This window comes from Phyllobates terribilis, unplaced genomic scaffold (assembly GCF_046119375.1).
Source record: "Phyllobates terribilis strain yellow unplaced genomic scaffold, ASM4611937v1 Scaffold_1057__1_contigs__length_444171, whole genome shotgun sequence".
Lineage (NCBI taxonomy): Eukaryota > Metazoa > Chordata > Amphibia > Anura > Dendrobatidae > Phyllobates > Phyllobates terribilis.
The window spans coordinates 72,354-144,442 of record NW_027363817.1 but is presented as its reverse complement, the minus strand read 5'-3'; the positions used below and the strand labels follow the sequence as shown (position 1 = coordinate 144,442).

The 72,089-nt window shown below is 45.3% G+C and overlaps 1 long non-coding RNA gene across 2 annotated transcripts; it reads right to left on the bottom strand.

Moving 5' to 3' along the window:
* Positions 1-11,852: 11,852 nt before the first annotated feature.
* On the bottom strand, positions 11,853-61,897 carry LOC141242777 (uncharacterized). Of its 2 annotated transcripts, none has more exons than XR_012307147.1 (4): positions 61,236-61,897; positions 59,798-59,878; positions 51,929-52,018; positions 11,853-13,627 (listed from the first exon to the last, which is right to left on the bottom strand). It is a non-coding gene; the product is annotated as an uncharacterized lncRNA (long non-coding RNA). The 2 variants fall into 2 exon arrangements; XR_012307146.1 differs by lacking the exon at positions 11,853-13,627 and adding an exon at positions 40,676-43,225 and having other exon boundaries at positions 61,236-61,883.
* Positions 61,898-72,089: the final 10,192 nt, after the last annotated feature.

Sequence of the window (72,089 nt, the reverse complement as noted above, 5' to 3'; positions counted from 1 at the left end):
CGTAACCTGCTGTAAAATAAGCGGTGCGACCTGTGCTCCTATGAATGCTCACCAATGTACCAAAGTGTATTTTGTTTTTGAACATTTTTCTAGTTTTCTTTTTTCCCAGTGATGTTCATAGGCTTCCATTATTTATGTTAGAGTATCATCCATATTTATTCCCCGCAGCACAGGCAATATGTCCGCTCTTTCCCCATAGAGTAGGACCCACTGACTCATTTTTATTTTATTTTCAGTGAATTTTTATTTCGTTTTCTCAGATTAAAACATTTGTAGCTTTTTATGACAAAGACGCAATCAATTATACAATCAATAGTTGCTTTACAATCAGGATCATTAGGTATGACTCATTTTTGTAAGTAATTTTTATTTGATTTTACAATGCAATGAATACAACACAAAATATAAAGCTCGCTCGCACATAGGGGGTTCATCTACAGAGTGTTGGGCGCGCAGGCCTCAGAATATCACAATACATATTACATTATCAAATGCAGAGAAAAGCGATCCCTATGTAACAAAACCTAAAATCAAAATCTATAATCATTACCATAAATACACAAATACACATAACAATATTCATCTACATTCAACTGGGACATTGAAATCTCAATAAATTGCCAATTTTGCTTTCAGACTCTAGAAGGTCACTTCTACGTTATTTCTTTCTTTGAGCAATATCTAGAAATAGATACAGTAGCTTCCATTTTGTTAGGAATTTACTTGCTTGTTCCTCCTTTTTTCGGCATCTACCCTATCGGTGTGTAATATTTTTGTTTTATTTTTGTGATTAGTTCGGACAAGGTGGTAACTGATCTTACAACCAATGTTTCAAGTTGGAGCACATGTAATAAACAAGATGGATACATATAATGTTTGGAGCCATCATTGCCTTCAAGTAAAGTCAATGAATAGTCGACACTATGTATACAAGCTGGTGAACATGGGGAATCAACTTGAACAAATAGAAAGAACCAGCCCGGCACTCACGTGTTGATTAAATGCTTCTTTAATGGCAATCCATATAAAGCAAGACATTTCAGCCTCTCCTAGGTTTTTGTCAATAGTGGAACAACACATTCGACATGATTGTATATCACATATAGCCACGGAAATGACTTCATATAAATTAACATAAAAAGGAGGAACCAATATACCTAGAATGTTTTGCATATATTTTCTTTTTGTTTCCTCCTTTTTATGTTAATTTATATGAAGTCATTTCCGTGGCTATATGTGACATATAATCATGTTGAATGTGTTGTGCCACAATTGACAAAAGCCTGGGAGAGGCTGAAATGTCTTGCTTTATGTGGATTGCCATTAAAGAAGCATTTAATCAACACGTGAGTGCCGGGGCTGGTCCTTTCTATATCATTGCCTTCAGACCATGAATTAAACAGTATGAGTTGAGACCTCAAATTTCTTTCACCCCCTCCCCGACAATCCTCCACTGATTACCTGAATGAGTACATAACCAAAACCCATGAGATACAGTCTTAGGTGTCTGGCATTTAGGGCAGGTAGTTATTCTGTTCGGTTTCAATTCTGCTCTTAGTGGGTCAAAATAATAAGTTACATTGTACATAGGTTTAACCCTCTGAATTTACCGTCTTGCCAGTAATTTTCCATATATATTCTGTTACCTGGAAGTAACTTGCAGATCATTGGACGGTGACTTGTGCGGAAGACGCTGAGTCTTTGTGCTGAGATCTCTGCTGGAACGTGGACTTCTATGACTTTGATATATCAGCTTGTACATGACACTGTCCCTACAGAAGACATGATATACTGTCATTTACATCCCAGAAGAGGCGGCACGTGACGTCCCATATCTGCACAGTACCAGGGCTGGGGTCAGATATAACCAGAAGCTCCTCACCGGAACCAACCGACACATTCCAACTGTCATCTCACAAGGGGCAGAAAAAGAAAGCATCTGATTGGTTGGTTCTACTGTCACTCTGAAATGATGGAAAACAGAGCAAGCAGCTGATTGGTTCATTCCACCTGTCACTTATATAAATGACAGAATCAAGGAAGAAGCATCTGATCATTCAGAGCTTCACATGTAAAACTGTGTATGGAGAAATATGTCACATGATATGATATTTAAATCATTCATAATCCGTATCTGTTACAACAAGTAGAAGTGCTGTCAGATATAAAGAGATTCCAGCTTGATAATTAAAATATAATTTTATTATTATTAATACATAAAAACAAGAAACCAATTAAAAAGAAAGGGCAATAGGCCTCCAAAAAGGATGGAGACAGACAGTATATTACAGATCCAAATAGTAAGATTGGATATATCTGCATATAGAAATCCTAAGCATAAGTGCAAAGGAACGGACCCCATATTGGAATCCCTCACTAATAAGTCATAAAATATAACTTTAATTTTTAATTGTAGAAAACTTGCTGTAGGGTATTACTAAAATATTGTCCCTAATCTGTTCAATCTCATATTATAAGGTATACACCTATATTTGATATGGACGAAACACGGGAAGTCACCAACTTAATAACAGAATAGGACAAACAGACATTAAATCACAAGTCTCCCCAACATGTTTCACCTCAGGTGCGGCTTCATCAGGGAATGGGACACTGACATGAATCACATTCATACCATTCATACCCAATTTGTACCCAAGAAACCATCAATGAAATATATACTTATTATTACATAGGAATATACGTGTGTTAGTGTATTTTATGTCTGGCATTCTGTACATGAATCAGGAGTCTCAGGATGCGCAATGCTACTCTACACATCCCACTCAATGAAATATTAATAAAATATATGGAATGAAATATAAATTTGCACTGATACATAGTAAAACATGCTTGTCAATCTTTATTATACTTCTGTCATACAGTTCATGAACCAGCATGTCCAGCCTGAGCAATGCTATAGATGTCGAACAGATAAGCTGATGATACTCTATACCAGGGGTCTCAAACACGCGGCCCCTCTGGCTGCTTCTTGCGGCCCACAGGCACAGACCCCGTAACGATCACGGCTCTCTCCAGCAGCCGTCGACATCAGCGCTGTAATGCAGGGTATTGCCGCGCAGAGACCGGCTCTCTGCACAGCAATACCAGTGTCAGCCGCCGGCCTATCAGAGGCCAGCAGCTGACATCTGCGTCCCAGCGCAGCAGCGTATGACGTCACTGCCATGCGCAGATGTCAGTTGCTGGCCTCTGATAGGCCGGCGGCTGACACTGGTATTGCTGTGCAGAGAGCCGGTCTCTGCGCGGCAATACACTGCATTACAGCGCTGATGTCGGCGGCTGCTGGAGAGAGCCGCTATCGTTACGGGGTCTGTGTCTGGGGGCCACAGGTGCAGGAAGGACTCTGAGGGAACGGAGGACAGGTGAGCACTTTTTTTTTCCTCTGTCCTCAGTATAGGGGGAGCACTGTGGGCAGTATGGGGGACGAGAACCCTGAGCGCTGTATGGGGGGACGGGGACCCTGAGCGCAGTATGGGGCGGAGGGTGGCCCTGTGCGCAGTATGGGGGGGGACCTGGATGGGGGACATGTCTGCAACATAAGGACCAGGATGGGGGACCATGTCTGCAATATGGGGGACCTGGATGGGGGACCATGTCTGCAATATGGGGGACCATGTCTGCAATATGGGGGACCTGGAGGGGGGACCATGTCTGCAATATGGGGGACCTGGATGGGGGACCATGTCTGCAATATGGGGGACCATGTCTGCAATATGGGGGACCTGGAGGGGGGACCATGTCTGCAATATGGGAGACCTGGATGGGAGGCCATGTCTGCAATATGAAGATCATGTCTGCAATATGGGGGACCTGGATGCGGGACCATGTCTGCAATATGGGGGACCATGTCTGCTGGATGGGGGACCTGGATGGGGGCCATGTCTGCAATATGGGGGACCTGGATGGGGGACCAAGTCTGCAATATGGGGGACCATAATGGGAGACCATGTCTGCTTAATGGGGGACCATGTCTGCAATATGGGGGACCTGGATGGGAGACCATGTCTGCAATATGGGGGACCTGGATGGGGGACCATGTCTGCAATATGGGGGACCATGATGGGAGACCATGTCTGCTGGATGGGGGACCATGTCTGCAATATGGGGGACCTGGATGGGAGACCATGTCTGCAATATGGGGGACCTGGAGGGGAGACCATGTCTGCAATATGGGGGACCTGGAGGGGAGACTATGTCTGCAATATGGGGGACCTGGAGGGGAGACCATGTCTGCAAGATGAGGACCAGTTCAAAAGGTGTATAGAAGATAAAATGGTATCACTAAAAATGTCACTTTGTCATGCAAATAATGCGGCCCCCCAAATTAAATGTTTTTCCGTGTGCGGCCCATATGCCCAGCTGAGTTTGAGACCCCTGCTGTATACAATGAAATTCATTGTTATTCTCATAGACCCTAAGTGGAGTTTAAATTTTCTCTAATACATAACAATATACGTGTGTCAGTTTTATTACTTCTGAATCAAAAAACTCAGGATAAACAATGCTATACATATAACCTAATGACATATTAATGAAATATACTGACAGAAAAATACATTTCACTTATGCATGTATACAGAAGCATTGTGCATCCTGAGCTTCCTGGTTCTTGTACAGAATGCCAGACATAAAATAGGCTAAAACATGTGTATTGCTCTGTATCAGGGTAAATCTATATTCCATTCACGGTCTATGGGTACAATTATGAATTTCATTGTGTAGTGTTTCATTAGCTTATCTGGTTGGGATCTATGACATTGTTCATCCTGAGTTTTCTAGATGAGCTCTCATCTTTAGACAGACAGTACAGCAGAAATATCAGATACACATAAGATACACTGTACACACATCAGATACATGGTACACACATCAGATACACGGTACACACATCAGATACATGGTACACACATCAGATACACGGTACACACATCAGATACATGGTACACACATCAGATACACGGTACACACATCAGATACATGGTACACACATCAGATACACGGTACACACATCAGATACACGGTACACACATCAGATACACGGTACACACATCAGATACATGGTACACACATCAGATACATGGTACACACATCAGATACACGGTACACACATCAGATACATGGTACACACATCAGATACACGGTACACACATCAGATACACGGTACCCACATCAGATACATGGTACACACATCAGATACACGGTACACACATCAGATACATGGTACACACATCAGATACATGGTACACACATCAGATACATGGTACACACATCAGATACACGGTACACACATCAGATACATGGTACACACATCAGATACACGGTACACACATCAGATACATGGTACACACATCAGATACACGGTACACACATCAGATACATGGTACACACATCAGATACACGGTACACACATCAGATACATGGTACACACATCAGATACATGGTACACACATCAGATACACGGTACACACATCAGATACATGGTACACACATCAGATACACGGTACACACATCAGATACATGGTACACACATCAGATACACGGTACACACATCAGATACACGGTACACACATCAGATACATGGTACACACATCAGATACATGGTACACACATCAGATACATGGTACACACATCAGATATACTGTACACACACATCGGATACATGGTGCGCACACATCATTTACACGGTGCGCACACATCAGATACACAGAGCACACACATTGGATACACGGTGCGCACACATAATTTACACGGTGCGCACACATCATTTACACGGTGCGCACACATCAGATACACGGTGCGCACACATCATTTACACGGTGCGCACACATCAGATACACAGAGCACATACATTGGATACAGGGTGTGCACACATCATTTACACTGTGCACACACATCAGATACACAGAGCACACACATTGGATACAGAGTGTGCACACATCATTTACACTGTGCGCACACATCATTTACATTGTGTGAACACATCACATACACGGTGCGCACACATCATTTACACAGTGCACACACATCACATACACGGTGTGCACACATCAGATACACAGAGCACACACATTGGATACACGGTGCGCACACATCATTTACACTGTGTGAACACATCACATACACGGTGCGCACACATCATTTACACGGTGCACACACATCAGATACACAGAGCACACACATTGGATACAGGGTGTGCACACATCATTTACACTGTGTGAACACATCATTTACACAGTGCACACACATCACATACACGGTGTGCACACATCAGATACACAGAGCACACACATTGGATACAGGGTGTGCACACACCATTTACACTGTGCGCACACATCATTTACATGGTGCACACACATCAGATACACAGTGCACACACAACATTTACACGGTGCACACACATCGGATACACAGTGAGCACACATTGGATACTCGGTGCACACACATCGTATACACAGTTCAAACACATCATTTACACAGTGTAAACATATGATATACACGGTGCACATACATCGGATACACGATGCACACACATCATTTACACGGTGTACACACATCGTATATCGTATACACGCATCGTATACATGGTGTGCACACATCACTTTGGGAAGACATATCTCGACTTCCTGAAGAAGAAGCCAATAAATGGATAGAGGCAACAGAAATAGAAATAAAATCCATGCATGACTCAAAAACATGGACACTAACAGAATTACCAGAAGGAAGAAAAGCTATAGGATGTAAATGGGTTTTTAAAGTAAAGTAACGAACAGATGACACAGCTGAACGATGCCGAGCAAGACTCGTAGCTAAAGGTTATTCTCAAAAATATGGAGAAGACTATGATGAAACATTTGCTCCAGTTGTCAAACATACTACAATAAGAACTTTGTTTGCAGTTGCAGAAATGAAACAAATGGAACTGAAACATCTGGATGTAAAGACAGCATTTTTGAATGGAAGCTTAACAGAAGATATTTACATGGAACAACCTCCAGGATTCAAAGATGAAAGTAACCCAAACATGGTGTGCAAATTACAGAAAAGTATATACGGTTTAAAACAAGCTGTTAAAGTGTGGAATGATAAAATCACAGAGGTGCTCACAAATGAAAAATTTAAAAGAAGCAAAGCTGATCCTTGCCTGTACACAAAAAGACTAATGGTCAGATGGATCTATGTACTCATATATGTTGATGACATTTTAGTTCGTTTTGAAAAAGAGATAAAGAGGACATACTAAAAATCCTGAATCAACATTTCGAGATCAAAGACTTGGGAAATGTGAAACCGTACTTAGGAATGAAAATAGAAAGAGAAGAAGATGGAAGTTTCCTACTTAATCAAAATCACATGATTCAAGACATATCCGAAACATTTGGATTGAAGGATGCAAAACCAGCAAAGTCTCTAATGGAAACTAATTATCTTAAAGAGATGAGTAGTGAGAAAAATGTGTTACCAAATAATGAAGAGTACAGAATGGCGATAGGAAAATTACTGTATCTAGCGACTGTTACAAGGCTAGACATTGCAGCAGAAGTAGGAATTCTGAGTAGAAAAGTGTCCAAGAGAAATAAAGCGGATTGGAATGCTGTGAAGAGAGTAATAAGTTATTTGAAATGAACCAGCAATGTTAAACTGAAACTGCCTACAAGTGATGAATGCATTTTATCTGTATACGTTGATGCGGATTGGGCTGGAGATCCAACTGACATAAAATCTACCAGTGGCTATCTTTTCTTTCTCTCAGGTGGACCAATTAGTTGGACTAGTAAAAAACAATCAATAGTAATGCTGTCATCAACAGAAGCAGAATATGTTGCAGCAGCACATGCGCGTCAAGAAGTTCTATGGTTTTAGACAATTGCTAACAGACCTAGGACAAGCACAGTTGGAACCAACAAAAATAAATGAGGACAATCAGGGATGTCTTGTTCTTGCTCAGATGGAAAGAGTTAACCCAAGAACCAAGCACATTGATGTGAAGTATCATTTCTTGAGGGACCATCAGGAACAAGGAATCCTGAAATTAGAATATTGTCCAACTGAAGATATGACAGCAGACATTTTCACAAAGGCATTGAATGCTGAAAAACATCAGAGAATAATGAAGAAATTAGGTTTGACTGAATAAGTCCTTACTGTTGAGAAAGGGTGTTGGTATATGCAACAGTTGTGGACTTCTTTGTTTGTGTGAAGGGGGACTTTATGCTGATCTGACAGTAGATGGCGATGTTGTGTAAAGTTTCCTTGTTTACTGTATTGTAAAAGAAAAAAAAGTCTCTCTTGTACTTTCAGTTTTGTTCTTACTTCCTGGTGCAGTACTGAGTGACTGCGCATTTTTTCCTTTACCTCATGTTCTGAGAAGTAAAAGCTTGTTATCCCATGTAATCTGCTCTGTGAAGTTTCTACCGCAACTGTGGGTATCCAGAAGCTGTGCAACACCAACGATGTTTCATTTGAGAATTCCAGTGAATTTTGGGATACTCACACGGGACAACATCAGGAGTCAGAGGCTGCGGACCTTTTAACAAAGCGTCATCTGTGACCTGTGTTTCAGGGGATGGGCTAGTCATTGCTTGCTTCGTGGTCTCCTTACAATTTCTACTGAGAGTGCTCTCTCCTTCTGGCTTGTCATTTCTCTCTAGAATAAGGCGCTAAGCTGAAATGCGTTGGTCTATCTGCACTGTCTCCTGGAATTTTCTTGGTGACCTGCTACTACAGTTTTTAAATTGTTCTAAATAAACTTTTTGCATTTTTATATATAACCTTTTTGGGCTTCTCTTTGCTATATTGTTCTCTCCTTCTGGCTTGTCATTTCTCTCTAAAGCTGGCAAGGGAGCGCACTGTGAATTCAAAAGAATATAGCACAGGAAGCTCATAGTGAGAATACGTCAGAATTTACAACCGACACATTATCATTAGAGTAAGGACTAGCCCAGCCCTGAAACAGACGTCGCTGATGCCGCTTTGTTTTTGGGAGGCAGCAGAGGCTACGGAGGTGACTGCAAATACCAAATATGGTAAACATGTACATAGGCGGGGAATTGGTAGAAGAACAAGCAGATGGGCGAAGATAGCTTGGCATCCGGGGGACACCAAGCCTGTGAAAAACCATGGGCCATACAGGTATGTATAGATTTACTTTTCTATACTCTGTATGCCCATAGTAGAGGTCTGGTAACTCCAAAGTGGTGACAGATTCCCTTTAAAAACCACCAATACACATTAAAACATCAGTCATAAAGAGGCCTCATTCCTGATCGGCGATTAGGAATAAGTGTATAGCACCTGCAAGTGAGCAAAATTCTCATGAGTGACAGCTGTATACGAAAACTGACACCCTGCAGCTTCGGCCCCTACCGGTTTTGGAAACGATCGGGCCCAATTAACCCCTTTCCACTGTCAATTGCGACAACAGCACCTAAGTTGTTAAAAGGGGTTTTAAAGATTCCGTTTGATACCATCGCCCCCCCCGTGATCCTAATCGCTGATGGTGATAATTGCCATGGTACCCCAAGGTCATCTGATGACCCCACAGTACGGTGGTTTGTTGATTCTGCTATAAGCAGGGCCTAACAGGCTGTGTCAGTGAGTCACTGGCACGTCTTACGCACTGCAGTACAAGAGTAAACTTATTATTTCTGTGCTAAAAGGCTCAACGTATAAAAGTACTTAAAGTGTACGTTAAATGGTGGAAGGCAAAAAAATGAAACATCTCTTGGTTTCTGCGCTTCTCCCCAAACATACAATAAAAAACAATTAAACCAATTAAATAAGCCTTCACCCAGTTCCTTGGACAAAAAAATAAATAGAAAAGGTTACCAGTCTCAGAAAATAGTGACAATAACCTTTTTTGTTAAAGAAGGTTCTGAATTTTCTTAACTATTAAAATAAACCTCTCATGTTAAAAAAAAATGCTATTAACCTGCAGATATGGGGTAACTCTGCATGTTAATAGCGTTCTAAAGCTGTCCGGTGCCCACACTGAGAGCCCTGCAGCCGGGAGGAAATTAACTTTATTCCTCTCTTCAGCCTCGGGCTTTCAGTCATGCTGGTGCGGCCGGTGTAGCTTCCGTCATAGTGAGTGGTGGCTGAAACCACGCCCTGGCACTGACTGACAGCCGGCTCAACATTAGAGCTCAGGTTTAGAGCTGGCTGTCAAACAGTGCCGGGGCGCAGCTACAGCCATCGCTCATTATGCACTGAGCAGCGACTGAAGCTGCACTAGCCATACCCCTATGGTTGAAAGCCTGAGGCTGCTGCAAAGAATAAAGGTAATTCCCTTCTGGCAGCGGGGCTCTCAGTGCGTGAACCAGGCAGCTTTAGAACGCTATTAACCTGCAGATTAACCTCATATCTGCAGGTTAATAGCTTTTTTTACATGACTGTTTCCCCTTAAAATATAAAAAGTTTGGTATTGTAATCATACTGACTGGGAGAATCATATTACCAAGTAAATTTTGCTGCAGAATGACTTCTGTAAAAACAATCCCCAAAAAACAGTGAAGAAATTGCATTTTTGTCACCATTTCACCCCACTTGGATTTGTTTTCCCATTTAACAGAACATTATATGGTAAAAAGTTGTCATTAAAAACTACAACTCATCCAGTTTTTTGATCTTACAGTTTCCCTTTAACCCCTTAACGATGAATGATGAACATAGCACTTCATGAGCAAGTGTCAGTTCCCGCATCATGACGAGCTATGTCCATCATGAATTTAAGCGGTCACTGTGTGAAATCAAACAGTGACTGCTCCATGCAGACAGCTTCCACTGACAGAAATGCAGGGACCCATTTCATTGATCCCGCTCTCTGATTGCTGTTAGAGAAATTGCACAACAAATTATATAGCCCATTTTCTCCTGTTACCCTTGTGAAAATGCAAAATTTGGGGCTAAATCGAAATTTTTGTGGGAAAAAGTTCAATTTTAATTTTTTTCCTTGCACATTGCTTTAATTCCTGTGAAGCACCTGCAGGGTTAATAAACTTATTGAACGTGGCTTTGAGCACTTTGAGGGGTGCAGTTTTTAAAATGGTGTCACGTTTGGGTACTTTGTCATATAGACCCCTCATAGTCACTTCAGATCTGATGCGCTCCCTACAAAAAAATAGTTTTGTAAATTTTGTTTGAAAATTGAGAAATTGCTGGTCAACTTTTAACCCTTCTAAATTCCTAACAATAAAAAAATGGTGTTTCAAAAATGATGCTGTATGGAGGACCATGACAGGTGCATTATATTATATGGAGGACCAGGGCAAGTGCATTATATTGTATAGAGGAAAATGGGGGTTCATTATATTGTATGGAGAACCATGGGGGGTGCATTATATTGTATGGAGGACCATGGGGGTGCATTATATTTTATGGTAGACCATGGGGGGGTGCATTATATTGTATGGAAGACCATGGGGAGTGCATTATATTCTATGAAGGACCATGGGGGTGCATTATAATGTATGGAGGACTATGGGGAATGCATTATACTATATGGAGGATTATGGGGGGTGCATTATGCTATATGGAGGATCATGGGGCGCATTATACTATATAGAGGATTAAGGGGGTGCATTATCATAGAATGGTAGAGTTGGAAGGGACCTCCTGGGTCATCTGGTCCAACCCCCTGCTCAAAGCAGGATTCACTAAATCATCTCAGACAGATGTCTGTCCAGCCTCTGTTTGAAGACGTCCATTGAAGGGGAACTCACCACCTCTTGTATCAGCCTGTTCCACTCATTAATCACCCTAACTGTCAAAAAGTTTTTTCTAATATCTAATCTGTGTCTCCTCCCATTTAGTTTCATCCCATTGCTTCTAGTCTTTCCTTGTGCAAATGAGAATAAAGATGATCCTTCTACAATGTGACAGCCCTTGAGATATTTGTAGACAGCTATTAAGTCTCCTCTCAGTCTTCTTTTTTGCAAGCTAAACATTCCCAAATCCTGCAACCGTTCCTCATAGGACATGGTTTGCAGACCAGTCACCATTCTGGTCGCTCTTCTCTGAACTTGCTCCAGTTTGTCTATGTCTTTTTTAAAATGTGGTGCCCAAAACTGTACACAGTATTCCAGATGAGGTCTGACCAAAGAGGAGTAAAGACCGATAATGACTTCACGTGATCTAGACTGTATGCTTCTGTTAATACATCCCACTATATGGAGGATTATGAGGGGTCGCATTACATTATATGGAAGACTATGTGGGGGACCATTTTAATATTTGGAGGGCTATGTGGGGGGCCATTATACTGTATGCAAGAAAGTATACAGCATGAAGGTTTGTATGGGGTCCATCATACTGTGTGGAGGGCTGTGTGGGGGCCATTATACTGTTTACTGTTTGGAGGGCCATTATATAGTATGGGGCAATTAAACTGTATGTAGACCCATTATCCTGCATGGAGGGCTGTGTGAGGGCCACAGTTGGGGGATTATACTGTGTTAGGGTCACCATACTTTACCTTAGGAATTGAGGTGGGGTACAGTTGAGTCATTATACTGTGCATGTGGAGGCTAATGTGGAGGAATTCACTGTGGGGGTATCATATTGTGTTTGGTGGGCACTTTTGTTGGCATTATACTTTATGGGGGCACTGAAAGAGGAATCTAAGACTTCAGCAGGAGGAAAATGACTATACAAAGGCTGAAAAGTTGTGAGATATGGTCTTCTGTGACGCTGACAATTATTTTTTTTTTGGGAGGGTGGACCCAATTAGAATTTCTGCTATGGGGCCCCATGATTTCTATGTACGCCCCTGGCTATTGCTAAAGCTCGGCTTTTTACCTGAGAACCATTGCAGACAGCTATTGGCTTGTCTACAGTAAACAGAGGAGAGAGACCGAGCATGCATGTCCAGCAGCACTAAGCACATTAACTGCACCTGCACATTGATATACACTTTGAACACAAGAGGGTGCCATACTATATATTTAAATGAAGAAAATGACTGCATAATTGATGTTTATAACAACATGTAAATGCATATAACTCCTATTAACTATTTTTTTTCTAACATGAGATACCTACATAAGAGATATGAACACCTGTAGGGGAAAATGTAAATTTGCAACAAAGTATATATAAAGTAAAACACCTTTATAAATCAAATGTGTTTATCATATACATCACTGTATTATATAGAGTTTATAACAAAACGGGAAATTTTTAAAATGTTTTCATCCACCATTGAAGCTCGAGCAGGCATTAAAATATGTGTATCTGATACAATGACAGTAAGTGATGGTGGTACATATAATCCTTTACTTGTTCCATCAATAAACAGAGGTCCAATGAAATGTAAAACAGGGCCGAATGGAGTTTTCACTTTCCAGTATGAGCAAAAAGTGTCCCAGACCACAGAATATTTTTCATTGTTCGAGCTAAAAACCCATATATATTCTCCTTTTTGGAACCCAAATGACTTCGGGGAGAATCTGATGTAAATGCATGGTTAATTCTTTCCCATATCAACTTCATTGGCCAACATGCCTCATCAAATGCCGCCATCTGTACGAAATCCATCTCTGTATTGATTTCTGATGTCTTCTTTCTGTAATGTCTTCAGAAGTGTTAAATTGGTATTGATAATAAAGCATGTCTGGAATTAAAAAAAAAAAAATTCATGATGAAAGACGCAATCCAGCTACTATACCCCTCACCAAGTTTATCACACTCTGCAATTCTTTTATATAAAATTTACTCAGTTTCCTGCAGTTAAGCCCCATCTTTGCTTCTCTTTAGCCTCGGATTTCACAAAGAAGTTTTTCTTGTATACTTTGCTATCAGTACCATGATGCATCAGCACAGCATCACATGAGCATCCACAGCCAGGATCATCTGAGCCTCTAGGAAAGACATGGTAATTATCCTCCACTCTGCATTCCCTAGATAGGTTAACATAAGTAAACAGTCAGAGCTGTTTAGTCATCATCAGTAGCTGTGATATGAACTCATGTGCCTGCTTTATGAGACTGTGCTGTAATGAAGATTGTTGCTGTAATATCCCTGAACTGCACTGGCCGTGCTTAAGATTAAATCCCACTGTTAAACTGTTGAAAAAGACTCTTGTCAGATGTGTCTGGTCAGCAACTGAATCTATCATGTGCCTGAGAGAAGCTGCAGCCTATGGTCATCCTGAGTAACAGTTCCTCCAGGATTCCAATGAATTTATGAAACCCGTCTCGCCCTATCTGAACCTAGCGGTGTGCGTGTAACATTGGTGGCCCATATGGGGAGGACTGAGCGGGGATTAATGTCTAGAGGGAGAAGAGGAAAAGTGTCTGGAAAAATACAGCAGCACAGCACCTCAACTTAACTCTGCTACACCACTTAAAGGGGACCATCCCTAAAGAAAACTCACTAGCAGCAATGGATGTTGAAATACAAATAGACAGAATTAGTGAGCGGTTTCTTCAGTTAACCTGCGAAGAATTAAGAACAGTAGCATATAAAGATGTCAGAAGAACAGATTTCTAAAGCACACAACCGCAGGCAACTGTTAGCTGCCATTAATGCAAAAATGGATGAGCTGGGGGAGAAAGAAGCTGAAGACGTCATGGGGACATGCCTCCAGGAGCTAACACAGTTTCTAACCAGGTTGAAGTTGGAGGATGGAGGGACGGCACCAATTACCAAAAGCGGGAATCTCTGTCCGCAGACTGAACTACGGGAATTGAAAGAACAACTCAAAACCCTAACAACAGCCCTGCAGGAATCGACCAAAATCTCTTAACGGGTGACAGACTCAGACAGAACCTTTAACCTGCTCGGGTTAGATAAATCAGGAAGACAGTCCTCTCTAACACCACAAATCACCATAAGTAAAGAATTCAAGATCCTGGGAAAGATTGGAGAGTGTGAACAGAAAGAGAAACTGTCTTATATGAACTTGTTTCACCAGATTGATGCAGGCTTACAGAAAGGCTACCAGCCAGATGAAATCGTTGAGGGGGTGGTGAAGTGATCAGCCCAGGAATGAACCTCTGTAGTATGCTAGAAATGAAGAGTCAATTGACCTTGCAACAACTGAAGATGATTTTAAAAGGGCACTATAAAGAAGAGAGTACTTCAGAATTGTTCCACCGACTCATTAACCTCTCACAGAAAAATAATGAATCACCCCAAAGTTTCTTGTGCAGAGAAATTGAACTGAAGGATAGACTGTTGTTTGCATCCAGAGATGTAGAAGCGGACGAGAGGTTTGATGCTGGACTAGTCCAGAAGAAGTTCTTGAGATCATTGGGAACAGGGTTAATCAGCACATACATCAAGTCGCAGCTGAAACAGTACCTAGAAGATCCTGGCATTCTGGACAAAATCCTAATTGAACAAATGAATGAGGCAGCTAGTTTGGAGTCAGAGAGCGAACAAAAGATAAAGAAAGGCTCTGCTCCTAAATCAAAAAATATCACAGTAAAAGATAAATTCCTTACCAACACCAGGTCAGATTACATGGAGGGGGTGGCTGTGTAGTATTATACATGCACACGCACACCGATGGAGTTTGCATATTTTTAATGTTTAATGTTAGGACTCGCAAGTATGGGGACCCTTGATGCTGGGTTGCGAGCTTGCGTATTTTGGTCAAAATATCGACCCTTACCTCATGTGGTGTATTTATCTTATACACTACTTTTCATCTTTTTTACACATTTTTGTGCAGGATGCAGCCAGGCCTCTTTAGTGTTGGCTGGGTAAATTGGGGCGTCTGTCCTGTGGGGGTGCACGTATATAGTGCTGGGCAGCCCCCCTGATCTAATAGTATGGGCGTCATCAATAGGCTGCAAGCCAGACACTGTGCATCACACATATCTGAGTGATTGGTGCCCTATGCAAACTCCATCGGTGTGCATGTATAATACTACACAGTCACCCCCTCCATGAATTGGTAGGTTAGTGAGTGGCTGTCTGCCTCAGTATTTTGCACATGTGCTGCCCCGGCCTTTATCATGGAGGCTTGCTGCATCCTGCAATGCCTTGGTAATCAGACCTGGTGTTGATAAGGCATTATCTTATACTGTGATGTTTTTTTAAATTAGCTTCTAAATCACCAAAATGAGTCAGCTGAGGTTGGAGACCCCCAGTGGCCAGTCTGAAGATAATCATGGAGACCCTCCAGTGCCACCTCCGAGAGGGAACCTTAAAGCACCAACAAAAGAGAGGACCGCCAGCGCTGACTGGGAAGAAGTAATAGGAGAACTGCGAGCTGAGTTGATTGAGATGAAAAAGTTGATTCATTCCAGAACAGAACCTGCATCCCTCAGACCCAGGAGTGGGTTCCAAAACAGAAGATACCCGGCTTGTGAAGCGTGCCGTTCATCAAATCAGAGTACGGTATGTGTACACTGACTAAGATGTGGTGAGGAAGGACATTATGCCAAGGAATGCCAATGGTCATGGTCTTTTGGGTTAAAAGACAGGAGGTTGCCAGAGAGGGGCGACTGGTAACCACGACACAGAGGAGGTCCCAGAAGCAAATCCAAATCTCACCAAACCCCAGAACGGCATATGAGCTAAAACAGCTGCGTCATTACTATCCCCAAGTGTGTTTCCGTCTACAACAGCTGCAAGAGAGACAGGGGCATCAGTTACTTAATGCCCAGTGTGGAGGTCAAATGATGAACTCCTGGGAGGAGGATTCCTCGGTCAGTAAAGATAGCATCATCGGCCTAATCAGCGAAAGATGCTTTATATAGTGCCCGCTAGATGGACTCCTGATAACAGCACTGTGGGACACAGGAGCCCAAGCGAGCCTTTTAAATGAAGAATGGAGAAGGCGCTACCTGCCACATACGTGCCTTCAAACTCTTAGGACCAGTGGAACTCCACGGCAAAGCAGTCAACCTGACCGAAGTCCCTTTCATAGGCTGGGTGGAAGTGACTTTCCAACTGAGGGCCACGAACAACAGCAACACCATTGAGCTTTTGGTACCTTTTCTCGTGACCAGTGATCAGAACGTGGAAGAGGATCCTATCCTGGGTTATAATGTAATCAGTGAGGTCATCATGAAACACAAGTCAGTGACGCTGGTGGTGGATGCAACTGCCACATTGCTTGCCATACCCAATGTCGTGGTGGAAAATGTGATTCATAGAGTAAAGAAAGCACAGAATACAATGAACCTAAAAGAAGTCAAGGTAGGCTGGCGCCCAAACATCATTCCTGCAAACCAAATGGTGGGGGTGAGGTGTGGAGTCCAGGTAGAACTGGTAAGAAAAGTTCAGAAAAGACTGTTCATGCCAAAAGACTCATCAGAACTTCCGGAAGGCCTAGTTCAAGGTGAGACTGTGCTTACGATTCCTACTGGTGGGTTTACTCGAGTGACAGTACCGGTGATGAATACTACGAAACAAGGGATCCAAAGACTGTGTTAGGTCACATTGAAACCGTTAAAACTGTATATTCAGCCAGTGTGAGACCCGCCCACGGGTCTACCATGAATTCAGTCTCCCCACCAAGGAACAGGAGTTGACCAGGGGAGGAAATTGCACGACCCACCTCGGGGTCCTGGGATCCCCCAGTACCCCTAGAACACTTGTGTGCTGAAGATAGAGCGATAGCAAAACAGATGCTGAGAGAAGAGTGTCATGCATTCTCCAAAGATGACTCTGATATAGGCGGTATCCCGTTGGTGCAGTTGGAAATCAATTTGAAAGACATGACCCCAGTAACCAGAAGTTACATGTCTGTGCCAAAACCATTACACCGTGAAGTGAAAGAGTATTTACAAGATCTAATCAACAGAGTTTGGGTCCAAAAGTAAAAGCCGTCTTATTCCTCTCCTATTCTTTGTGTTAGGAAGAAGGACGGTACGTTGAGACTCTGCTGTGATTACCGGGAACTAAACCGAAAGTCAGTACCTGATCAGCACCCCATACCACAGATTCAAGATATGCTGGATAACCTATCAGGAAGTACCTGGTTCTCTGTCCTCGATCAGGGTAAAGCATACCATCAAGGGTTTGTTGAAGAGTCCAGTAGACCTTTGACAGCATTCATCACACCATGCGGGATATACGAGTGGATCTGCATACCGTTTGGGCTCAGTTCAGCTCCAGAAAAATTCCAGAGGAGCATGGAGACATATTTAGAAGGATTGAGGGATAATATCTTCCAGCTGTACTTGGATGACAATGTGGTACACAGAAAAACTTTCCGGGAGCATGTTGAACACGTGAGGACCGTATTACAACGATATCAAGTCAACAATATGGAGTTAAGTTGACCCCCAAAGAAGTGTGAACTGTTCAAAAGGCAAGTCCGATTTCTAGGGAAAATTGTGTCCGGAGAAGAATATACCATAGACCCAGCAGAAATCGCTCTGGTACCGGCCTTAAAAGACAAGCGGCCCTCAACTGTCGGGGAGTTGAGGTAGATATTATTATTCCCCTCCTACTGTCGTACTTACGTTCGGAACTTCTCCAGGATTGCCGCTCCACTATACCTCCTCTTGGTGGGGGGGGGGGGCGACAGAGTCAACAACACCCACGGAGAAAAAGAAGAATGCGGGTAGAACTGGGCTTAAAAGAAGCAACGCCGTTTCATCCCAAAAGCCCATTCTCTGGACAGCAGACCACCAGGAGGTATTGGAAGAACTAGTAGACTACCTGGTAAAACCACCCATCTTGGGATATCCTGATTTCAACTTACCGTTTGTTCTTCATTGTGACGTTTCTCAAGTTGGACTGGGAGCTGCCCTGTATCAGCATCAAGATAGAAAATTGAGAGTCATCGGTTAAGGTTCTAGAACGTTGACAGACGCCGAGAAGAATTACCATCTACATTCCGGAAAATTGAAGTTCCTGGAGTTGAAATGGACTATCTGTGAACCATTTAGAGATTATCTCTACTACAGCAAAGAGTTTGAGGTATACACTGACAACAACCCTTTGACCTATGTCCTCACTACAGCCAAACTGAATGCAACAGGTCAGAGATGAGTCGCTGAACTAGCTGACTTCAATTTCAGCATCAAGTACAGGCCAGGAAAATGCAAGGCGGATGCTGACAGATTGTGGAAAATCCCACTAGAGCCTGATCAGTTCATGCAAGAAAGCTCAGAGGAAGTCAGTTTGGAAGCAATTGAGAGCACTGCCCAAGCAGTACAAGCTTATCAAAAGGACAACACACCATTGTGGTGTCCGTTGACGGTGGAAACCACCATAAAAGCGAGAGAACAAGATTACCCCCTGTCTATTCAACGACTACCAAAAGGAAAAATCCATAGAGCACAACGGGAAGATCAGATAAATGGTAGAATACTACTTTATGTGGACCAAAATTGGTTTCCAAGTAAATGGGAGAGAGATAATGAGTCACCAGCAGTATCTGTTTTAGTTAAAGAATGGATGAAGCTCTACCTCAGTGAAGACGGTATCCTGTATCGTAAAGGAGGTCAAAACCGGCAGTTGGTACTACCCAGAGTATTTCGTAGATTGGTCTTAAAAGAACTCCATGAAAACATGGGACACCTGGGAGTGGAAAGGACAACAAACTTGATCCGTGAACGTTTCTTCTGGCCGTACATGCAGTGAGATATTGAGAGATACGTGACCAGGGAGTGTGGGGGTCTGAAAGATAAACGTCCCAACACATCAACCCGGGCACCTATGGGCAACATCCAAACTACGTATCCGTTTGAGATGGTCTCAATAGACTTTCTACATCTCGAGACGTGCAAGGGTGGTGACGAATACATCTTGGTGGTGATGGACCATTTTACTTGATTTGCTCAAGCATATGCCACCACCAATAAAGCGGGTCGAACAGCAGCAGAGAAGATCTTCAATGATTTTGCTTTGAGGTTTGGGTTCCCTACGAGGTTACACCATGACCAAGGAAGAGAATTTGAGAACCAGATCTTTGCCAAGATAGGAAAGTACTGTAGGATTCAGAGATCCCACATAATGCCCTATCACCCAGAGGGTAATGGACAAGTGAAACGTTTTAGTAGGACATTATTGTCGATGTTGTGCACTTTAACAGCTGACGAGAAGAAAGACTGGAAGAGTTCTCTGTCAAAAGTGGTACATGCCTATAACTGTACAAAGAGCAATGCAATGGGTTACTCACCCTTCTTTCTATTGTACGGTCAATCGCCAAGACTGTCAATCGACATCATGTTCGATACTCCAGTGTCAGAGACTTACAGAACATATCCAGAGTTTGTTCGGAAATGGAAGGAACGGATGGCAGAGGGATACAACATAGCGTCCAAAGTGGTTACGCAAGGACAGAGCAAGAGCAAGGAGTACTATGACTGAAAATGTTATGGAGCAGAATTGGCACTGGGAAGCCGTGTGCTAGTCAAGAACAAAAGGCGGTCCGGGAAAACTTTGTTTGTACTGGGAAGACAAGGTGTATGTGGTCGTAAGGAGGAAAGCCGATGACAGTCCAGTGTATGAAATCCGATTGGAAACCAGAATAGTCCATCGGAATTTACTACTACCCTGTGATTATCTCCCACCACAACAAGACTTTCCAGAAGTAGAACAACATCGTCCGAGATCGACTAAGGGACCACCACAGACTGAAGCTCCGAAGATGGATAGTGATCTTGAAAGTTCACATGAAGAAGAACACACCGTTGTATTTCTCGGACCGGCAAGGAGAGGGATGTACCATCCTCAGGAGAGTGAAGTAAGTCCCCAGGCTCCAGAGTTTGTACCAAGGAGTACAGATATAGTCCAATTCAGATTTGATGATCTAACACCGTTCACTGAAGAGACCGATCGACACTTAGGAGTAGCAGAATTACCAGACCAGGTGGAAACGAACGATTCAAGAGAAGTACAGTAACTTACAGAGGCAGTTCCAAGATCATTTGAGGAAGTTCGAGAAATGAGTGTGGCAGAAGAAACTCCTGCAACCGAGGAACCCGTGGTATCTGAGGAACAACCTACCAGGAGGATGTCGACTCGAGAAGTGAGGAGGCCTGTGATGCTGACATATGAGACACTCGGTGAACCGAGTCAAGTGCCAAGGACTGTCCATTGGAAACAGGTATTTCTGCCTACGGACCAGGTAAGCTCACTTGAGTGGTATTCACCACCGAGAGATATTATGGACAATGTTACCTGGTGGAAAGACTTGTTTTGGCCTAGTGAGAGAGAGAGCTGGTTGAAGACGTATGAAAACCTCCAGCGGAAGAGATGCTGATTGTTTTAATTGTGTATTTCTTTCAGGAGTTCTACAAGCAAAAGGTCGTAAGAACAGGTTGTTATTGATGTTTGTAAATTTTATGCCAATATGACAATGCCAATTTGTATATAAAGTTATTCAACTTTTAGCACTGTCTCAGAATTGGTCAGCTTGACCAATTAAAACGAATATCGAGAACGACATTAAAAAAGAAGGGAAAGTGTGACATGCAGAAATAGTGCTGTTGCTTCAAAAGGATCCAGCAACTATAAGAGTTAACACAGTCACAAGAGACAGGGAGTGGTTAGCAGAGCCCCAGGGGGATTGTGGGGAACTTGTTTACTATTCTGGCTGCAGCCAAAGGGAGAAGTGGTATGTGATCTGTATCTCACAGAAGTGCAGGAAAGAGAACAGGATTCAAGTCTAGGGTGAAACTCAACACAGGTCAGATACCTTGCACTGTTAGTTCAGGAAATCTACCATCGGGCAGGAAGATAAGGAATGGAAGGAATTGTGTCACAGAGATCATCTTCCTCATCAAACCCTCCCCCCTCCATCTCCATGCAGAATAAAGAATGTTGTGTACTAGTGAGTCCTTGTGAAGGAAAAGCCTGCTGTTTACGTATAGAAGTGTGCTGCCAAGAGATCTAATTTGTGCTGAATTATGCTACTGAAGAGACTGAGGTTCCTGTGCCTGCTTTATGAGACTGTGCTGTAATGAAGATTGTTGCTGTAATATCCCTGAACTGCACTGGCCATGCTTCAGATTAAATTCCACTGTTAAACTGTTGAACAAGACTCTTGTCAGATGTGTCTGGTCAGCAACTGAATCTATCATGTGCCTGAGAGAAGCTGCAGCCTATGGTTGCCCTGAGTAACGGTTCCCCCAAGATTCCAATGAATTTATGAAACCCGTCTCGCCCTATTTGAACCTAGTGTCGTGCGTGTAACAAAAGCCTAGTTTTGTTGGTTGGCTCTGTCAGGCACTGTAGTAAGGGCACTAGCAGCAGCTATCTCAGTCATAGCAAATTTAAAGATGTGAATAATGTGTGGGAGCATTGAGCTCAGGACCTTTTTCATACTGACTCCGGGATAGTGATGATTTTGTAAAGGTGTCAGTTGTGTCAGCCAGACCTGGAGATTATCTGTGAACGAATGCATGGTCAGCAAGGCTACAGCATGTTAGAGAGGTGGTAGCTAGAGAGAGCCCCCTTAGGCTGCGTGCCCACGATGCCCACAATGTTTTTTAAGCACTTCCGTAGCAGCAATTCCGCCGTGGAAACGCTTAAAAAACGCTTGGTAGAAGGTCTGCAATGTTCCCCAATGATAATCCGCATTTGCTGAGCACATGCTGGGAAATTTCCGCTGCAGATTATCATTGCGGAAAAATCCGCAGCACTACCATTAATTTTGCGGAATCGCGGCGTTTTAGCCACCATTGACTTGTATTGGACCGCATAACATCCGCATGACTACATGTGCACATGCGGATATTATGCGGTTCAATGCGCAGATGGTACCTGTGTCTGGAGAAGAGGAGACTCTCCTTCAGTCCCGGGTACCATACTACCTGTAGTTAAAAAAGAATTAAAATAAAAAATAAACATATACTCACCTTCTGATGGCCCCCGGTCTCCTTCTCCGGTGTCTTCGGCTGCTCGCGGTGGTAAAAGGACCTTCCATGATGTCATTTAGTCATGTGACCTGTCACATGACTAAATGACGTCATGGAAGGTCCTTTTACACCACCGCGAGCCGCTGAAGACACCGGACGCAACGGAGAAGGAGATCAGGGGCCAGGTGAGTATATGTTTTTTTTTTTTTTTTCACCATTTGTATTCTTTTTTTTACTATTGATGCTGCATTTGCAGTATCGTAACTTGGTCACACTATATAAATCCATGCCGTTTGCATGGATTTATAGTGTGACCAAGTTGTCAAGCACTTTTCCAAGTGATGCTAAAATCGCTTAGAAAAGTGCTTCACAACCCGCATGCGAAATCGCATGTTAAAAAAGCTTCACTTACGCTTCTACCTGGCAGAAAAAACGCATGTAAAATCCGCATGCGTTTTTTCTGCCAGAGAGATGCAGAAACGCTCAGGAAAAATCCACAGCATTTCTGCATCATGGGCACATAGCCTTACACTGTTTCACAAGAGTGCAACTAGGGTGCAGTGGTCACAGCGAAACACATGAGCCATGTGGCCCTATATCAGGAAGGTGGAGGTGATGTTATCAGTGTGGGATGATGTTGACAACAGACGCATGCTCAGTAGAGGAGGAACTAGCCCAGACCCTGAAAAGGACATCACTGACGGCTCTTAATTCAGGGAAAGGACAGGCGCTACTGCAATGACGGCAGCCTCTGCTCCCTGATGATGGTTTGTTTGTAAATCCCAGTATGCACTTGGGGTTCTCAAACGAAGCAACGTGAAACAGGAAGAAGGTAAAAAAAAAACTAAAAAAAAGGAGTCAGATAGTCTAGTGAACAATAGGGATTTTTTAAGTAATGTATATTAGAAAAGAGATTAGGTAATGACATTAACCCCTTCACGACCTATGACGTTAATGTACTTCAAAGGTCATGTCCCTGACTTTAATGCAGGCTCATATGCCGAGCTCGGATTTTTCACAGCAGATAATGGCTGATTTAAGCCCAGATTCGGTTGGTCAAGACCCAAACCCCAGTCTTCACCAGTCAAGATGCCGCAGGTCAAGCACCGAAGATCAGACGGTGGTCATTGGATGAAGCAGGACGTCTGCCGTGCTGACGAGAAGACCCAAGTGAACCAGGCCTTTAATTCAAGCGTAGACGAACGGTACAGGGTGTGGGCCGTGGCTGCGCTTCAGAAACGAACGAGGGTGGCCAGTGTGAAGAACCCACTAAGTGACTCACATATGAGGCACTTGTGGCTTAGCGGAAAGTACCGGTGTCCCCCGTTAGTGCCAGTATAACAATCAAAGGCGCTTGAAGCGCATATTACAGCTACAAGCCTGGCGCTGGCAGTGACGCTCTTTGAGCTAAAGACATTAATAGTCGTTTAACTGTGAAATGAGACTGCACGCAGATAGAACATAGAGTAAGATATTGCATTTATTACACTGCTTTTATTGTCATTACTGCTAAGATTGTGTTAGTTGTCTCCATATACCTGCATCACCATGTGTTCCTATAGTTAAACGTTCTTTCTGTGGTAGGAAAATAAATAGCTTTGGTTAACTATCCCTGCATCCTCACTATCTGCATCATTACATCTAGATCATTTCACCCGATAAATGAGCATTTTGCTTGTTTATTGTGTGTGATTGGCTGCCTCTTTAGAAGGGACTGAAAGCTGTATTTTAGGTGTAAATGCAGCTTTCAGTCCCCCATACATAAGTCTAAAGTCGGTCGACGCATTCATATCAATAAGTATGCCTTACACTCTAATATGTGTGGTGCCCCTGAGGGTTCAGTCGCCACAGAGGTACTGCATCTCACCCAGAGGTGTGGTATCTCACTCTCAGGTAAGGAAGGAGTACAGCCCGGGACCCTAACACCTGCATCCAACACATCCACTTCAGTAGGGCAGGGCGAGATTGCTCCTATGGGAGTGCACAGTCCCTGGCTGGAGTGGTGGGGAACCTAGCGAGGGGGAACCATGTAGTGGGTGTGAGTGGAGGACGTAGATCAGGGGAGCACTGGTGAGGGAGTGATATAAAAGAGGGAACCATCTTAGAAAGACAAGCCAGTCAGAGGAGGAGAGTGTGTGGAGCAGAGGCTCTGCAGGAGCTCTGCTTCGGAGGCGGGCCTAGTGAGAGGCCCAGGACTGAGAGAGGAGAGGGAGCAGGAGAAAGGCTCCAGGAACAGAAGGGATCCCAGGGGTACGGGCAGTGCTGGAGGCCACCCGTACGCCCGAATCTGCCAGGCGGTGGAGGGATCGAGCCGCAGAGGGGACCGACCCCTAAACTAGTGGAGAACTACAAGGCTCAGCTAGGGACCGGAGGCTGCTGTACTTGCAAGGTGCAGTGGCCACATCCGCAACTATGTCGCCGAAAAGGTGGCCACAGAGGGTCCAGGGGACAGCAGGTCGCCCGACAAGACCCGAGGCTACCGGATTGGGACACTGGTTGCGAGGCACAGGGCAGGAGGGCGAGAGCCAGCGCAGGAAGACGACTGAGGAAGGCACATAGAAAGGGGTCCTGTCAGACACTCTTGAATCACCTGAGGGATTGCTGAACCCCTGCCTGGTGAACGCAGCACGATGTGGGAGGTTGTAGTCCGGACCCTGTAACCGGAGGAACTTATCAACTGTAAGTAAACTCGGAAGACTGCACCCCACTGTCTCTGTGATTATTGCTGCGCCATCAACCCCTGCACTACAACGCCCAGCATAACCTATAACATCTACACTGCCCTGGAGCTGAGTTCTACCTGTGGAGAGCTACACCATCCCTGCTGCACTCACATCAGCTCCAGAGGACCTGCTCCGCAGCAGCGGCTCCCTTAGCCGCATACCACAGGTGGCGTCACGTACTTTATACAATCACTATAAATCCCCAATCAATAACCCTTTTTATTGACCGCCCTGGGTCACGGACCGGGTCACTGCCACTGTGACATCCCCCAGCATCTACCAGCCCGGCACCGGGTACCCCACGGCCCAGTGGGAGCGTCATATGTATGTGTGGCGCCCCTGCGGGTTCAGTCGCCACAGAGGTACTGCATCTCACCCAGAGGTGTGGTATCTCACTCTCAGGTAAGGAAGGAGTACAGCCCGGAATCCTAACACCTGCATTCAACACTACACTACTACAGACCAGCAGGAGGGGCAAAATGCGCTGCTCCTCTGCTGAGCCCTGTCCCTGGCTGGAGTTGGGGGAACCAAAGTAGGGGGAACCATGTAGTGGGTGTGGGTAGAGGAAGCAGTTCAGGGGAGCACAGTAAGGAGCAATATGAAAGAGAGGGTGGAACATTCTAGAGTGAGTGAAGTTCTGAGGGGGTTGAGTCAGAGAGAGAGTCAGAGCAGGAGCTCTGCTCAGGAGGAGGGCCTAGTGAGGAGGCCCAGGAGAAGGAGAAGAGGAAGGAACGGGAGCAGAGGGAAGGCTCCAGGAGTGAAGAAAGGATCCCAGGGGTATGAGCAGTGCTGGAGGCCACCCGTACACCCAAATCTACCAGGCGGTGGAGAGATCGGGTCGCAGAGGGGACCGGCCCCTAACTAGTGAGAATTGCAATATTCAACTAGGTAACCGGAGGGTGCAGCATTTCAAGTGCTGCAGCCAAAAGCCACATCTATTTCACCGAAAAGGTGGCCATAGAGGACCCAGGGGACAGAGAAAACGTCACCCGACAAGGTCCGCGGTCACTGGATTGCGACACTGGGTGTGAGGTGTAGGAAGACAGCCAGAAGGAACACACAGAAGGGGGTCCTGTTATGTACTCAGGAGGTACCTGAGGGTTTGCTGTACCCCTCCCTGAGTAAGCACAGGACAACGTGGGAAGTTATGATCTGCAGTTGTAACCAGGAGCAAAGTGAGAACTGTGAGTAAATCCGGAAGACGGCACCCCACTGTCTCTGCGACTTATTACTGCGCCATCATTCCCTGCACTACACTTCACAGCAAAAGTGTTTAGGGGTGATAAAGTAAGAATTTTTTTGTTTGTCAGTTAAACTCATTGATGGTGATGTGTGTCGGGGCTCTTTAAATCACTGTAAGCAATAGCAGACACTTGTGCTAATTAGTTTGGCAGGTGTGTCCAATGAAAGGCAAGACTACTTAAGAAGGCTGTCCCACATTATTAAGCAGCCTACATTTTCTGCCAAAATGGGAAAGAAAAGGGATGTGTCGGCTGCTGAGAAGCAACAAATTGTGGAGCGTTTAGGTCAAGGCATGACTACAATCAACATTGCCAAGACACTTCATCGTGATCATCTCACAATCAAGAAGTATGTAGCTGATTCACAGTACACACGTGTGCGTGCTGATAAGGGAAAATTGAGGACTTTCCTACAGGCAATTACGTCAGGTTAAAAGAGCAGTGGCAAAAAAGCCTTGTCATAGCAGCAGACAAGTTTTTGAAGCAGCTGGTGCCTCCAACGTCCCCCGAACAACAAGATGCAGGGTCCTTCAGAGGTTTGCAGCTGTGCGTAAGCCAACCTGTCGACCTCCTCTATCCACTGCACACAAGCAGAAACGGCTCCAGTGGGCCAAACAATGTATGAAGACTGACTTCAAAACTGTTTTGTTCACCGATGAGTGCTGTGCAACGCTCAATGGTCCAGATGGATGGAGTGGAGGAGGAGGATGGCTGGTTGATGGACACCCCATGCAAATACGGCTATGGCGCCAACAAGGAGGAGGTGGAGTAATGTTTTGCGCGGGAATCATGGGAAGAGAGATTGTCGGCCCCTTTAGGATCCCTGAAGGGGTAAAGATGAACTCCATAATGTATGTTGAGTTTCTCAAACAGCATTTCCTGCCATGGTTCAAGAAGAAGAACCGTGCATTCCGCAGCAAGATCATTTTCATGCATGATAATGCCCCGTCTCATGCTGCACATAACACATCTGCATCTCTGGCTGCTATGGGCATAAAAGGGGACAAACTTATGGTGTGGCCCCCATGCTCCCCTGACCTCAACCCCATTGAGAACCTCTGGAGCATCATCAAAAGGAGTGTCTATGATGGCGGGAGGCAGTTCACATCTAAGCAACAGCTCTGGGAGGGTATTCTGTCCTCATGCAAAACAATTGAAGCAGAAACCAGCCAAAACCTGACAAATTCAATGGACGAGAGAGTTCAAAAGCTCCTTTCGAACAGGGGGTCCTATGTGCAAATGTAACATCACCTAGAATAAAGTTTTGAGTTGAAAACTGTTTGATTTCAGTTTGTAATAACCTGCTAATGCTTATAATTTCAAAAATGACCATTTTTTTGTTCTTTATTAAAATGAAAAGGTTGAAAACGCTGCTGTGCATAATAATTTGGAACGTGCATTTTGAGTGCAGTTTGAGTGTTTTATTTTTTTTTAAATATACTGTTATCATAGGCAGTTTGTACAAAAACCTTTCAATTGTACTCTAATAGTTATTTGACTGGAAAATTACAATGACTGCAATTCATATAGGTAATTTGGGAAAATCTGAGAAAATATTATTTGCATAATAATTTGGAACACAGTGTACAACATCACCATTTCCTACCCTGGAGCTAAGCTCTGCCTGTGGAGAGCTGAACCAACTCTGCTGCACTAACATCAGCTCCAGAGGACCTGCTCCGCAGCGGCGGCTCCCTTTAGCCACATACCACAGGTGGCGTCACGAACATTATATAAAAACTATAAATCCCCTGTAAATATCCCCTTTTATTGACCACCCTGGGTCACGGACCAGGTCACCGCCACTATGACATCTCCCCTAGCAACGACCAGCCCGGCACCAAGTACCCCAGGGCCCATGTGGCGCGTCATATTGGCGCGCCAATCAACTGGTCAGGGAAGATATTATTTGGGCATATACAATTTTGGACTGCCGATCACTTCATTCTCTCTGAGATAAGCTGCTGACAGAGATGTTTGTCAGTTTCTCTCATAGAGAACACAGGAGCACTCGGCCAAGTGAGCGCTTCCGTGTATGGGAGAGACGGCCAAGATGGTTGTCGGCCAAATGATCAACTGAAGCATCATTTGGCCAACAATTCGGTCACAGTTATCAGATTCTAAATAATATTATCAGTAGGTCACACCAAAGGCTAAGCCTGTCCTGTTAACCCTTTCATGACATGCGCCGTACATATACGGCGCATGACGTGTCTTCGCCTTAGATGCAGGCTCCGACGATGAGCCCGCACCTTTCCGGGGACTTGACAGCGGATCTGATCAGCTGTCATGTGCTCCTAACAGCCGCGGGTGGAATCGCGATTCTCTCGTGATTATTAACATGTTAAATGCCGCTGTCAATCTCTGACAGCGGCATTTAAGACGGCTCCGCTGGAAGAGCGTCACAAGACCCGCCCATCGGCGCCCATGTCACATGACTGCGCATCGTCGATGGGTTGGCATGACAACCCGGTGTCTGCAGGAGACCCCTATAGTTGTCATTGCAGGGATGCAAGTGAACATTTTTGCTACATACAGCGCTATGTGTAGCACAGGCGATCGGATGATTGCAGCTTCTAGTCTCCCCAAGGTTTACCCCAAAATGGTATCAATAAAAACATCAGCTCGGTGAGCAAAAAATAAGCCCTCACCCAGCCCCAGAAGCCGAAAAATGGAGACGCTACGGGTCTCAGAAAATGGTGACTTTTTTTTTTTTTTTTTAACAAACTTTAGATTTTTTTACCATTTAAATAAAAAAAAAAAACTATACATGTTTAGTATCTACAAACTCATAATGACCTGGAGAATCATAAAGGCAGGACAGTTTCAGCATTTAGTGAGCATGGTAAAAGAAAAACCCAGAAAACAACTGTGGAATTTAATTTTTTTTGCAATTTCACGACACTTGGAATTTTTTCCTGTTTTCCAGTACAACCAATGGTGTCGTTCAAAAGTACAACTTGTCCCGCAAAAACAAGCCCTTACACGGCCATATCGACAGAAAATGTAAAAATTTATGGCTCTGGTAAGAAGAGGAGTAAAAAACAAAAGTGCAAAAACAGAAAAGGGTCGCACCATAAAGGGGTTAAATAGGGAATATGACCTATTTATTCTACCTATTTCTCTACTCCCACATGGGTGACTAGCCGTCTTTGCCTCTCCTGAATTCCTACGCTGGCTAAGTGATAGCAATATGCCAATTTGACCATGATACTTGATTTCTCCCCAATATGATGACAAAATAGATGTCACATCTACAATCCAGGGGAGTAACTATAGGTGCAGGGGTTGCAATAGCACGCGGGCCCTGGAGCCGAGGGGCCTCAAAGGTCCCTTTGGCCCATGTGAAAAGACCATTACTATTGAAGATTTGCAATAACTAGGGGCCCCGTTGGAGCTTTTGCATCAGGGCCCATGAGCTTCAAGTTATGCCACAGCGAGAATCATTCTGACCCATGTTCACAACACATTCAAAGCCATGTAAATCTGCAATAACATATCCAGCAAATAATCATTATCACACAATAAGTGCAACATAACACATGCAATATCTCCCATGGGGAAAAGAACAACGGCCCCTGCAGCCTAAAAAATCCCTAGTATGTAATATACAGTGAGCCCCAAGTATAACAATGTGTGCAGAAAATAAGAAGAGCAATAGTTTGTAGATATAATGGAAGTAGGAAGCGTAATACTAATTATGAACCTATCCTAGTGATGCAGTTAGTATTATTTAGACGATATGAATCATGACGAGGGTTTATATAAATTGGGCAAAAAATAAACATTTAAGTCTCTTCTACATGTTTGATGCCTACCTGCTATATCATTTCTTCAGTGTCTGCTGCTTTTGACCTTTGATTTCTTAGGAAAAACTTATGGTCAGTGACCTCCTGTGTAATCAGTGGCTCCGTCCCTCCTTTCAGTACTGCAGCTCTGTGAACTCGGATTGGAACAGAGCCCTAAAAGATACAGTTACCAGAGTTCATAAATCCATACCCAAACCAGACTCTCTCTTAAAGAAGTTGTCCACTACTTGGACAACTCCTTCACCCCCACGCTTGGCCCCAATAAAATAAAAAAGCTTATACTCACCTATACTCAGGCGTTTTAATTTTATTATGGCCAAACATTTAGATCAAGAAGGGGTTGTCCAACAACCCCTTTAATGCAGACTCCTGACCACAATCCTCTGTAATACAAACCCCAGACTTCCTTTTGAAATAATGCCTAATCAGACTCCCCTCATGCTGTGGCACCCTGCTGTTCACAGGTACCACAGGACCCAGGGTGCATGGATGGACTTCTCCACAAGAGGCCCTCATTACATACAAACACCTCCACCCTTCCACCTCACACCACCAGAGGGAGCCTGTTAGGGATATATATATGGAGGGTGGAGCCAGGCAGCTCAGTCAGTGAGAAGTTCAGTCAGAGTCAGAGAGCGTGCTGACGCTGAGAGCAGCGAAGACGCAGCGCGTCTGCTGCTAAGTTCTGAGGGCCCCGAGTGTGGCCGACGGCAGAGAGGAGAAAGGAGAGAGGAGTTGAGGGGGCAGAGGAGCTTCATAGGCTCACCCCGATATACAAACCGGACACCGGGTCCGCGCCTACAGGGTCCCTTTATACCCAGTAGGGTTCACCGGCATTCCAGGACTACAAGTCCCTCGATGACCTGAAGCTAGGCCCATTACAGGATCAGGTACCACGAAGGCCCCAGCTTTACCAGGGATAGTGGTTGCCAGCAGAAGGTCCTACTACCGAGCGACAGGTGAAGGAACAACACGACACATAAGCTAGGCCCAGGCTGGCCAGGAGCATACAGAGAGGCAGACACGGACCAGGAGGCCTTATACCCACTCACTGGGGAGAAGTTCTGAAGTGCACCCATCCTACTGAGTACCCTGGACCGTACCTGACATCCGCACCAGTAAAGGTATTGAAGCGAATCCCCTGACTCTGTCAGTTACTTCTGCTGCGCCATCCGCCTGCACTACAAGTCCCAGCATCACCACCATCAAACTCCACACGGCCCCGGGGGCCGCTCCACCTCAGCTGCCATCCCATCACCCCCCGGAGGTCTGCAGCAGCGCTGGTAATCCTTACCAGGTACCACAGGTGGCGTCACAAACTATTTATTATATTTTTCCTATCCAAGTTACAAATCCCCCTTTTTGGTTGACCACCCTGGGCCACGGACCGGGCCAGCCACCGTGATATCCCCCACCAGCATCCACAGGCCCGGATGCCGAGTACCCCATTGCCCCGGGGGCGCGTCAATGCCTCATTCACACGACAGTGTTTCACGTACGGGTTATATCCGCGGTGTTCACCCACCCATTATAATCTATGGATCAGATCACATAGCCTTGTTGTTTTCCAGACTGTGTGTGTGTGAGACCCGCAGCAAATTTTAACCATTTTTGAGCCATTAAAGATAAATCTTTTTATTCAAAAACTGTTAAGAAATGTTTCATGATAAATTCCACCAATTCTATTTTTACCACAGACAGGGAACTCCAAGCAATCCAGGCATTAGAAAATCTCTTGCTGGGGCAGGCGAAGTATACAAGGGTAAGTTTCCCTCTACCATTAGTAAGGAAGGCCAGGGAGCCCCATAGGGCGTATAGGCCACATGACAAGATAGGAGGGTGGGAGTGAAGGAGTTAAAATTTTGAATAAGGGATTAGGAGTAGTGTGGGGAGTTTTGATTGGAGGGGAAGAGGTGGGGGGAGGAGCAAGAGATGATATAGGGAAGGGCAGGGGTCAGTTACCTCCTCTTGCTTCCTGGATCGCAGCTGAAGCAGACCAGACCCTGCAGTGGAGCCATGGCAGATCTTGTGGCCTTGCTGGACCTAGCGCGGCCTGTCTCAGCGATCCATGGGGCAGACTTGGTGCAGCAGCAGCTGCGGGTGACCTGTGCACAGTCGTCGGCTGCAGAAGAAGCTTCAGGGAGGCCTGCAGCGGTCACGGCCGCCGGAGCGTTACTCACCAGCAGGTGAGGTTCGGAGCAGGAGAAGCTCCAGGAGCCCCCTCGGGGACCTCTGCAGCCAGGGGAGCAGCGCGTGCCTGAGGCTCCTTCTCCGATCCCCAGGAGGAATCCTCGCCGGAGCCGCAGCCTACCAGAAGTGGACGTGCCTGCGCTGCGGCCTACTTCCGGTTTGCGGCCTAAAAGGCCCCCGAGCAGCGCGGCGGTGACCCCCGGTGACAAGCCAGCCGTGGGTTATACCTGGCAAGATGGCGGGACGAGGAGTCCTCCCACGGTCTGCGGATGAGGGCGGGGCCAGCGTCCAGTGTACGGCGGGGGAGGAGTTGCTGTCTGCAGCGGTGGCCCCGATCTCATGCTGGGGTCGACCCCGGCGGGGGAGGGAGCGTGAAGGGCCTTCCCACAGTCGGCAGGGAGGAGCACGGCTTGCAGGGCGAGGTGCAGCAGAGCCATGAGGAACACTGGCGCAGCAGCAGGTGGTCAAGAAAGGGGACAGATGAGAGATGAGCGGCCCTCCTGCAGGCGGCAGGGTGGGTCTGTGGATGGGAGGATCTGGGGTCCAGGAGTGCCACGGGAGATTGCGGGGGCAGGCTGTCCTGCGGGGCCCTTTTAAGATCATCGGGCAGGAAGCGGCCGGCAGATGTGCGGGACCTTAGGGAGCTATCTTTGGATCCGGAGCGGCAGCGGCGTCAGGCAGCCCCTTCTGCGCCTTTATCAAGACCTGACAACGTTGAAAACATGGAGAAAAGCTGAGAGGAGGGCGAGATTTCATAGGGACCGTCAGAACATGAGCAAGTTCCATCAGGAGATGTCGTGGCTGGTCAGAGGATCTCTCTGAGGCAGCCTGATGAGGAGACTACCCTTGTTCATAATTTAACTGATGTGGGTGGTGCTCGGGGTGTGTTGGGGGTTAGTAATTCAGAGGGTGTTATAGGGAATATTCAAGGGGCAATTGGTGGGTGCACGATCTATGGGGTCAATTATTAGGTGTATTGCAGGGCTCGGCGTCACAGGGGGCAAGTGATGTGAGGTCGCCGGCAGTGGCGTGAGTGGCTTCCGGAGGTTCAGGAGCAGGATCTGGGCAGGCGGGAGTGCGCCTGCAGGGTGGTGGCTCGGTGGTATCACAGGAAAAAGAGTAATACTGAGAAAAGGAGGATGAGGTGGTTCTGTTGGATTATTGAAGTGTATGTGGCAGCCCAGGAGTCCGGGTGCCACAGTGGCATTGCCTCCCTCACAAGGGGTGATGCCATGCCTGGAAGCAAGGAGGGGTCCCCTAATCAGGTTTTGCTAGCATGCAACACTTTCCTGGCTCCAGACCAGCAAGGGGAGCTCCTCCCCTTAGCAACTGGGATCTGGAGGCGGGGTTAGTTTGAGGAAAGCAGAAAGGAGTTGAAGTCAGGACATCGATGAGGAAAGACCTAGGGAGTGGAGCTGCACAGCAGTTCACCCCAGGGGAAGCGCAGAAGAACTGGACACTGGAGTCCGAGGTTGTGGGGCACCGAAAGCCCAGCAGCAGAAACCGGAGGGCAGGAGACTGCAGGTCTTCTGGCCCCAACAGACGCCCGGAGGTTCAGCAGCACCATAGGACCCAGCACCGCACGTGGGAGCGACACTCCAGGAAGGTCCGAGCTGCCTGCCATACGGGTGAGCACAAAGACGTTTTACTCAGGGACGAGGGCCACAGCTATACGCAGCAGGGCCAAAGAGGTAACGCAAAGGGAAGGCCTACATCTCCACCTGGGTAGGTGGATCCCCCCAACTTGCTTCCATTCAGCCCGGATCTCTACTACCAGCTAGTACCTGTGCCCCGGTCTGCCTAACCACCGCAAGTAAAGATAAGAGGAAACCACCATTGCATTGTGGACTGATTATTAACTGCGCCATCCTCTACACCACACCATCACAGCAACGTCTACACTGCCCTGGAGCTAAGCTCTACCTGTTGAGAGCTAAACCAACTCTGCTGCATTAACAACAGCTCCAGAGGACCTGCTGCGCAGCGCCGGCTTCCTTTAGCCGCATACGACAAGTGGCGTCACGAACTGTGTATAAGAACTTTAATTCCCCTGTAAATATCACCTTTTCATTGACCGCCCTGGGTCACGGACCGGGTCACTGCCACTGTGACATTTCCCCTAGCAACGACCGGCCCGGCACAGAGTACCACACGGCCCAGGGGGCGCGTCATGTATGTCTGCGAGAAAAAATTTGGAAAGGGGAGTTTGTGGAAATTTTTGTTGTTGCTCCCGTTACAAGGCTATGAGGACAGGTATGCGTTGGGATCACAAGGATATTTCCTTATGGATGCGTTTAATGACAGCCCTAGTGTTTCAGCCCTTTCGGGGTGGTACCGGAGGGTCAGGATCAGCCAGTGGATCTTCGGTGTCTCAAAAGAAAGGTTTTTGTTGGCAGTTCAACTAGGGGCAATGTAAGTTTGGGGGCACATGCAAGTTTAAGCACGAGTGTTTTGGATGTAGGGGAAGTCAGGGGCTCAGTAAGTGCTTTAAACGAGCAAAAGGCAAAACAGGTGAGGGTTCTGGAAAGAGGGAGGACTCCCGTGAAGGTCGAGGCGATGCTTCCATTTTTAAATAGATATCCAGATATGGAGGCGGCTAGGTTAATTGAGCTGGGTTTTTCTGAGGGTTTCAGGATTCCTTTTGATCCTGGAGCGCCAAAATTTAGGCCGGGAAATTTGAAATCGGCAGGGGAACACCCTGAGGTGGTGATGGAAACGCTGTATAATGAAGTGGCTTTGGGGAGCACGGCGGGACCGTTTCTGGATCCTCCTTGACTAGAATTGAGAATTTCCCCTTTGGATGTTGTACCCAAGCTGGTACCAAATAAGTTTTGGCTTATTCATCACTTATCTTCTCCAGAAGAGGACTCCGTGAATGATGGCATCCCGGTAGAGTTATCGTTTGATAAGGCATTGGGGTTGGTAAGGGCAGGAGGGCAAGCTGCGTTGATGGTGACTCGGGCCGTGGGGTACTCGGTAGCCGGGCCGGTCGGTGCTGGGGGTGTCACAGTGGCAGTGACCCGGTCCGTGACCCAGGGCGGTCAATAAAAGGGATTAAAGAAAAGGGAATATAGTTTTTATATAATGTTCGTGACGCCACCTGTGATATGCGGCTATATGGGGCCGCCGCTGCGGTGCAGATCCTCTGGAACTGATGATGACGCAGCAGAGTTGGTTCAGCTCTCCACAGGGAGAGCTTAGCTCCAGGGCAGTAAGTAGTGATACTATAGGGCGGATGTGGTTGGTGCGGTGTAATGCAGGTGATGGCGCAGATAATAATTCTAGGACACAGTGGGGTGTAGTCTTCAAGGTTTACTCACAGTTGTTGAACTCCAGGTTACCAGGACCAGGGTAACCTCCCACACCGTCCTGTGTTTACCAAGGCAGGGGTTCAGCAATCTCCCAGGTGCCTCAGGAGTACATAACGGGACCCCAGTCTGTGTGCCTTACTCGGTCGTCTTCCTGCGCTGGCTCTCACCCTCCTGCCCTGCGCCTCGCAACCAGTGTCCCAAGCCGGTAACCTCGGATTTTGGCGGGTAACCTGCAGTCCCCTGAATCCTATGTGGCTACCTTTTTAGCGATGTAGTTGTGGTTGTGAGCAGCTGCACCCTGAAAGTACAGAAGCATCCGGTTTCTAGCTGTGCCTTGTAGTTCTCCACTAGTTAGGGGCCGGTCCTCTTTGCGGCCTGATACCTCCACGTTCCTGCAGATTCGGGCGCATTTGTGGCTTCCGCACTTGCCGTGCCCCTGGGATCCCCTCACTCCTGGAGCCTTCTTCTGCTCCCTTCCTCTTCAGCCAGTCCTCCTGGGCCTCTATGTCTAGGCCCTCTTCTCTGAGCAGAGCTCCTGCTTCCACCACTCTCCTCAGACTGAACACTGACTGGACTCTCTCTCAAGATGGCTCCCCTTTTTTATTCACCTACTGAAGTGCTCCCCTAGCTGCTTCCTCCACCCACTACTTGGTTCCCCCTCACTCGGTTCCCCCGCACTTCCAACAGGGACAGGGCTCAGCATAAGGCAGTGCATCTTGCCCCACCTGCTGGCCTGGAAGGGTGTAGTGTTGGATGCAAGTGGGTGGGTCCCGGGCAGTACTCCATCCTTACCTGAGAGTGAGATACCACACCTCTGGGTGAGATGCAGTACCTCTGTGGCGGCTGAACCCGCAGGGGCGCCACAATGGCAAAATCGGATATTGAGGCGGCGTTTCGCTTGCTTCCAGTGCATCCGGATAGTCTTCATCTGTTAGGCTGCATGTGGGATGAAAACATTTTTGTAGATTTATTGTTTGCCCATGGGCTGCTGTATATCATGCTCATACTTTGAGGCTTTTAGTTTATTTGTTGAATGGGTGGTTCTGGACATGTCGGGGGTCTCTTCAATAATTCACTACCTGGATGATTTCTTTCGTGTTGGGCCTTCTGGCTTGTTAGTGTGTTCAGTTTTGTGGGTAACTTTAAAGAAGGTGACGGTGTTGTTTGGAATCCCATTAGCCGCAGACAAGACGGAGGGCCCTGCTGATGTGTTTTTTGGGTATAGAAATTGACAGTGTGGCGATGGAGTGTAGGCTTCCTAAAGGAAAGTTGATGGGTTTGCGGCTGGCGGAAGCGGCAGTGCGACGCGTCAAGAAAATAAGGTTGAAGGTAGTATAGTCATTGTTGGGTAAGCTTAATTTTGCTTGCAGGATAATTCTGATTGTCAGGGTGTTTTCCAGGTGATTATCGGAGGCGTTGGCAGGAAAATCGTCGCATCATTTTTTCGCGTTACTCAGGAGATCAAGGCGGATCTGGAGGTTTGGGACTCTTTTCTGGCGAAATATAATGGTTGCACGCTGTGGATGGACAAAGTGGTGTCCAATGATAACTTGCAGCTTTACACGGTTGCTGCTAGGTCATTGGGTTTTGGAGCGTTTTTTCAGGGACATTGGTGCGTAGGTCCTTGGCCAGTGACCTGACAGGAAACAGGTTTGGTAAAAAAACTTGTCCTTGTTGGAATTATTCCCAACTGTACTGGCCCTGGAATTGTGGGGGGCCGAGTTTAGCGGAAAGAACGTTTGTTTTTATTGTGATAACCTGTTGGAGATTCATGCAATAAATTCTTTGTTGGCAAAATCTCCTCCTGTAGTGGCGTACCTACGTCACTTGGTGTTGCGCGGTTTGGAAAGGAATGTGTGTATAGTGGCAAGGCATTTTCCGGGGAAATTGAATGAAGTGGCTGATGCGCTGACTGGTTTCTCCAGCTGGTGCCATGGGCAGATAAAGTGGGAGCGGAATGTCCCAATGTGCTTTGGAGTCTAGTCAATGTGTAGTTTTTGAGTTAATCAAGAACTCAAGAAGGTATCAAAAAGTATTGCTAGAATGGGAAACTTTGAGTGCGTGCATGGAGGTGGATTCTTCTGATAAGGACAGGTTGTGTTTAGTTTAATCCTTTTTAGGAAAAGATTTAATTTCGGGTAGATCGGTGTCCGCAGTGTCGCAGAGATTAGCGACGCTGGCATTTCTGTTTAAGTTACAGGGTGTGAAGGATGCCACAAAGGAATTTTTGCTGAATCAGGCCATGAAGGATTTTCGGAAAGGCGTAGCTAGTCAAGATAAAAGGAGGCCAGTTTCTTTTGCACTGTTGAACAAGTTGTTGGGTTGTGTGCAATGTGTTTGTTATTCCCTTTATGAGATAGCATTGTTTTCGGCGGCTTTTGTGTTAGCCTTCTTTGGTGCATTTCGCATAAGCAAGCTAATCAGTCCTTCACGTATGGTGGAAGGGGGTTTGCTTTTGGGTGACGTTCATGTGTTGGATGATAGGGTGGAATGTGTGTTCAGGCATTCTAAGACTGATCAATGTGGGAATGTTTACGCTATTCCTGGTTATTTAGCCTGCCCGATTGTTGTAGTAAGGCATTTTATGGCAGTTCATGGTGTAATGCTGGGTGTGTTCTTTTGACATGTGGACGAATTTTCACTGTCTCGGTACCAATTTGTGGCAGTTTTTAAACATTGATTAATGTTAATGGGTAAAAAGCCAGAAGAGTATGGGTCTCATTCGTTCCGCATTGGTGCGGCGACTGATATTTATGTTTATTAATGAGGTCATTGTTTTGTTTTATTAAAGTGCATGTTTAATTTGGATCCTCGGTCATTCTTGCGTGTTTTGGGGTGCGTTACAGGCCGATGTTCGCACGGATGGTCGGCAGCTCAGGCAGGCTCGGTCCACGGCACTGATCAAGTGGCTGGGTATCCGCGGTATGACCTGGGGGAGAGTTTTGCCGGAGGTGGCATACTATTGTAGGGTGAATCAACCGCCGAATGTACTTGTGTTACATGTTGGAGGAAATTACCTTGGGGTTAGATCATCATGGAAACTCATCAGAGATATGTTACGGTTGTGGTCAGCGTATCCAGGAATCGTTATTGTTTGGTCGGACATTGTTGCTCGGCTGAACTGGAGGTACGCAAAATCGGTTGAGCGTATTAACAAGACCAGGATTAAGGTTAACAAAACGATGGCTCGTTTTGTAGCAAGGAATGGTGGTGTGGTGGTAAGGCATAAGGATTTGGAGGTGCCTTCTAGGGAGCACTTGAGATCGGACAGTGTGCATCTAAATGATATTGGGATGGATTTATGGTCTTTGGCCTTGAGAGAGGGTATTGAGCAAGCTTTAGGTGTGTGGCGGGCCCAGGCCAAGTAAGGTGTCACGTGTCCGGAGCTGTGGCGGGGGATAGGTCTGGTTCAGAAGCTGATATTAAAAATGTCCGTTTTGGTGGGAAGTCAGTATTGGAGTATAGTGCCTTCTGTTTAACCCATGTCGCATGCAGCCATGTGTTTCTTTAAAGGGAGGTTAATAATGAAAGGGGGTGGGAAAGATCCTCAATGACCAGAAAACCCTTCTTGAATTGTCAAGAAATCTGCCATATTTCCTCTACTCTCTCTTTGTCCCTCTTGAAATTTTCATGAGAACAGTCTGAGTAACTTAAAATATTCACTCATCACTGCGAATCAATGATAATTTTACTAAACAACAGATGACTTCATTAAATGAAATAAAAAAAATCATGAAACAGGTGGTAAAAAGGTAAACTGACAAAGGATCGAATGTGGTCATTTGGCATACTGACATGTATGAAAGGGAGGCTTCCTGTCAACTGAATGATGTCAAGTATTTTTTTGCAGATTGCCAATAAGAACATTTCAAAATAATATGTTCCTTATTTTGGATAAGACACTTGAGAGAGGCACTATCCCTAAACCATCATGGGAAGATCTCATGGTTGACGGTCCAGTTATTGCTACATTCTATTACCTAAGGTTCATGAAAATTTACTCAACCCCCCAGGTTGTCCCATTGTATCAGGACGTGGAAGTATGAATGAACAGATCTGTAGATGCCTTGATCATTGTCTTCAACCTTGTATGGTCGATCTTCCGTCCTACTTAAAGGAGTCGAGAGAGGTTTTAAGGCGATTGGATGGTGAAGTATTGGAACCTGACATGTTCCTTGTGACATGTGATATTGAGTCCCTTTATACCTGCATTAGTCATCAACAGGGGATGCCAGCAACCAAATTTCTTCTCAACACGCAGGGTCTATCCAGAGACCTCCTTATCCATCCAATGGACTCAATTTTGTTTTGGATCACAATTTTTTTTGTATTCAGGAACAGATTTTTCTTGCAGACTATGGGTGTAACATTTGCGCTGTCTTATGAAAATCTTTTTTGTAGGGCTATGGGTGAGAGATATGGTTCAGACATACAATATTCACATGAATGGATAAGTAATTTTGTGTGATCAAACATCTGACTTTGAGAGCCATGTTAGAGATCTGAAAGACAGATTTACACAACGCGGATATCGAGTAAAAGATATTGATCGAGGTTACAGATTAGCTAGAGTATGTAACCTTGATGATTTACTGAAAAAGATGAAAAATCTAGATGAACGTGTCCTGCCAGTCACCAGTTTCCATAGTCGAAGAGATGAAGTCCATTGGCCTATATTGAAACAGTTTTTTCTGAAACAAGAAAAAACTGGTACAAATTGAATGTAAGTGGATAACTACTTTATAAACATTGGCACCTCTTGGTTTATAAGAACAGCTCAGTTTTGTTTCCTATCTTTAATTGTTGTATTCTTTCAGGACTACAATTTACCATCTTTTTGTTCCCTTATTGTTTCCCAACATTTCATTTTATTTTCCTTATATTTGCGAAGTCGGCTGTGGCTTTTTAGTTTTATTCATTTTTATTTGTTTTCTCACTTCTTCTCTTTCCATCTAGGATGCAGTTCATCTCAGTGGCTAATATGAAAACAAGTCCCACATTTTTTCCTTCTTCCAGTATTTTTTACTTTGTCGTCTCATCTGGATATTGCTGCACATTTTTCCATTTAAATGTGTTTTTATATATTTTTTTCATTGTTCTGTGTGTTTTATACACACTATTTTATTCTACCACTATGCATACATTTTTTCACTTTCATATGTTCTCTTTCTTTGCTTACTCATTACACTATTATTATTTTAATTTTATAATTTTTTATTACTTACTATTTATTATCATTATATATATATATATATTTTTTTTTAATTTTTCTTAGCTTTTCATTTTATGATCTTCCCTATTCCCCTATCACTTTATTTAGATTTATTTTTTTTCATCATTCATTTCATTGACATGTCACAACGCAACCAATGATATTTTTTTGTTTATTTTTTAGCACCCTCACTTTTCACTCCATGCTTCCACATTCTGTCATTTTTCATCAGTTATTCACATACATATTGTTTTTCATTTTGCCTCTTTTTCCCACCAAGGTCTACTTTCCCCACTGCAATAGGCACGTTTCCCCCATCCAATATAGCCGCCGCCCCACATTTTCCCATATATTTCTACTTTCATAGTTGCATTGGGCAAGTTTTCCTCATCCAAGATGGCTGCCACTCCATTTCGCACATGCGCACTGGCTGCTCGGCTGGGACCCGGAATTTCAGCTTCAATGACTCCATCAGCGCCCTCCAATGCAGGTATTGATAGTGACCACGCCACATAATCATAGTGGAAGGCGTTGATAGAAATGGCCATCACCTCCACCACCTTTCTCACTCATTAAAAAGTTGGCTTCCATTCTCCGCTTCACCACCCCTTCGGAAGCATTAGTGAAACGTGCATTGGAGGGTAAGGTGGAGGCTGCACAGGGAGTATTTGGGCATCGGGACCTATGTTCAGTACTTATTATTGTGCCTGCTGTGTTTTATTGGTTTTTAATTAGTCCTATATCTTGTTTTTTTATCTCTAGTTGTCCAGCTATATTTATTAATTAATAAAATTATATTTTGTTACTTGCGACTTTGTAGGTTCTATTTTGTAATTATAGACTGTCTGCTCTCACTGATTTTCCTGCAAATCTGTATGTGATTACATAGTTCTAGGAGAATAGTAGACATATGTGTGATTACTAACACTTCTTCAGCTTTCATCATGTCAGAAAGTGTTGGGGAAGGGGCAGTACAGCAGAGGTTAGCTTTGTCTCATTATACTTTTGTGAGCTCTTTTCTCATAGTGCTGTCAGCTCAGCTGTACTGCCCCATCTCTTAGCTGCTATTAATCTGTGCTGCTGGGTGCCAACTCCGCACATAATCAGTTTTCTTCCCCTTCTGGCAGCAGACAGTATGGTCCCTTTTACTTCCCTTGCACATGGACTTTTCATAGGTATATAATGCTAGGACTTTTCATAGGTATATAATGCTACTTCAGGAGAGAGACCAAGCATGCATATCCAGCAGCACTTGGCTCATTAGGTGGACATGCACATTGATAAACACTTTGAACATATAACGGTGTCATATTATATGTTTAGATGTAGTAAATGATTCTTTACTCAATATTGTTTAACAGCATGTAATTGCATATAAATGCTATTAACTATTTTTTTAGAACATGAAATACCCACGTAAGAGATATGAACACCTTGACATTCAGGGAAAAATGTAAATTTGCAATAAAATATATATAAAGTTTAAAATTTTCATACATCAAATGTGTTTATCATCTAAATCACTGCACTAAATAGAGTTTAGAACAAAATGGGTAATTTTTAATATTTGCTTAGCTACCGTTGAAGCTCGAGCAGGCATTAAAACATTTGTATCTGATACAATGACAGTAAATGATGGCGGTACATATAATCCTTGGCTTGTCTCATCAATAAACCGAGGTCCAATGAAATATAAAACAGGGCCGAATGGAGTGTGCACTTTCCAGTATGAGTGAAAAGTGTCCCAGAAAACAGAATATTTTTCGTTGTAGGAGCTAAAAACCCATATTTGGTATCCATAGCCTCCTTTTCGGAACCCCAATGACTTTGGGGGAGAATCTGATGCATATCCATGGTTAATCCTCTCCCATATCAACATTATCGGCCAACACGCCTCATCCAATAATGCCGTCAGTGTGAAATCCATCTCTGTATTGATTACTGATGTCTTCACTCTAGAATGATTTCAGAAGTACAAAATCAAAATATTAAAATGGTATAGAATAGGGGTCTCAAACTCAGCTGGGTATATGGGCCGCACACAGAAAAAAATTGAATTTGGGGGGCCGCATTCTTTGCATGACAAATAGACATTTTTAGTGATACCATTTTTTTTCTATACACCTTTTGAACTGGTCCTCTTCTTGTAGTAATGCCCCATCCTGATCCTCATCTTGTAGTAATGTGCCCATCCTGGTCCTCATCTTGTAGTAATGTGCCCATCCTGGTCCTCATCTTGTAGTAATGCCCCATCCTGGTCCTCATATTGTAGCAATGTGCCCATCCTGGTCCTCATCTTGTAGTAATGTACCCATCCTGGTCCTCATCTTGTAGTAATGTACCCATCCTGGTCCTCATCTTGTAGTAATGTGCCCATCCTGATCCTCATCTTGTAGTAGTGCCCATCCTGGTCCTCATATTGTAGCAATGTGCCCATCCTGGTCCTCATCTTGTAGTAATGCCCCATCCTGGTCCTCATCTTGTAGTAATGCCCCCCATCCAGGTCCAAATATTGTAGGAATGTCCCCATCCAGGTACCCATATTGTAGGAACGTTCTCATCCAGGTGGCCATATGTGCTCACCCACGTGCCCTTATGTCCCTATCCAGATGCCCATAGTGCACATAACAGAGAAAAAAAAAATTCTTCTAACCTGTCTTCCGTTCCCTCGGCGTCCTTCTGCATATGCAGCATGCAGGCACCATAGACCCCTTGACAATCGCGGCCCGGTCCAGTAGCCGCCGACATAAGCACTGTAGTGCAGTGTATTGCCGTGCAGAGACAGGCTCTCTGCACAGCAATACCAGTGTCAGCTGCCGGCCTATCAGAGGCCAGCAGCTGACATCTGCGTCAGTGACGACATACGCCGCTGCGCTGGGACACAGATGTCAGCTGCTGGCCTCTGATAGGTCGGCCGCTGGCATTGGTATTGCTGTGCAGAGAGCCGGTCTCTGCGCGACAATACACTGCACTACAGCGCTGATGTCTGCGGCTCCTGGATCGGGCCACGATCGGGGTCTATGGTGTCTGCGGGCCGCATGAAGCAGCCGGAGGGGCCGCTTGTTTGAGACCCCCTGTTATAGATAGTGAAACAATATCTGGAATAAAAAACTAACTCATAATAAAAGAAGTAGTCCAGTTATTTTTCCCATCCCTACACCACCCTTGCATAACAAATTCAGAAGTTGCTTTATGTAAAGTGTGCTCAGTTCCCTACAATTCAGCCCCATCTTTGCTTCTCTTTAGCCTCAGTATTGATCCTCAGATTTCATCAAGTTATTTTTCTTGTATACTTTTCTATCAAACCCATTATACTTCAACACAGCATCACACGGGCATCTACAGCCAGTACCATCTTAACCTGCAGGAATGACATGGTAATTATTCTCAACTCTGTATTCACTATATTTAATATAAGTATACTCTCAGAGCTGTCTAGTCAACATTAGTAGCCGTCATATGAACCTCTTCCCCATCCCTAAATCCCTATGGAAAAAGTATGTGGCACAATCCATGCAATAACATCAAACAGGAAAGTCCCCTGAATGGGTAAAAAACAGGGGCATAATGATCATGGTCACAGAGGTCGCGACCCAGGCCCATGCAGGTGAGGGGCCCGCTGACGCCAGCGCAAGCTTCAACTGGATGTGCATCCTCGGGTACACATTATGCTGACGTGTATTGAGGTGCAGCTCTGCAATACACGCTGCCGACCAATCACATGCCAGCAGCTGACGCCAGCGTGTACTTGACTTGGGGCGCATGGCAGGGATGTCATGCGCTCCAGTCACTTGCACACTGAAGTTAGCTGATGGTCTCAAAAAGATATGCCACTGCGGCGGGGGAGCGGAGGGAAGGTGAGTAGAATATTTATTTTCTATACTTTAAAGAACAGTGGCAGAATGGGGACATGTATACCTCGTTGGAGAATATATATACCAGAATGGAGAACATCCATACCAGGATGGGGGATATGTATACCAGAATGGGGCACAGTATGGGAGATATATATGCCAGGATGGGACCCAGGATAAGGGACACAAACTAGGATGGAGCCCAGGCAGTAGCGTAGCAGGCAGGTAGTCCCTGGCCCCACACTCTGAGGGGCCCACCCGGAGCTATGCTACTTTTAACTGTTAAACTCTGCGGTAGAGCAGAGAAATACGATCTCCCTGTACTGCCACCATGGAGCCGAAATGAGACCTGTGAGTCGGGGGGGGGGGTGATCCAGTGCCAGCACCAGTCCCCCCTGCCTGTCATCGCATGTTCAACTATATTGGCATTCTGGAGGCCGATACAGTTGAAAATAATGATGAGAGGGAGCGTCAGCTGACGCTTCCTCCCACATCATTCCTTCTCGGTATCTGACGTCACTACATAGTGCCCACTGCACTGGGCTGTGTGGGCGCTCAAAACGCTCGCTGCAGAGACCGGAGCAGCGGGGGAATGAGGAAAGGTGAGTATTATATATATATATTTTTTTTTTAAAATCAGTGAGAACATTGTGGTGGCCATAAAACTGTATGGAGGACTATGGGGTACATTTTATTCTGTATAGAGGACTATGGGGGTGCATTATACTATATGGAAGAGTAGGAGGAGTTATTTATACTATATGAAGGACAATGGGGAGTGTATTATACCATATGGATGTCTATTAGGAGTGTATTATACTATATGGAGGACTATGGGGAGAGCAGTATACTGCATGGAGGACTATGGGGAGTGCATTATACTGCATGGAGGACTATGGGGGAGTGCATTATACAATATGGAGGACTATGGAAGTGCATTATTCTATATGGAGAATTATGAGGTGCATTATATTATATTGTATGGAGGACTATATTATACAATATGGAGGAATATGGGGAGTACACTATCCTCTATGGAGGACTATAGGGAGTGTGCTATACAATATGAATGACTATGGGGAGTGCTTTCTACTATATGGAGGACTATGGGGAGTGCTTTCCACTATATGGAGGACTATGGGGAGTGCAGTATACTATATGGAGGACTATGTGGAGCGCTTTATACTATAAGGAGAACTATGGAGAGTGCAGTATACTATATGGAGGGCTATGGTAGTACATTACACTATATGAAGGATTATGTGGTGCATTATACTATATGGAAGGCAATGTGGGGGCTATTATAATATTTGGAGGTCTATGTGGGAGCCTTTATACTGTATGCAAGCAATTATACAGTGTGAATGTTTGTGTGGGGTCCATCATACTGTGTAAAGGGCTGTGTGGGGACCATTATATTGTGTGGGGCCATTATACTGTATGTAGGCCCATTACACTGCATGGAAGGCTGTGGGGGGGTCACAGTTGGGGGATCATACTGTGTTGTCGTCACCATACTTTTCCGGGGGGAGTTGAGGGGTGGGGTACTATAGGGTCATCATACTGTGCGTGTGGAGGATACAGTAGAGGAATTCTACATCCACTACTAGGGTGCGCCACCATAGTTGTAATCAGGGTTTCCTTGTTAGTAGCCCACTCAGAAGTTTCATCCCCCTGAACTAAGATATGCCTCTGGGCCCAAGATAAGGAACATATATACCAGGATGGGGGATATATACACCAGGATGTGGCTCAGGATAAGGGATATATACCAGGATGGGGCCTAGGATAAGGGACATATATACCAGGATGTGGCCCAGGATAAGGGACATATATACCAGGATGGGGTGTTTATTTATTTATATATATATATATATATATATATATATATATATATATACACAGTACAGACCAAAAGTTTGGGCACACCTCATTTAAAGATTTTTCTGCATTTTCTTGACTATGGAAATTGTACATTCACACTGAAGGCATCAAAACTATGAATTCACACATGTGGAATTATATACTTAACAAAAAAGTTTGAAACAACTGAAAATATGTCTTATATTCTAGGTTCTTCAAAGTAGCCATGTTTTGCTTTCATGACTGCTTTGCACACTCTTGGCATTCTCTTCATGAGCTTCAAGATGTAGTCACCGGAAATGGTTTTCACTTCACAGGTGGGCCCTGCCAGGTTTAATAAGTGGGATTTCTTGCCTTATAAATGGGGTTGGGACCATCAGTTGTGTTGTGCAGAAGTCAGGTGGATACACAGCTGATAGTCCTACTGAATAGACTGTTAGAATTTGTATTATGGCAAGAAAAAAACAGCTAAGTAAAGAAAAACGAGTGGCCATCATTACTTTAAGAAATGAAGGTCAATCAGTCCGAAAAATTGGGCAAACTTTGAAAGTGTCCCCAAGTGCAGTTGCAAAAACGATCAAGCGCTACAAAGAAAAAGGCTCACATGAGGACCGCCCCAGGAAAGGAAGACCAAGAGTCACCTCTGCTTCTGAGGATAAATTTATCCGAGTCACCAGCCTCAGAAATCACTGGTTAGCATCAGCTCAGATTAGAGACCAGGTCAATGCCACACAGAGTTCTAGCAGCAGACACATCTCTTCAACAACTGTTAAGAGGAGACTGTGCAGCAGGCCTTCATGGTAAAATAGCTGCTAGGAAACCACTGCTAAGAACAGGCAACAATCGTAAGAGAACAGTTTGGGCTAAAGAACACAGGGAATGGACATTAGACCAGTGGAAATCTGTGCTTTGGTCTGATGAGTCCAAATTTGAGATCTTTGATTCCAACCTCTTCTTTGTGCGATGCAGAAAAGGTGAACGGATGGACTCTACATGCCTGGTTCCTACCGTGAAGCATGGAGGAGGAGGTGTGATGGTGTGGGGGTGCTTTGATGGTGACACTGTTGGGGATTTATTCAAAATTGAAGGCATACTGAACCAGCATGGCTACCACAGCATCTTGCAGCGGCATGCTATTCCATCCGGTTTGCGTTTAGTTGGACCATCATTTATTTTTCAACAGGACAATGACCCCAAACACACCTCCAGGCTGTGTAAGAGCTATTTGACCAAGGAGTAGAGTGATGGAGTGCTACGCCAGATGACCTGGCCTCCACAGTCACCAGACCTGAACCCAATCGAGATGGTTTGGGGTGAGCTGGACCGCAGAGTGAAGGCAAAAGGGCCAACAAGTGCTAAGTATCTCTGGGAACTCCTTCAAGATTGTTGGAAGACCATTTCCGGTGACTATCTCTTGAAGCTCATCAAGAGAATGCCAAGAGTGTGCAAAGCAGTCATCAAAGCAAAAGGTGGCTACTTTGAAGAACCTAGAATATAAGACATATTTTCAGTTGTTTCACACTTTTTTGTTAAGTATATAATTCCACACGTGTTAATTCATAGTTTTGATGCCTTCAGTGTGAATGTACAATTTTCATAGTCATGAAAATACAGAAAAATCTTTAAATGAGGTGTGTTCAAACTTTTGGTCTGTACTGTGTATATATGTATATATATATATATATTATATACACACACACACCAGGATAAGACCATGAAGGGGAACATAGATATCAGGATGGAGGACATGTAGATATACCAGGATGGGGCCAGGATGAGGGAAATATATACCAGGATGGAGGGCATATACATGTGCATCTCTCTAAATTAGAATATCATCAAAAATTAATTTATTTCAGTTCTTCAATACAAAAAGTGAAACTCATATATTATATAGAGTCATTACAAACAGAGTGATCTATTTCAAGTGTTTATTTCTGTTAATGTTGATGGTTATGGCTTACAGCCAATGAAAACACAAAAGTCATTAATTCAGTAAATTAGAATACTTTATAACAATAGCTTGAAAATGTTTTTAAAATCCAAAATGTTGGCCTACTGAAACGTATGTTCAGTAAATGCACTCAATACTTGGTCTTGCTCCTTTTGAATCAATTACTGCATCAATGTGGCGTGGCATGGAGGCGATCAGCCTGTGGCACTGCTGAGGTGTTATGGAAGCCCAGGTTCCTTTGATAGCAGTCTTCAGCTCGTTGCATTGTTGGGTCTGGTGTCTCTCATCTTCGTATTGACAATACAGGTCAGGCGAGTTTGCTGGCCAATCAAGCACAGTGATACTGTTGTTTGTAAACCAGGTATTGGTACTTTTGGCAGCGTGGACAGGTGCCAAGTCCTGCTGAAGAATGAAATTTGCATCTCCAAAAAGCTTTTCGGCAGAGGGAAGCATGAAGTGCTCTAAAATTTCCTGGTAGAAATGCTGTGCTGACTTTTTGGTCTTGATGAAACACAGTGAACCTACACCAGCAGATGACATGGCTCCCCAAACCATCACTGATTGTGGAAACTTCATACTAGACCTCAAGCAGCTAGGATTATGTGCCCCTCCACTCTTCCTCCAGACTCTGGGACCTTGATTTCCAAATGAAAATTGGAAATCTGCGACCTTGTGGACTGTGTCAATGACTGCTTTCTGGACATCCATCTAGTCAGCAGTCTTCCCCATGATTGTGCAGCCTACTGAAACAGACTAAGGGACCTTTTTAACTGCTTATCAAGCCTTTGCAGGTGTTAATTATTTTAATTTACTAAGATAATGACTTTTGTGTTTTTCATTGGCTGTAGCCATAATCATCAACATTAACAGAAATAAACACTTGAAATAGATCACTCTGTTTGTAATGACTCTATATAATATATGAGTTTCACTTTTTGTGTTGAAGAACTGAAATAAATTAACTTTTTGAGGATATTCTAATTTAGTGAGATGCACCTGTATACAGTGTGTGTATGTATACAGTACAGACCAAAAGTTTGGACACACCTTCTCATTTAAAGATTTTTCTGTATTTTCATGACTATGAAAATTGTACATTCACACTGAAGGCATCAAAGCTATGAATTAACACATGTGGAATTATATACTTAACAAAAAAGTGTGAAACAACTGAAAATATGTCTTATATTCTAGGTTCTTCAAAGTAGCCACCTTGTGCTTTGATGACTGCTTTGCACACTCTTGGCATTCTCTTGATGAGCTTCAAGAGGTAGTCACCGGAAATGGTGTTCAATCAATCTTGGAGTTCCCAGAGATGCTTAGCACTTGTTGGCCCTTTTGCCTTCACTCTGCAGCCCAGCTCACCCCACACCATCTCGATTGGGTACAGGTCTGGTGACTGTGGAGGCCAGGTCATCTGGCGTAGCACCCCATCACTCTCCTTCTTGGTCAAATAGCCCTTACACAGCCTGGAGGTGTGTTTGGGGTCATTGTCCTGTTGATAAATAAATGGATGGTCCAACTAAACGCAAACCGGATGGAATAGCATGCCGCTGCAATATGCTGTGGTAGCCATGCTGATTCAGTATGCCTTCAATTTTGAATAAATACCCAACAGTGTCACCAGCAAAGCACCCCCACACCATCACACCTCCTCCTCCATGCTTCACGGTGGGAACCAGGCATGTAGAGTCCATCCGTTCACCTTTTCTGCATCGCACAAAGACACGGTGGTTGGAACCAAAGATCTCAAATTTAGACTCATCAGACCAAAGCACAGATTTCCACTGGTCTAATGTCCATTCCCTGTGTTCTTTAGCCCAAACAAGTCTCTTCTGCTTGTTGCCTGTCCTTAGCAGTGGTTTCCTAGCAGCTATTTTACCATGAAGGCCTGCTGCACAAAGTCTCCTCTTAACAGTTGTTGTAGAGATGTGTCTGCTGCTAGAACTCTGTGTGGCATTGACCTGGTCTCTAATCTGAGCTGCTGTTAACCTGCTATTTCTGAGGCTGGTGACTCAGATAAACTTATCCTCAGAAGCAGAGATGACTCTTGGTCTTCCTTTCCTGGGGCGGTCCTCATGTGAGCCAGTTTCTTTGTAGCGCTTGATGGTTTTTGCATCTGCACTTGGGGATACTTTCAAAGTTTGCCCAATTTTTCGGACTGACTGACCTTCATTTCTTAAAGTAATGATGGCCACTCTTTTTTCTTTACTTAGCTGCTTTTTTCTTGCCATAATACAAATTCTAACAGTTTATTCAGTATGACTACCAGCTGTGTATCCACCTGACTTCTGCACAACACAACTGATGGTCCCAACCCCATTTATAAGGCAAGAAATCCCACTTATTAAACCTGACAGGGCACACCTGTGAAGTGAAAACCATTTCCGGTGACTACCTCTTGAACCTCATCAAGAGAATGCCAAGAGTGTGCAAAGCAGTCATGAAAGCAAAAGGTGGCTACTTTGAAGAACCTAGAATATAAGACATATTTTCAGTTGTTTCACACTTTTTTGTTAAGTATATAATTCCACATGTGTTAATTCATAGTTTTGATGCCTTCAGTGTGAATGTACAATTTTCAAAGTCATGAAAATACAGAAAAATCTTTAAATGAGAAGGTGTGTCCAAACTTTTGGTCTGTACTATATATATATATATATATATATATATACATATATATATATATATATATATATATTCGGTAGTGAAAAAGTCTTTGCCCAGAGGCATTGCTAGGGGTTCAGCTCAGAGGGGGTGAAACATCTGAGTGAGCCCCTAACCAAGTAACTTTGTACACAACTACGGTGGTGAACCCTGATCATGTGTATAGAAGAACCTCAGCCGATGGCTGCGTTGTTACTGAAAATAAATCTCTACACAGAGACCAACACTGATATAACCGCCATATGGTGACCATATAGTGGTAGTTACCAGTCCTGCAGAACATGTAAGAGATTACTGTACAGCTATATATAGTAACTTACAGCTGACGCTCTTTCTGGTGGAGTAGTCTATTTTACCGTCTTTTCCATCTAGCCCAGACCAACATGACAACTTCTCTAGCCAGGACTCATCTGTAACGAAAACACATTTGACTTCTCACATTTCTTGCACTGTCTCTGTCATCTATTCCCAACCTGCACAAAATCCTCATTCTGCTGATTCCCCAATACCTAGCTACAGCTGTCGAATGTGACCCTATTACTGCACCTGCTGTGTGGTACAGAAACAGCACTCCTCTTAATGCCCCACATAATCAATTCATCACTGTGTCACTTACATAGTAATAACGCCTCCTTTGTGCCCTCTAGATCAGTGATTTTCAACCTTTTTTGAGCCGCGGCACACTTTTTATACTTAGAAAATCCTGGGGCACACCACCAACCAAAATAGCACAAAATGACACTAAAACAGTCATATTATACATATAGTTAATAATATAGATTCTAAATTTATTTTACTCAGTGTGAAACCTGGGCCTGTTTCGATAAACACAAAAGGGATATCCTGGCAGGAATGGTGGAAAGACACACACGAAGCTCTTCCTCAACAGTTCTCAGTTTCTCCCTGTTTTTAGTTTTTATCGTAGTCAAGCTTGAGAAGCCCAGCTCACATAGATATGTGGTTGAAAATGGGAGCAATGTCAAAATAGCTTTGTTGGCCAGAATGGGGAACTCCTTGGCAACAGATAACCAAAAACTGTCCAAAGGAAGATCAGCAAACTTTAGCTTTAAACCGCGATCTTGCTTCAGTTCAACGAGTTCCTCTTGCTCTTTAAAGTCATGTCCTTTCCAGCAACGGATAATGAGCTGTATGGGTCCCTAACCCAGTCAAGGCATTCTGTGAAGGCTGAAGAGAAATAGAACGATAACTTCTCCTCAAGAGTTTTCAAATGTCTGCCAATCGCTTCGCACATTGCAGCAGTATTGTCATCATGCAGTTTCTCGGTGAGTGGGAACAGCTGAAGGTTGCCACCCTGCACATGTTGTTGCCAGAGCTGCACCTTTAAACAGAATCCGTTCATTTTATCAGTGCTTGTAAGCAGGTTTTCATTTCGACCTTGCATCCGTGTGTTTAGTTCATTCAGATATTGAAATATATCAGCCAGCTTTGCACACCACTCATCACTTGCAAGCAGCTTTGAATAATCGGACCTCTCGTTTGTAAGAAATATTTTAAGTTCCTCTCGCAACTCATACACACGGGCCAGCACTTTGCCGCGTGACAGCCACCTGACCTCCGTGTGGAGCAATAAGATTTTATGTTCCGCTCCCATTTCTGTACACAAAGACGCAAATAAGCGACATCTCAAAGGTCGCGTCTTCACAAAGTTCACTATGCACACAACATCATCCAACACAGGAGCTAGATCTGCTGGTAAGGTCTTTGCAACGAGGGCCTCACGGTGCAAGAAACAGTGGGTAGCAAGAACATCTGGGTTTCTTTCTTTAACCCTACTTACAAAGCCTTTGATGCGTCCGACCATGGCTGCGGCTCCATCAGTGCAGACACCTGTGCAGTTTTCCCATGTAAGTCCACTTTTATCAAGATATTCCGATGTGACTTGGAATATTGCCTCTCCTGTTGATTTTTCTGTCAGTGCCTTGCAAAATAGGAAGTTTTCTCTAATGGCTTCACCATCCACAAAACGCACATTGGCCAACAACTGACAATGTCCACTGATATCCGTCGACTCATCAAGTTGCAAGGCAAATTTCTTACTGATGCGCACCTTTTCCAAAACAACTGTTTCAATGTCCGCAGACAAGTCATCAATCCGTCTGGCAATTGTGTTATCAGAGAGAGGCACTTTAGCTATCTCTTTAGCTGCTTCAGGGCCAAGCATCTCATTTACAATAGCTTTACAAGCTGGTAGTATTAATGTTTCTGCCACAGTGTGGGACTTTTTTGATTTAGCTATGAGTTCAGCAACAAGGTAGCTAGCTTTGAGGGCTCTCTCGTTTACCTTTGTGCTTTTTCTCAAAAAAGTTGCCCCTTTCTCATTGTTTGTACGTAAGCGAACAAAATACTCCATCGGTTTATTTTGAACGGAAGGGTGTTTCGTTTGGAGATGGCGTTTAAGTTTGCTTGGCACCATAGCGCTATTGGAAAGCTTCTCACCACACACCAAGCACAGTGGTGTTGGTGCTGTCGCATCCCCAGTGGAAGTAAATCCAAATGAAAGATAGCTTTCACTGTATTGCCTTGAGCTCACCGTCTTGTCTTTTTTCTTTTGTCGAACTCTCATACTAGGGCCTTCATTTGGGTTAGGATTGTGTCCAGGGTCCTGTTCGGCATTTGCCTTTTCTATTCTCAAATACTTCTCCATCACTGCTGAGATAGTGTGCGCAGCCACACACTAAAATAGAAGAGTATTACATTATCTGCCACACTTAAAGGACCTCTGCTAGGCATCTTTCATTCCTGAGGGCTTAAAAAGCAGCTCTCGTGGTGACAAGAAGCTGATTTAAACCCCCCAAGAGTGAACTTCGCGAGAGCTGTATGTGTGTGATAATAACTTATATTACTACGGTCTGCATTTCCTGCTTGAATTGACACTAGTGACGTAGCACTCAGCTTTCTCTATAAGTAGAATAGAGCCGGCTGCCAAGTGCTACGCCACTAGAGTCAATTCAAGCAGGACATGACTGCTGAAGAACGGTACTAATATCATTTATTATTCCATACATACAACTCTCACGGAGTTCACTCTTGGGGGTTTTAAATCAGCTTCTTACCACCACAAGAGCTACTTTTTTAGCCCTCAAGAGTGAAATATGCCTGGCAGAGGTCCTTTCAATAAATTATTTATTTTTAAAAAAGTGAAATAAAAAAGGATAACCCCCTCATATATTCAATCCCATGTAACCTCATAAATACAGTCCCACGTATATGAGCACATGATTATCAGCATCATATACTGTGGTGATGTGCACTGTACAGCGCCACAGTATATGGTGCTGATTATTATGTGGCTCATATACTGCAATATAAAGGGGTACAATGAGAAGTACTATGGCCATGAGGCCAGAGTACAAGTGCCAGCTCATATACTCAGCATATGAGCTGGTACTTGTAGTACTCCAGCCTCATGACTATAGTATTTCTCATTTTACATTTCTCATTGTTATATGCAGTATACTGCTGGAGTACTAAAAGTACCAGCTCTTATGCTGAGTATTCTGCCAACAGTTCATATACTCAGGCAAAAGCTCATATAGTCAGCATTATTGGCGGGCATTACCTTGGCGGCGGGCAAATGCGAGAGTCTCTCCGCTCTCAGGATGACGCGCCGGCCTCGGTGACGTCATTAAGTCGCGCGAGGTTCAAAGCTTGCGCATGTGTTATTGTACACGTCTCCTACATTGTAAGAAGGCGTGACTGCGCATCGAGCGCATTGCCGGGAAACAAAACAGAGGGGGCACCATAGTTTGGGGAACTTTCCCCGCGGCACACCCGACCATGTGTCACGGCACACTAGTGTGCCGCGGAACACTGGTTGAAAATCACTGATCTAGAGGAAAGAGGCAAAACTAAGACTCATTGAGGCCCTTGGAGGCCATGGTGTCAAGCGTAACGATCCATCGTGCAAGAAGTTTTTTTTATATTGCCACCTCTCGTCCCGAGGTGTATCAAATCGATACCCCTAATCATGAGGGATCGAGGGTCGCAGTTGTGGAATTCTTTAAAATGACGGGGAATCGTTTTAAGTTCTGAGGTATCGGTCACATGCCTCGCCGCATTAATGTCCCTAACGTGTTCGCGGACCCTGACTGAGTTCTCTGGAGGCGAGTCCCACATAGATGAAGCATAATAGATCACTACACGAGATCCAATGTAGGATCTTAAATTGTCGGTCACCTCCAGCAGAGTCAAAGGTCTTGCAGCGAAGTACATTCGTGCAGGCCAGGCAGTGGCCACAGGTGTAGAACCCCAGTGTATTTTTGAAGGATGACAAAAACATACTGTTAGGAGGAACGTAATGGCTGCTGACTATAAGATCGCTTAAATTGCGAGACCTTCTGGGTGTCAGACAGTCGTTCGCCCAAGTGGTGAGCCAGACATGCTTCCTCACTCAGGATAGGCCAGTGTTTCATTAAAATTGCCCGCATATTATTCCACTCGCTATTAAACGTGGAAATAAAATGAATTTGGCCTTTCCCTGTGTCCTTTCTTCTACGTTGGTATAATAATTGGGATCTTGGGGTTGTTTTAGCCCTGGCATATCCTCTCTTAATAGAATCACGGCTATAGCCACGTTGTATAAATCGGGTCTGGAGGTCCTTTGCCTGTGCCTCAAACAGTTGGTTGGAGGAACATATCCGCCTCACCCGGAAGAACTGTCCGACCTGGACGGCCCTTATGGTGGCGGGATCATGGGCAGACGAAGCATGAATAAGAGCATTGACTGCTGTTGTTTTTCTAAAGACGACAGTCTGGACGGACGACAGAGAGTCGACCCCAAGGCTGACGTCCAAGAAATCAATTTTCGTTGAGTGGTATTTATATGTTAAATGAATGTTTAAATTGTTTTGATTTAGTCTGTTCATGAAAGTCCCAAGCTGCTGCGCCGTACCTTTCCACAAAAACAAATATACAGGTGCCAGCACAGCACATGGTCAGTGACCCACACCCCCTCGCCACCAAAGATGTGTCTCTCCCATAAACCCAAGAAGAGATTGGCATATGAGGGGGAACAGGCCGCACCCATGGCCGTACCGCGCCTCTGCAGGTAAAACAGATTTTAAAAGTAAAAAAAATTGTGGTAAGTATAAAGCGCAGCAGCCCAAGGATAAACCCGCACAAAGGGCCGTCCAGGTCGGAGGCACCCAGGAAGAGGCGGACAGCCTCCAAAACCAACATCATGTTCAATGCAAGTATATAGTGTCTCCACATCAGCAGTGACAAAAAGAGTATTATCATCCACAAAGATGCTGTCAAACCTAGTAAGGACATCCGTCGTGTCATTGATAAATGAGGGCAAGGTCTCAACCAGAAGCAGCAAGATCTGCGGCAGAAGTGTGGCTGAATAACACAGTCCTGCTCCTGCCTCAGCCGCCGACAGTAGAGCCAACCCTGATCCTGGCAGCTTAATCCATTGTATGACACAGTAGGGGGCTTCCACAGCATTTAGGCACTTTAGACAGGAGAGGGAGGCGCGATCTTGGTGCCGATGAGTTTCTATGGCAGCCGAGATCTAACAATGGACCCCATGACGGCCATCTTACTGCTCCTATTAGACCCCGGCTGTGGAAATGTCTATGAGGACACCGGTCAGACTTATGTCGCCTGCTCTGCACATATTAGAAATACCTAGGGCTGATTAGTTTGCCATTTGTAAATCTGATCCAGCAGCGCTGGGCTACCACTGACATGATCAGGGCTATTGAGCTCCTAGATTGGGCAGAGGAGCTCAGTCTTCAGCAGAAGCTGGCCGAGGAGAGCGGAGCAACTTGCATGGGGCTGCTGCACAAGAATCAACTCACAAAGTGGAAATTTACCCGGCAACGCGGTGCCCGGGCTGTGATCTGCTGTGCAGGCTGCATAGTCGCTGCCTCCTAGGACCCGAACTTCACCCCTAACAGGCATAGCAGAGCTCGGGCGGCTGCAAGTGAACGGAGAGCGGCTGATTAGTAACTGCTGCATCTCCTGCAGCTCAGATAAGAGCCGTACAGAGCGGGGGTTCAGTAATGATGAATACGGGAAGTGTCTGCCCCTCACATGCCCTATATGGGGCCTCCAGAGGTAAAGTCTCCCCTGTAACCAGCGCCTCCTCCCACCTTCTCTGCTGGCATGCTCCATTGCTTAAAGGGGATGTCTGAAGAAAACAAGTTATCACTTATCCACAGGCTCGGTGATTACTTACTGATCGTGGGGTCTGACGCTGCGAACCATCGTCTGATCGGGAAGGAGTGGAAAGTCAGGGATCAACTGCAGCTCCATTCATTCTCTATGGGGCTCCGGAAAAGCCGAGCTCAGCGCTTGTACGCCACATAGGGAATGAATGGAGCGGATCCTGGAGTAATAACATGTCCTCCTCTCCTCAGCTTTCTGTCTGTGTAAGTGGCTCAGCCCTTGTCTCCCCTTCTGCACCGGCTTCTGTGCTGCTCCCTGTGGACTGGACGCAGCGGAGAAAAGACCGGGGGCCATCAGAAGGTAAGTATAATGTATTTTTTTTTTTCTACAGGTACCATGGTACCCGGGGCTGGAGGAGAGTCTCCTCTTCTCCAGACCCGGGTACCATTCGCACATTGAATCGCTTAATATCCGCATGTGCACATGTAGTCATGCGGATATGAAGTGATTCAATGCAAGTCAATGGCGGCGAAAACGCCGCGATTACGCAAAATAATAGGTAGTGCTGCGGATTTTTCCGCACTGAATCCGCAGCGGAAATCTCTGCGGCATGTGCATAGCACATGCTTATTATCATTGGGGAACATTGCAGACCTTCTACCAAGCGTTTTTTTAAGCGTTTCTGCAGCGGAATTGCCGCTGCGGAAATGCTTAAAAAAAACACATAGTGGGCACACAGCCTACCACAGGATTGTGCAGCGTAAACCAAGGTAGTCCAAGGACCACAGGAGCGGGCAAGCCCTCTAGCACATAACAGTCAATAAATTTTGAGTGCAATGCCCCTACCTGCAGATGTAGCACACGAACGACAAGAGTAAAATAGCCCTAGCTCAAGGGTGCAGAGTCAATGGCGATTATGGGTGTTGATCTAGAGAATTTATGAGGTTTGAGGTCCTGATCGAACCTAGCGTCGATCAAACTAAACCCCGCCCCACTGTCAAAAAAGTCAGAAATTACCACCATACTTTTGCCAAGATGGATCTTGAACGGTAAAAAAAATTGTGACCTACCCACAGAGGAATTAAGTACATCCCCGAGTTGCCAATTCCCTCCACAACTCGGGCACCTTAGTTTTCCGGTGGGTGTTTAGGAAAAGCGCGCACACAAACACACACACACATAGAAACACACACACACAGACACCCTTTCTGACGAACTACAGTTGGAGCAACAGAACAAGTTGCCACACCCAACAGCATGGGTTCTTCAGTTAACTCAAACCTAGGTGCCCTTGACCCCAGGCCCCCTGCAAATTGGAGTGTCTCCTTATGTCTCTGGCAAAGATGGCAGTTAACACACAAACGCCTCTTCAAACAACCAACACCTCCGACTCCAGAACTAGGAACTAGGCAGCATAAATCTAACACTGGGAATCCCAGATTGCCAGAGGCGAGCATATATAGGAGAGGGAGAGGCCAACACTGAACAGCTGAGACCATCAATGCTGGAAAGCTCTAGCAGCTCTCAACTGAACAGATTAACCTTTGCACTGCTAGCAGAAACCTTCACGGTTTAATATTATAGTGAAGTGCTTCTAATCAGTGGAGGAGCTCAGACGCCGCAGTCTTCTGGCCCCTCTAGTTACGGTAAACCCGTGGTACCTGGATTCCAGCGATGTGTCACTTACTGAGCTGCTTGATGCAGTGTTGATAAAATCCCTTTATTAGCTGCAGATATTCTGTCTATGAACAGGGTACACAGAAAGCTGTCAATCAGTGGTGCGGGTGGGGTTATATATAGAGCTCATGAATGTGGAGGACTACATGGTAGCAGGTTTACTAGTCCTTGAGTGATAAAACTAAAACAAGCAGCCAGTTATTGAGACTTGGCTGGAATCAGAGTCTCTGTCTCTATATAATCAGAATCTAATAAGAGTATAGATGCAAGTGTACAATAAATCTGGAAGAATAAAGAAGTAACAGTATATCATAAATTATATCTACCTTACAGGTAGCATAAGCATTATAATTATATACAACGTCACTAAGAAAAAGTACCTCATTTGCGTCGACCACCAATAATACACCTTGGCATGCAGAAAGGGACCTTGAAACTTCGTAGCTAAAATCAACATGACCCTACAAAAGTACAAAAACGTTAAAAGGGAAAACATGTTGGACAATTATGGACTGATGGATACAAGGCGCATTCTTAAATAACCATATTTAAATGTGAGGGGAGTCATTTCTTATGTAGATGGACAAAGAATGCTGAGCGTTTGAAACATGCTGCTATGTTGCATAAAGTTTTCACTTGAACCTTGTGGATTAATGAACTTTTAAAGATGAAATAATAAAGATCGATTTTATGGAGCTGGAGTTCCTTTTCTTTTTCCTGTGATTTACACACGTGTGGCCACACGATCTCCGGGCTGTGGGTGAGCTGGTGTTTTTTTTTCTATAGCATTCTTAAATAGGCTGTGCCAAGATCGCAACTTTTTGGCTATTCTGTACGGGTGTGACAACCGGGACCTCCAATGATCAGAAGAACAGATGTCTCACATTCCCTTTTTTAATGGAGTGGTGCCATTGTCTACGGGACTGATGGAGATAGCCGAGCTCTGAATTCGGCCATCTCCGGCAGCCCATTAGCCTTTGAGTGGAGCAGCAGTGCACACGCTCATCTGCCAATCCATGGGCGTAATATGGCTCGTGCACCTGATTTCCTGTGATTGGGAGTCCCAGAGATGGGTCCCCCAGCAATTAGCAAGCAATCTGTTCTGTGGAGAAGTGATAAGCTGTAATCTGAGAGCAAACTCTTTCAATGTTAAAATATTGGATAGCTCTTATGGGCGTCTATAAAAAACAAACAAATAAACAAAAAAACAGTGTTATATCTACAGGGTGGGCCATTTATATGGATACACCTAAATTAAATGGGAACGGTTGGTGATATCAACCTGAAACAACGGATACTGGAAGCCTGTGCTAGCATTTCTTCTGCGGTGTTGCTATCAGTGTGTCAAGAGTGGAAGAAGAGGGCTGCATTGACAATCCAACACAATGGGCAGCACTTTGAACACATTTTATAAGTGGTCATAAACTTGTAAAAAACTCATGAAAGAATAAAGTTACGTTAAAACCAAGCACACTATTGTTTTTCCTATGAAATTCTCAATAAGTGTGATGTGTCACATGACCCTCTTGCCATTGAAAAAAATAAAGTTGGATCCAAAATGGCTGACTTCAAAATGGCCACCATGGTCACCACCCATCTGGAAAAGTTTTCCCCCTCCCATATACTAATGTGCCACAAACAGGAAGATGATATCACCAACCATTCCCATTTAATTTAGGTGTATCCATATAAATGGCCCATCCTGTAAATTAATTATTATTATTAGAGCAGCTGCTGCATTTTGTATAACTCATTCAGTATCTGAACATCCGCAACAAGACCACAGAGAAACAAATCAAGAAGAAACGTCACACTCACCGGAGTGTCGATCAGGTTCAGGAGATACTTCTTTCCCTCTCGTAAGTGTAAAACAGAGACGCAGTCTGGGCCTTCACCGTAATCCTGGCTCCCTCTCCACCTGCAGCTTGGCCAGAACTTGCTTATTGGAGGCGGCTTTTGGAATACACCTTGAGGGAAGGAGCGAGACCCCAGAATCCACACTGTTAGCTCGTGGTGGCAGTGTCCCCCTCCATAATAGTCTGTCAATGGTAGCTTGTTTCTGTGTTTTATATATGTATTTTAGGTGTGTAAACCCTCTTCATTGTAGAGCAGCCTGGAATGAACGCTGCTTAAAAAAATAAATAATGGAGTAAGGCCTCATTCAGACCACAGTGATTTCTCTTGTAGGTAAAAAAAAAATGACCGATTTTCATCAGCTTTGTTTTCCATCCGAGAAGTTCTAAACTTTGATTTGGATCAAAATCCGACAGGTCAACGCGTTTCAGTGAAAAATACGCGGTCCGCAGAAATATGTGAACAGCCCTAGACTATAATAGATAGGAGTTCTGTGAAAAACAAGGATAGAGCTCGTACGAGATCCAACATTTCATTCTATAAATATACATAAATAATTAAGTAATGTGCCAAATAGCTTTTTGCTTTTGTTTATGTTCTGCGTGTACGGAGGGAAAGTTCCCAGTGCTAGTGTCTATGGTGCTCCATTAGGCTAGGGCTACCTTGTGACTATGTGTGGCGCTACTGATTGAGCAATAGCTCCAGTTCAAAGCAATACACTAATTTTAAAAGGAAATCTGTTAGACCTCAGATGTGGGCATGCAGGCCTTTGAAATGTAAATCTAAACCAATGGACACTTTTATATCTTCTATCTGTTGCTGCACTTCTAAGTAATTAGAATTTTGGTTCACATGCAAATAAGGAGTTAAGTCTCTGTCTCCTGAGATTATCTCCCACATCAAGCATCCGGTCTCTTTAGGCTACGTTCCCATTGCTTTTGGTGAGTTTTCGATGTTGCAGATTTTCTACAGCATTCCTGCACCTATTAAGTAAAATAGGTTACTTGTTTTTTTTTTTTGCTTTAAATCTGTAACATCAAAAACTCACGAAAGCTTATGGTGGGAACTTAGCCTCAGGTGTCAATGAAAGCTCACAGTTTTTTGGAACGTCAGGCACCAGGCAAGGAAAATCAGACAGTGAGCTATCAATCAAAATAAAGAGGTTGATGCTGGGCAGGGAAGCAACCTTGGAAGGCTGAGGCTCGGTAAGTGCTCCGTTACACCCAGAGCACTCAAATGCAGCAACAGATAAAAGATATAGAGGTGTCTATGGATTTAGCTTTCCAAATCCTGCATGGTCATGAATGGGAATAGGAGGGAGGGGTATATTACTTAATCATTAGCGCTACAAAAATTTGCACTTCAAGCATCAGTAAAACAGAGGCCAAAAACGATTCCTTAGAGGCATCTGGTAACTATTAGTGATGATCGAGCGTGTTCCATCAACCCCTTCAGCGAGCACGCTCGGGTGCTCGCTGAGTATTTTGGCATGCTCGGCATTTCTTTTAAGGTCGCCGTGCCTGCAAGTGCCACGGCTGTTAGACAGCGTGCTCGCCGAAGGGGTTCATAGAACACGCTCGATCATCACTAGTCACTATACATTAGTATACCATAAAAAACAACAACATATTACATAGTGAATAACACAGACACTATTCAATGCAGCAGGGTTGAGAGGTATTTTGTGGGACAAAATTACAGCATTTTTAAAAGACACCATTCATTTTACTGTGCAAGATATAGAAAAAAAGGGCAATGAATTCTAAATAAAGTGAAATGGTGCAGAAGAAAAAAACAAAAACATTTTACTGCTTTTAAAAAATTCTAAACTTTGCAAACAAATTGGCTTGTGTTTCAACTTTCTAAGACCGTTTTTAATACTTACCATTTTGGGGAACAATTTTTTGATTGCTCCATCAAATGAATAGTCGTTACTTACCGGTAACGGGATTTTTCAGAGACCATGACGGCAACACGAGAGAGGGGATCCGCCCACCAAGGAGAGGAAACCTACAGGCTAAAAAGGGAGCCACCTCTCTCCCGCCTCAGTTTGGATTACAGAGCATTGAGAGTACCGCCAGGTTAATGAACACAGCAAACAATCACAAAATTGCCATACCACTCGACACCTATTGAGTGTGAGATAATTAATAAAAGGGGAGTGCTCCCACAAACGTGAAGGGAGGGAATGTGAGGGTGCTGTCATGGTCTCCGAAAAATACCATTACCGGTAAGTAACTTAAGATTTTATCGGTCGACCATGACAGCACCACGAGAGAATTACAGAGATGAAGTAATCTATTGAAGGACCACAGCCTGGAACACTCTTCTCCTAAAGGTGAGGTCAGCCGATATAACCATATCTAACCTATATAGTGTCTATGGAATGTAGAGGGACAGGACCAGGTAGCAGCCCTACATATGTCTTCTGTCGAGACACCTGCCTTCTCAGCCCAGGAGGTCGCCACAGCCCGGGTGGAATGAGCCTTCAGCCCTTCTGGCACTTCCTCGCCGCTAGATGTATATGCTAGAGAAATGGCCTCCCTATTCCATCTAGCTATGGTGGACTTCGTGACCTTAGACCGTTTCCTAGCCCCTTGGTAGGATATAAACAGCGAGTTATCTTTTCTAAAGCTTTTGGTAACTGAAAGGTACCTAACCACACATCTCCTCACTTCTAACGTATGTAACTCCACCTCTTTCTGGTTACTAGGATTTGGACAAAAGGAGGGTAGGAGGACTTCCTGAAGTCTGTGGAAAAGAGTGGCTACCTTAGGGAGAGAGAGTGATTTTTAGACCAGATCCTGCCTATCATCCAGAATTTGAGTAAACGGCGAGGCCATAGACAGGGCCTGGATGTCACTAATGCTCCTGGCCGAGGTTAAAGCTATTAACAAAGTGGTCTTAAGGGAGAGGGATTTAAGGGTTGCTGACTCTATTGGCTCAAACGGCGAGCTAGTCAAGGCCTTTAGAACCAAATTTAAATCCCAGGGAACCAAGCTGCTTTTAATAATAGGTCTAGATCTAAAAGCTGCCTTAATGAACCGAGAAACCCAGTAGTTACCCGCTAGATCACAGCTATATAGGGCACCCAAGGCAGAAACCTGAACTTTAAGGGTGCTGGTGGATAACCCTAGTTCATGACCTTTTTGTCAAAACTCCAAGATGTTTCCTATTGGCGCCCCCCATCAACCCCAGAACCAGAGAAAGACAAAACCTTTCTCCAAGTTCTGGCATAAATTTGGGTTGCAACAGGTTTTCTGCTGTGCATCAGGATGGTTTCTAGACCGTGGGAAAAACCTTTCCGATTTAGCAGTGTCCTTTCAAGTTCCACACCGTCAAGTGGAGGCCAGTTGCTTGAGGATGGAATATTGGACCCTGGAGAAAGAGATACGGAATCTCTGGAAGAACCCAAGGATCAGAGATGGACATGCTCCTCAGGCATGAGAACCAGGGCCTCCTGGGCCAAAAGGGTGCGATCAGCAGAACCCTGGCCTTGTCCTCCCTGATCTTTCTTATGACCATGAGAAGAAGAGCCAACCGGGGTGGGGGAGGCATACGCCAGGCTGAAATCTCAACGTATCAGGAGAGCGTCCACAGCTAGGGGATTTAGGGAACACAAGATCTTTGTCTTCCGATTTAGTTTTGTGGCAAACAGATCTACCTGACAGGAGGCTATTTGGGTAAAAATTCCTTGATTTAGTTCCCATTCCCCTTGCATCAGAGGATAGCAGCTTAGGAAATCTGCTCTGGTGTTTTCTTTTTCCCTTATATGGAGGGCCATCAGGGAAAGGAGGTGACTTTCTGTAATCTGGAAGAGATGATCTGTCCCTCTCATCAGTGATCTTGACCATGGACCCCCCTGGTAGTTCACATATGCTACCGCAACTAGATTATCCAAAAGGATCTTTACATTCTGGCCCTGAAGGAAAGGTAAGAAATTATTCACCGCCTTGTCTACCGCCAGAAGTTCTTTTGCATTGGAGGAGAGACCCTTTTCGATATCTGATCAGGTCCCCTGGGCTACCATATCTCCCAGATGGGCTCCCCACCCTCTGGGACTCGCATCTGCGGTAATTGTTCTAGTGACCCTAAGTACCCAGGGAACCCCTCGAGATAGGTTAGGCTCATCCTGCCACCACTATAAAGATTTTACTGACCGGGGTGATAAGGACATCTTCCCTTCCAAGTGCCCCTTAAGAGAAACTTCATTATGTAGCACATCCCACTGTAGAACCCTGGAATGGTAATGTGCTCACAGAACCCCTGGGAAGCACGATGTCAGGGTACCCAACAGGTACATTGCACCTCTAAGGGACATGATCGAATTTGCTATGGCTTTCTTCACCTGGCCCCTCATTTATTGTATTTTAGCTTCCGGTAGGTAGCAGTCTTGAGATTCATAATCCCCAAAAACTGCTAAACTGTCAAGTAATCTGGATTGTGTGCTCGCGATTCCGGACGAAATCCGTGACACAGTGATGGCAGGGTGAGATATTGCGTGATCTCCCCGGTGTCGTCTGAGGAATCCCTGAAGCTGCGCATTAAAAAGAATATTGCACAATGACAAGATCCTGCTGAGCAACTGAGAGTTGGAATGGACAAGCGACACATGCGCTGAGTAGCAAGGACTAGCCCAGCCCCTGAAACAGGCATCACTGATGACTCTTCATTCAGGGTGCGGAAAGAGGCAGCAGCAGTGACCGCAGCCTCTGCTCCCTGATCGCCCCCATCTTCATATCCCAGGATGCACTGGGGATTTTCAAACTAAATGTTATCAAACAGGAAGTTGGTAAAAAAAAAACAAATATATACACACACATACAAACACACCCCAGTTAGATAAATTCAGATTAACTTTTAATTAAAGTATATTAGAAAAGCAATTAGATTATTAAATTAAATAGAGATTTAGAATTAAATCAGTGTTGGTTTCAGACAACCCCTTTAAATTGTTAATTGAAATAAAAACAGTTCCCCGTTGTATTAATAAGGCAGTGATTCCAACTGTATTACCACTGGGAGACCCCCAACTCACACTCCTATTTCCCGAGTGCCTTCCATGCCAAGCTTAGTTATGGAGGCTTTGGATTACCATCCATACTGTTCAGCACAGATCATACTTCTTATGTCTTCACCGATCCCCCAGAACACAGCCCTGCATTACTGCGTCCTTCAGGCTTTGTCCAATTATTTTCTCCAAATTTGTTTGCCGATCAGTGACAAGAGGCTGTTGAGGTACTCAATCTCCTTGTTCCTTTGGAAAATTGGCACACTCTTGCATATAACAGTAGAGAGAGGCCAAATCTTACGAAGACACTGGTAGATCGCAACGAAATATGAAGAAAGCAGATGTTCATCAGTGAACTTGGAACATAACAGCTCTTTCTGCTGCTCGTAAAACTCGGCCCTTTAATCTGGGCCCATTAACTCCCTACACTATGTGTGCTGGAGCCTGCTTCTTCGGGTCCTACATCACCAAAGCTTGGTACTTTGGGGACACATACCTCCCGTCCACGACCTGTCCGGCAGCAATCTTACAGTGTGCAGCACTGAGTTAGACCAGAATTGAACCAGAAGATAACCGAGGGTAACTGCACAGCCAAAGTAAAAAATGTTTCTCTTGGTTTTCACCCCCCCCACTATAGTCCTACACGTTCTACTAACCCTTCTCATCCATACACCTAGTAATGAAGTGATCATCTCTCCCTCCATCTCACCTCCTCAGATTTGTTCCTCAACATACAATCCTCTGTCTCCAAACACAGACAGCCATCTCACACTCTCTCCTGCTCCCACTAATATCACTTTCTCTGCTCCTCCTCACTGCTGGCGATATCTCTCCAAATCATGGCCCTCCTCACCACATACCCACAGTCACTTCTACCTCTCATCCACAATCTATCAAATTTCCGCAACCTTTCTAACCCTATACCCATTGCCCATCCCCCACTTCCCCAATCCCACTAACAGGAGCTCTATGGAACGCTGGCTCCGTCTGCAACAAACTTTCCTACATCCATGACCTTTTCATTACTAACAAACTTTCCTTCCTTGGCATCAATGGTATCTGACTCACCCCCTCTGACATGGCCTCTCCAGCTGCACTTTCATATGTTGGATTCCACCTTTCCCACACCCCTCGCCCCATCGGCAAGCTTGGCAAAGGAGTTGGTTTTCTCCTGTCAGATAACTCTACTCTGCTGCCCGACTAATCCACCTGTCCCCCTGCTATTCCCTGGCCTCTACCCTCTGTCAATCCCTTCACTGGCTCCCCATTATCCAGAGACTCCAGTTGAAAACGCTAACCATGGCATACAAAGCCATCCACAACCTGTCTCCTCCATATAACTGTGACCTCGAGTCCCTGTACTTTCCTGCACGCAACCTCCGATCCTCACAAGATCTTCTCTACTTATGACGCGCCCCCTGGGCCTGTGCTGTGCAGGGGGATACCCGGAGCTGGATCGCTGGGGGTTGTAGTCCTCCGTGGCGGTGACCCGGTCCGTGCCCAGGGCGGTCAAACCAGTGGCAGTCTGAGTGTGATAACAATGTCTGACTACGCCAACCGTGGATTGCGGTCAGTGGGGACCGCCGCTGCGCTGCAGACCGCTGAGGCTGATGTAGTTTGCGCAGCCAAGTATGGAATAACTCCCCAAGGGAGAAGTATTGCCTCAGGGCAGCTAGTGTGGATGATGGGAGTGATGGTGTGAGCGTCCCAATACTGATGGTGCTGGTGCGGCGATGAAACACAGAGACATGTGGTGCAGTTCAGGGTCTTTACTGATGGTATAACGCAGACCCTCCCGGGAGTACTGGTTAGCAGTAGAGGCCTGGTCAGTCTGTGAGCAAGCAGGATCTCCCCCTGGCCAGGTGGAGTTGTAGGCCTCCCCGTCTATCTGTACTCTTTCTTGGCTACCTTGCTGTATGCGGATCAAAGTAGCCCACGTCCCTGAGTATACCATGTGGTGCTCACCCGTATGGCCGGTGACTTGAGGCCTTCTGTTAGCCTCCGCTTCACAATGGCGTTGCTGGTCCCTTGCTTGTGACCGTGCCTTCGGGTTTCTATGGCCAGAGGACATGAAATCCCCTGCCGGTTGGATTCTGCTGCTGGACCTGGATGTCCCCACTGCCTCGGACTCCGTGTCCGGTATTAGTGTCTTCAACCAGGGCGAACTCTGCTCAGCTCCAGCCCCTGGTATTCAGCTACTGTTCCTACAGAGCTCCTAGGTCTTCCTTTCCCTGTGTCTGCTGTCCTCCAGACCAGACTGCGTCTCTGTCTGGGAATTCACTCTCTACTCCCGCCCCAGACCCAGTCTATAAGGGCAGATTCCTCCCCTCCCAGGTCTGGGTGGGCCGTGTTGCATGCTTAGGGCTCCTGACCAGAGAAACCTCCCACTTACTCTCAGACATAATATTTCTATTACTGTGGCAACCAGACCCCTGGGGGTGCCACACTTACCTCTTATCTCCTCTTCCCACAATCGCACACAAGATTTCTCCAGTGCATCCCCCCTACTCTAGAACTCTCTACCCCAACATATCAGACTGTCACCTACCGTGGAAACCTTCAAAAGGAAGCTGAAGACCCACCTCTTCCGACAAGCGTACAACCTGCAGTAACCACCGCTCCACCATATTGCTGCACGACCAGCTCTACCCTCACCTACTGTATCCTCACCCATTCATTGTAGACTGTAAGCCCTCACGGGCAGGGTCCTCGCTCCTCCTGTACCAGTCGGTGATTTGATTTTGTTCAAGATTATTGTACTCGTTTTTTGCTATGTATATCCCTTTTCACATGTAAAGCTCCATGTAATAAATAGCACTATAATAAATAACTTAATAGGGGGAGGTTAATTTGCTGTTTAGACTTCAGGACTCCGAAGAAAGTCCAGCAAGTCCCTGTATCACCTCCTACATAGGATTCTGCTATGGAATTGGTTCAACACCAGTGCCGAGCTTGCTCAAGAATGGCAGCAGGCAGACGTCAGTGCTGTTAGGGGCATATGGAAGAATGAATGTCCGGAGAAGAAAAGCGGAGCGCTACTTTAAGTCCTGTGTTATGCCAACAGTAAAGCACCCCGAGAGAAGTCATGTGTGGAGTTATCCATCATCAAAAGGGAGTGGGCTCACTCACAATTTTGCCTAAGAACACAGCAGGAGCATTTTGGTGATTAACAATGCATTTACCAGCATGACGGAGAATATGTCACAAGGCAAAAGTGACAACTAAGTGTCTGGGTAGCATTGACATTTTGGGTTCATGGCCAGTAAACTCTCCAGATCTCAATTTGATTGTGGGCAATCCTCAAAAAGCGGGTGGACAAACAGAAATGTATGTAGTCAGTTCCAAGCACTGATTAGACAAAAATTGTCCGTCCTCAGTCAGGATTTGGCCCAGCAGCCGATATCCAGCTGCCAGGGCGAAGGGAACGAGTCTTGAAAAATAAGGGTCAACACTGTGAATATTGAATCTTTCCATAAACTTGATGTATTTGTCAATAAAAGTGTAAAACTTATAAAAATGCTGATAATTGTATTACAGTAACCACAGAAACATCTGACTAAAAGATCTAGAAACACTGAAGTGAACACCAAAATTTGTATCAGTCACAAGACTTTTGGCCACGACTATACATAAAGTGACACAAAACAAGATACAAGACATAGGTCAAAAAAAATTCTCCATCTTCTCCATTACGTCAATCCATGAAAAATGGGACTGCACTCAGATGTCATCTGAGTGCAGTCCGATCTTTTCCAAGAACTCATTAACTCGCATGGCCGAGCGCGATCCGTATATTAGATGAAACTCAAGCATAGTGATTTTTGTCCTTGGACAGACTGTCTATGGGGCCGTGCACATGTCCGATTTTTCTCCTTGGACAAACACTGGTCAGAGTGCGATTCAATGTTTTGTCAGATCGCACTCCGACCGAAAACACGGTTGTATGCGCCTGCCTTAACATAGCAACGCTAACAATAGTGATCTCAGCAAAGACTGCTGGGAGATTTCAGCTCAGAAGCCTGCAGATCTCTGAACGCAGCTCTAGACTATAACACTGGCTGTAACTCAGGATTAGTAATCGATACCTTTTTCGAAAGTTACACAATAAACTATAATAAATTACTCTCATGTGAACACAAATTCTAAAGGAGAACTCTAACACTAAGATATTAACTTAAGGACGAATTCACACATCCGTGGTGGGACGAGACCACCCGGCCCGGCCCTCCGGACCTGATCAATGCCTCATCTATTCCTAGGAGGTAATCACAGATCAGCACTGGTGACCCAGCGGTTGTCAGATCTGAGCTCGGTCCGTGGAGCACAGATGTGTGAATTCAGCCTTACATAAGTTTTCCCAGAGTAGAAAGCCAGAGCTGTTGGATTGTAGCGCCACCCCTGGGCACAGGCTGTGTGTGGCATTACAGCTCAGCACCTGTCACGTCACTAGACCGGAGCTGTAGTACCAGACACAACCTGTGGCCAGGACTGGCGCTCTGTGTTACTTTTCCTCCAGGACAAACACTGTGCAGAAAAATACAGAATCTGGAAACCCCCAAACATGGCAGAAATCGCTAAATTCTAACAGTGCATAATGGGCAGCGCTCCAGCCATACTGTCAGTGACTGGAAACCTGGTTTATAGTCCAACTGCTGACAGGTGAGAGGCTGCGGCTCCCTGTAATCACCGGCTCTGACCCGTCACCGACCATTGCTGCTATACAGCAGTCTATGTGCCGCTCTCTATAGTGCAGAGGACTAACCACATCCACAGGAAGCCAGGCTGTCCCCCCAGGAGCTCAGTGTGGGGTGCACAGCCATCCGCCATGTCTCCCCAGTAATCATCAGCAGCCTCACCACCCACCACGGTAAACGCTAGAATGTATAAACTCCTTCCAGGTCTGACCTCATTTCCGGGGGGCGTGTCCTGACTGCATTATGGGCGTGTTCTAGTTTAGCACCAGACTCCATAGTCTCAGGCAGAGAGACACAGCTGCCGGTGAAGCTGCAGGAGGAGGTCAGTGCTGCGGGCTCTGGAGGGATGCTGCGGGTTTGTGGGGGTTCTGTGGGGGCTAGTGGTGGCTCTGTGGGGACGTGCTGTGGGCTCTGGGTGCTCTGTGGGGATGCTGCGGGTATTCTGGGGGATGCTGCTGGTTTGTGGGGTTTCTGGTGGCATGCTGCGGGCTCTGTGGATGCTCTGGGGGCATGCTGTGGACTCTGTGGAGGCTCTGGGGGCATGCTGCGGGCTCTGTGGAGGCTCTGGGGGCATGCTGCGGGCTCTTTGGGGCTGGTGGGGGGATGCAGCTGGCTCTGTGAGGGCATGATTCACGTGTGGGGGGGCATGCTGCTGGCTCTGGGTGCTCTGTCGAGGCCCTAGGGGCATGCTGCGTGCTCTGTAGAGGCTCTGGGGGATGCTGCAGGTTTATGGAGCATGCTGTGGGCTTGTGGCTCTGGGGGGACGCTGGGGGCATGCTGCGGGTTCTTGGGGGATGCTACAGGTTTGTCGGGGCTCTGGGGGGATGCTGCAGGTTTTTGGGGGCTCTGGGGGGATGCTGCGGGTTTGTGGGGGCATGCTGTGGGCTTGTGGCTCTGCTGGGGGCATGCTGCGGGTTTCGGCGGGCTCTGTGGAGACATTCTGTGGGGGGGGATGATGCACGCGTGGGGGGAGCAAGCTGCGGGCTCTGGGTGCTCTGTGGTGGCATGCTGCGGTGGTTGCATCTAGTTTGGAGTTGATTTTTTGTGATCCTCAAACAATCAACTCCATTCTAGCTGATTCACCATTGAGCCGTCTAGTTTGGAGTTGATTTT